The following is a 72,089-nucleotide window of genomic DNA, read 5'->3' on the forward strand; positions in this document are numbered from 1 at the left end:
TCCTCTTTGTGTCTCTGGATAAGGAAATTCAATTAGCTTAATTGGTCTGGATATTATGCTCTGTAATGTGATGTAAGCATCAGTGTCGACAAACTTCACAGGGCACTTTAGAAGCACCTCGCTAATTAGAGCAATAACTTTAATCCAAATGTTTTACTTCGACATTCCAGATGATTCTAAATTGAAATCCAGGTAATTAGTTGAAACAACCCGGGAGGAGATATCTGGCGCTCCTTCTCCAGAGCTGCTGACGGCGTTCTCTTGTTCCATGTTTGACACATGACAGAACCAAAATAGAAAACCCACTTTTTTTCCCTCTGACGAGATGAAAGCCCATTGTGTTTTTAGAGCTGAACAAAGGATGGATTTGAAAAATGAATCTCATTTGAATGAGAAATTTAAAGCCTGCAACCAACAGAAGCGTCTGTCGGAGGTTTTGTGAGCTCCCCGTCGTCGGGACAAAACCGAGGAGGGCATTTAACAAGCAGCAGAGACAACAACTGAGGAAATGATTGCACTTTAGATCAATCATATATCATAGGCTGCAACATGCTCTGTTGGTTAGGGTAATGGACAGGGAACAGGCTCTTTCTGGCGGCTGGTTTGCATCTAACGCCGTGCCCTTGAGCTACATACTTAACCTCAGTTGACTTTTAACAGGATTTATAAAGAATGAAAACTTCCTCCAGATACAAACATCAGACGGACAAATAACAGAGGCCACACTCACTGGTAACACAATAAAACTGTATTACATTTGTGCTTAAAATTATTACAATTACAGTATTTACAAGTGTTGTCCTAAAAATAAACATCTCATGCTGGATGACACATAAAAAGAAATCATTGTACAATAGCAAGCAAAAAATGAATATTTCTTTTATGTACATCCCACAATTTACAAATTAAAGAACTGTTTTTTTTTTTGCCAGCTAAGAAATGGTGCTGAGCGCTGTTGCACGCGCTGTTGCACGCGCTGTTGCACGCGCTGTTGCACGCGCTCAGATGCTGATATTTACTAGCGGACGTGTAACTCGTCAGCAGCAGAGAGCCACCGTGACCGAGGTGAGCGGGTCAGACGGTGAGCGACCTGCTGCGGAGTTAACTGAACCCAAAGCTGTGGTTGAAAATCACACAGCCTCTCAACATCAAACAGCGATTGAGAAATCATCGATTTGGATTCAAGTATCAGCATGTCAAACGATGCCAAATTTGGGACAACAGGTGATGCACTGAATGCTTATCAAATAAATAGTGTACAAAAAGTAACCAACCCCCACCATCCCCGACCGATCCCTACACCCCTACGACCGCTACGACGACACGCCTCCGCGAGCATTCCCACACATCTCCGTTTGACTAGTGTGAAAGCAAAGTTTTCATAAATAGAAAGTCTGTCTCCAGCAAAAGAAAAGACACAGCCTTGTTTCAGAGCAGAGCCCGGAGTCACAGTCTGAACCCGGGCTGCACAAACACACAGCTGAAACAACAGGAGCTCTGACGGAATGCATTTCAGGAATGGAACGGCGACCCGTCAAACCACGACAACCACGCATCTCTCTACAGGCATTAAGTCTGGTCCATAACGTTTAAAGGGGACATATCAGGTTCATACTTGTATGTTGGGTTTCTACTAGAACATGTTGTCATGCTTTAATGTTCATAAAACACTCTGTCCGTTTTAGTGCCTGTCTCTTTAAGAGGAAAAGCTGCTGTGATTGGCTTGAGAGAAAAAATATGGTTCACCTTTGCAAAGGTAGTTCTCCAGCTGTGGGTGGTATATTCTAATGAGCCTGCATGTGACATAAGAAGGGGAACCTCATCTGATTGGCTTGTTGAATCACGTGTTTTCTGATCTAGAAGTGACTGGGTGGTGTTGTTTCACAGTTTGAGGGTTGGTAGACGCTCCAGATACCAACATGGATGAGTAGAAACACTGAGAAAGGGAGTTTCTCTGATATGTCCCCTTTAAAGCTGCTTGAATTGTCCCACTTGAGGGCAGTAGAACAAGATGAAAACAACTGTAAATACTGTCTTCCTTCTAATGTTGTTTGTTGCCTATTTACAGACCCAGCAGACAAAGAACAACGTTAGCATCTCATTGGAGCGCCGTTTGTTTACACCCGATGTTCTCCTCTCCTTTTAGCTCTGTTTTGGTCTCCACCAAATGCTGTGAAAATAATATCTGTCTCTTGTATCTGCTAAATGCTCCACTAGCTTCAGCAGCTGGTTGCTTTAGCGTTGACTGCTGTCCGCTGCTTGGTTTCTGGATTACAGAGAGAGTTGTTTATGTTTAGGATATCTTCAGATCGTCTTTAGTCGGGCAGCTGAACTGAAATATTCAGAACAACGGTGCGTTTGGCGATTAAAGCAACACATTTGGCCCAGATGTAGATTTATATGTAATGCAAAGATATAGATATCGGGGCGCTGCATTCGGCCCCTGAGGGTCGTTAGGTGCTTCATATTCCTGAATGTTGCAGAACACTGATTTTAAACTTGATTAGATGATGATGATTAGATCAGAAGTTTTTAAGGAAACCAAATAAAAGAAGCATGAAGGTCACTTCAGGGTCAAACATGTCATCATGATAGAATGACAACCAGAAAACAAAGGGCTGCCGCGGCCCTCAAGGGCCAAACATGCAGCGCCCCGATATCTATATTTGTTCATAACATATAAACCTACATCTGTACCAAATGTGTTGCTTTTATTATTTTATTTAATTGTTACGCTGCCAGTGGAGCAGCTAAACTGAAATATTCAGAACAATATCGGCTCTTAATATTCCTAAATGTTGCAGAAAACGTAATGATTTCCAAAGTGTGTTCAAGCTGATGAGATCAGATGTCAGAAGATCACACACATGTTTTTATTACCTCCTTATCTTTTAAGGGAAAAACGTGAAAACCAATGAGGTGATCAGATCAGATGTTTTTAAGGGTACTTTTTTAGAGAAAACCAAATAAAAGGAGCATGAAGGTCACTTCAGGGTCAAACCCTCAGGGGCCAAATTTGCAGCGCCCCGATATCTATATCTCTTCATAACATATAAAGTACCAAAGTTGATGCTTTTATCGCAGAATGCTCAGTTGTTCTGCTGAACTGCCCCGCTCCTTAGACTGCAGGAATAACATGTATGAATGTTGAAAATGGGCGTAGTTCCCCTTTAATGTCCTCAAAAGCTGCTGACTGACATTCAAAAGAGACGTCAAATCTCACGTTTACTTTGCGCTAGCAGAAACGTCTGTGACTCCAGTCCTCACAGGTCAGCTGTCCTCTAGAGACACTGTGTCTTTAATATATTAATGTAGTGGTGGTGTAGTACTGTATGTCCTGACTCTAAAGGTTCTGATAGGACTGTATGGACCAGACCGAGCCGAGCCGAGCAAGACCGCATGACAGATGAGTCCTCAACATGCTCACACACACACACACACACACACACACACACACACACACACCCACAGACACACACACACACACACACACTCAGACACGCAGCAACAAATGAGTCATGGGCGTTCTTTTAGCCGCTCTTCCGTTTACATTCTCTGTGTTTTAAATCTGGTATCATACAGTAAAAAGGTCTTTATCTCAAAGGTACATTGATTGACAAAACCTCAGTGTGTTCTAGATTCAAGTAGAAGTTGTCTGTCCTCCGATACGACGAGACAGGACTGCTTTTGGGTGGGTTAATTTAGCTTTCTGGGATCATCTGTTGGTTCGAGGCCGGTGCTGTGGACCTGCTGGGACCTGCTGGAGGAAAGAGGCATCATCCGTCACAAACACAGAAACTGGTTTTTGTCTTCACACGTGTAGTTTGTTGTAGTTTGTTGTCGTTGTCCCGGGGCCGTCCCCGCCACGCCGGCGTCTCTATGGCTATTCTGTACAGCAGAGTGTGTCCCTTGCTTGGTTATGTACATGTGGGGGACGGGAGCTGGACAGGAGGCAATAGTGCTGTTTGTTGTGTGATTGCAAGCTCTCCTTCAGTCTCTCTCTTTCTCCCACTCCTCTCTCCTCCTCCTCCTCCTCCTCCTCCTCCTCCTCCTCCTCCTCCTCCTCCTCGTTGTGGTCGGTGTACGAGGGTCAGCGGACCTGGGGAGCGTAGCCCTCCTTCATCAGCCCCTCCTCGTAGTCTGTCTGGCACAGGATCATGTTGTTCTTCAGGAAGAACTTGTCTCCCACACAAAACCTGCAGCACACAAAGAGACAGAGAGGGGGGGGGTTTACATAAGCATCAAAGACACAATCTCATCATTAGCACTGAGCTGTAGGCTAGCAGGCCTAGCCAGCTGCAGCTAGCTTCCTGACTATAGTGCAAAGTCTGTGCTTTAGCAGCGTAACCTCGGTGCCAACACCCCCCTTCAGCTGCAGCGCCGCCGTGTGCAGGCCGGCTTCTCCTCCAGGAAACAGTCAACTCAATTACAGGGCTGGGGGGGGCGGTGGTGGAATTATCTGTGTTTGGAGCCGGGGTTCCTTTCCACCTGCAGCTCTTACACAAACCCCCACCGACCTCAGCGGCGGCCCGTCCTGCTCCAGCCAGGGGGGGGCCACGGTTACGCTTGACCTTTCAGCACAGTGCCAAGTGGAGATTATGTTGAACGCGGAAGAGCAGTAACTCTCCCTGTATTGTCCTGAGGGCTGCTTATCTCCCTCAGTGTGCAGGTTAGACAAGGTCGGCGAGCAGCGGTGCCAGTGTTTACCAGGGGGGAGGTGGAGCCGGGGTAGGTGGGGGGGGGGTATGGGGACAGTGAGCCTCGCCTCCGTTTGACTTCCTTGGATGTTAAGACTGCTGAGTTCAGTGCTGGGAGCTGCACACAGCGGATGGAGCTCAGGTACCTGACAAGCTCGGGCTGTTCGCAGCATTTATTCAGGGCTGCAGGGCAGATCCAGAGCGTGATTTGTTGCATCCATTTGGGACCAATTAGCAGGATTCAAATACACCGTAGGTGTTGGCACAAAATACCAAAAAAGTGTGAGAATGGTGTGTTTCTGGAAATAAATCCAAATGCTCTGAGGAAGAGCTGACATTTATTTTGAAGACAAAAACAGTATCATGTGAAGCTCCACACTCTGATGTGGGTCTTTGAATTCATGAACATGTCAGTGAGGTATCATGAGCAATACAGTCTGTCAGTCTCTGATACAGGATGCTCAGTGGGCGACTCGCCGCTGGTTTCAGGCCAACCTTCCCAGAACGGCAGGAAATGAATGGAGCGCCCTCGTCGACTCCTTCATGGAAGCTTTGTCCAAGAAAACTCCTCCAAGCATCCTATCAGGAAGGACTGTTAAAGCTACGTCCATAAAATCAGCTTCACTCAGCTACTGTTTTAAAGCTGAATATTATCACTGACAAATAGAAATCTATGTGTTATACTTATAATAAAACCAGAAATCAGCCTCAGATCAAAGAAGAACTGGAGAAACAATGAATCCAAACACTGGAGCTGGACAACAAACACTTTTATAGGAAAGGTCTGGAATGTCTCGTAGAGGGAACGGGAATGTGACGTCATCGACAGACGTCGGACACGTTGGAGGGTAACGGTGCCGTCGGCTGACTGTTTACTGCTGAACTAACAGGAAACACTACACAGTGATGAAGACTCACGTTGTGTAGATATAGCTTACAGTCAGACACAAAGGGAGGCTAACGGACTGGTGATGGTACGGGTGGCAAGCTGTCAAGGATGGATATCATTAACTAACTTCAGTTTCACCCCTTTATGCCTCCGTCAGCTTCTCTTTATATTCATATTTGTCTTTATACATTTGTCTTATAGATTCCTATACGCTACCCTCCAGAGAGTGCTGCAGGGATGACGTCATGTTGAAGGCTAACCTGGAAGTGATCATCGCCCTGGTTCCCTCCACTAACAGCCGATGGGATTGCTCTATTGGCTTTTGGATTATTGCAGGAAAATAATCTCTGTGGCAAACACACGTTTATGATACCGACATGTTTTGTTCCATAATATAATCTCCACAAATGAACACCAGTCTCCAGAAGTAAAGAAGTCAAAAGCTAATGTTAGACTATATATATATCACATGAGCGAGAGAATACACAACGAGGCTGAAAAGGAAGACTTCCGTAGTGTCCAAACGGCGGCACTGCAACCTCTCTGTCTGTCACGTGATGCCATCGGGCCCAAAAACTATTTTTCCCCGTAGACTTCCTTTGGGAAAGAGACGTCTGTGACTCAGAGGATCATTTATTTTGAGGTTTATCAACTTGGGCACATGGAACATGCGGAGTAGCAGACGCTACTCCGCATGTTCCATGTGCCCAAGATCAGGGTACTTTTCCAGACGGAAGTGGAGCCGTTTAGGCTTCATGCTCCACTGAGACACTTTCATAGGAATGAACGAGGCCCCGCCTCCAACGCTGGATCTAGTTCTCTTCATACATCCATGATGTTAGGACTCATTCCTGCAGCTCTCTACTGCCCTGAGATTGATTTGACTGGAGGATCTGGAGGATCTGAGCTTTCTTTCCTGAACTGAAGATGATCTCATTTGTTTGTTTGTTTGTTAGCAGACAGAATAGTAGTTTTCTTACATATCTCCTGAGGTTAAAAACAGGATGCGTGCACAGCGTTATTACCAACCTAAACCCAGACGACTACCATCCATCCATCTGCAGCGGTCTGACAGCGTGATTAAGCCGAGGCAGAGGTGTGTTTCATGTAATGGTGTCATCCACTCTAATAAAAATGTCCTCCTCAGAATCTATTAGTGTCCGTCTCACTGAAGCCGAGCCCACTCCCGCTTTATATCTCTCTCTCTCTCTCTCTCTCTCTCTCTCTCTCTCTCGCTCTCTCTCGCTCTCTCTCGCTCTCTCTCGCTCTCTCTCTCTCTCTCTCTCTCTCTCTCTCTCTCTCTCTCGCTCTCTCTCTCTCGCTCTCTCTCTCTCTCTCTCTCTTCCCCCCCCCCTCAGCCCTCCACTTATTTCACACGGCCAAATTGTTTCTGCTCGGTGAAATGTCAACAGCATATGTGACATCTGTGCACCAATTATGATGAGGATATTACACTGGGCCCGTCACAGGCGTGTCTAATAAAGGACCTTGTGTTGCCCTACTAGTTCCTACTATTCCACTTTCTTATAAAACAACTGCAGGGCACATCTTCTATCTGAACAGCTCTCTATTAGAGGATGCTGATATATTAGTCTGCTGCTACCAGTCAAAATGTGATTATCAGATAGTTACTGGTGCTCACTGCTGATATCATAAATAATGAGTGCTGACTAAAACCAGAAGGAGACCACACATTACCACTATTATAAAGTCTTTACTCTGGTCACCTGGTAGTGGTATTGATTTTAAAATTCTTGTATTAGTTTATAATAAGGCACTACATGGCCGTGCACCAGACGACATTGCGTAATGCCCCTCAGATCCTCCGCTTCTTCTCTTCTAGTTGTTAAAACATCTGGTGACGCTGCTTTCAGCCGCTGGAACGACCTTCCAGAGGAGCTGAGAGGAGATGGAAATATTAATATTTATAAACGTAAACTAAATACCCATCTATTCAGTCTGGCTTTTTATAGTTTTATTGTTTATACTTATTTTATTCATCATCATCATTTTAGTGTTTATTTTACTCTATTTTGTTTAATCAACATTTTATTGCTGATCATTACTATCTCTTTTATTCTATTTTATTGTATTAAAATGTTATTATTTTAATACAATCAGCTTATTTTGTGTAGTTTCATAATTTTTATTTATTTAATTTGTATTTTAATTTTAATTTCCTTGTATTTTATTTATCTGTTATTGTCTTAAATACCCATCTCTTATTGCTTTCTTATTCAATGAACTTTTATATTGGTTGTTTTGGTGCATTCGTCTCTAAATCCATTTTTATCAATCGTCTGTCCAGCACTTTGAATGCATTTGAAAGGTGCTATATAAATAAAGTTTGATTTATTGATTGACTGTATTAACTTTAGTGCTTTACAGTGTTCAACGCCACATCGTTGTAAATATTGAGACTAAAAGGTACAGCGCATCTTTTTAGGAAATCAAATCATCAGAAATCTTTACTTAATATTTGCCCAGTAATTGTTGTGGTTTTATAATCTTGATTTAGGTCTATTATATTATTTAATATTTTTTATAAATGTATATGTAACTGTAGTGTGTTTATCATGGATGATAAAAAATGATGTTCCCATACAACGAAACTGCATTGCCAATTTTAGCACGTTTATGCAGATTTTCTAAATGCTGGAAAACCCACTAAAATAAATGTTAAGACTCCTTTCCTGCGTTGGTACGGCCAAGACGGCGACGGCCGGGAGCCGCCCACTTTGATGTCAGGGAGACTATACGTCCATATTTCATATTACAGTCTCTGGTCACAGAGCTTCGCACCGGAGAGAGGGCGAACATTAGTGTGTCCAGCTGGATGTCATGTGTCCATCACTGCCGATCGCAGCTGGAGCCCATAAATCCCCCCGACTACCACAGAGTCATGTGTCTCAGGAAGACAGACTTCCCACTAAAGACAAAAGCCAGAGTTTAGTGTATTTTTTGTCCAGTTGGAGAGGGGCTTAAAGAGGACTTATTATGCTTATTTTCAGGTGCATACTTGTCTTCTGGGTTTGAACATGTTTACATGCTGTAATGGTCTCGTACCGGCTGCAGCTCCTCCGTCTGAAACGCTCTGTTTCAGCTCCTTTGATACTTCAGAAGCTCTTTGCGGCCCGTGACTTCTGCTGTAAGATGCAACTCAGTAAATGTCAGGAGACTCCTACTGGAACAGCTGAACTTTATTTGGGGTTAATCAGAGTCACTTTAATTGATGGCAGGTCAGGTGTGTTCTGACAACTAGTTAACATGAGTCTGAATGTGATTGGTTCATTCTGAACAGAGCCACATCCCCAATCAGAAGACGGTGTTCACACTTATGCAACCACATTATTTTAGTTTTGTCCTCCTAAAAGATTTCAATTGAATTGTTCAGGTTATAGGAGGTCACTTTAAAGGTGGATTATTTATCTTGGGTTCAGACTTTGTATATCCACAGGTGACACACTAGAGGAAGGTGAAAAAGCACCAAAGCATAACAGGTCCTCTTTAAAGTGTGTGTTGTCATCTGAGACATGTCTAAACAGTTTAGCTTCTTATTTAAACACGTTTGAACGACATGGTATGAACTAGTTCATCTGAAGCACGTCACCACGCTGCTCCAGTGTCTGAGCTTGGTGTTCAGTTAGGTGGAGATCCGGTGACGGTGAAGACCACAGCATATGGTTCAATTCATTTCTCATCAAACCCCCCCTGAACCCCGTATGGAGGCATCTGCTGTCATTATTTAGTACTTATTTACTCCGGTTCAGGTTGTTTCCTGTATGTTGTCGGCCGTATGTACCGTAACACATGTTAGTGTGTGAGCTCCAGCTCAACCTTCATTAAAGGTCTCCCTTAACACCACATCTGTTAGTATCTATAGAGCTGCACAATGATATCATGCTTTCTATCTTTATAGTCTGTCAGCTTCTCTTCCTCTCTCTCTCTCTCTCCCGGCTCTGCCTTCACTTTCCTCCCTCCTTTACTTAGAGGTGACTGTGACTAATGAGTCTTCAGAGACCTCTTGTTGTAGGAGGAAGAGAAAGAATGGCTTCCACAGGCACACACTTAAAAGATGTATTGCGATGCCAGCAATTTGCCTCGGAGGCCCGTGTTAACTAGAGTATTCACTTTCCACTCAAATGAAGAAACAGGGAGATTGTCAAAGAGAGAAAATAGTCTCAACTGCACCAAATCTAATTACTGTTAGGATGCATACAGGTTGAGAAACACTTGGCCCGGCGACACCGACGCTTAATTGTAACAGCATGTTGTAAATCTTCTCTGGCAGATTGCTGCTGGGCAATCAGACGGCGGCACAAGGACACGCTGAAGATGAGTTTTTCTTTGGGGGAGTGTAACGTAGAGAATATCATTTCACATCTGGAACGGAGGACGATGACTGCTTTATTTATTTTGGTCTCCATCTCTGGTGCTAAACGTCCACTGCTGTTGTGTTTTCAACTGCCTCCACCTGTGATGCTCAGCACTCACAGACGTCAGCTTTCTGTACTGTGGACACGCACACCCGACAGCTTTCTACTGGTGCTGGATCAACACCAGGCAGAACAGGCAACATGTGGACACAGACACGTCACCACTCAGCTGCTCCTGATCGGCTTGATTGGAAGTCAATCAGGTCACACAGCTGGACCGATCACGGACGCAGAACACTCCTCTAGAAGACTAGTAGCACTAATCTAATCTATCACATCACAAGTTCAAACATTAGAAGTTACAAATCTACAAAGATATTTATCATCTAAAATCATTCTATAGAAGAATAGATGCATCTGTCGGAGTGATCGGAGCAGAGCTGGACAACACGGTGTGATATTCCCCCGTAGAGGGGACACAAGGTTTCTGTACTGTACCAACAACAAAAATCAATTGTTAATCAAACAATGTGGCCACAAATGGAGGCAGCCGTCACATTAGCTGTGTTGCACCATCCCATTTAATATGAGCCTGCTCTGCTGGAGTAGAGAGGATAATGTCCGTGAAAGAAATGCAACATCGGATGGTACAAATACTACCTGGGATGAAGTATGTTAGACTACTGCTACGGACTTCTTTTTAAGAGAACTACTGAAATATTAATTATGAACGTTTCCATCAACTGGTTTGGAGCAGATAAACTGGGCTCCAGTAGTTTGGTCAGTAGTTTGGTCAGTAGTTGGCGCTGTCGGCTACTCATGGCTGTAATCAGCCAGTAAACACAGTAGAAGAAGAAGTGGAGGTGGCGAACCGGAAACAAAACAAGTCAGCTCGGCCATCTAATGGAGAGACGTCTTCAGGAATTAGTTTCTAGTTTGAATAGTTCTTTCATGTCAGCTGGTGCTGGTCGTGTTTCATGCTGTCTGGAGACAAAGACAAGCATTTAAACACTCTAAGAAAGAAATCTGCAGAAAAACAGATAATGTCCTGGCAGGAAATGACCGGTACATTTCACGTTAAGTTTACGGACATTTTCTTCAACCCTAAAATGGAAAGTCCTCCGTACCATTCACGGACACTTCTGTTAATCCTAAAAGTTTTATAGAACTTTGCCGTTTCCGTACAACGTTTCTAATAAGATACTTCAAAATGTGCATAAAATAATGTGAATGGAAACACGGCTAGTACTCACTACATCGCCTAACTTACAACCACGACTATTTCACCATGAGGATGCATGAATACATTCTGCTGGGACCATTTGAAATGCTGCTTCATACTTCTATATATCACGTCCATGTTTCACGCTAAAATACCTACAATAAGGATTTCCCATTCAAAAGGTTCTTCCTTGTGCGTCCTGTGTAATAGGCACTTTACTAATCAACCCGTTATGACAAGAGCAGTCTGAAAGAGCAGAGCTTGGGAGCTGTGGGCTCTGATGGTACACAGCTGGGATCTTTAGGATGAACTGAACTGAAACTGAAACACAGTTCTATCATCTCCATGAGCGCAGGAAGAACTGACATTTATTTGTATCAGATTTTTGTCATTCTGACTTTAAATGTGCCGGATTACGTAGTGAGATTGTGTTCTCTAGTAGGCTGGCTGCACAAGGCTCTGAGTTCTCAACACCAATCATACACAAAGTGACAACTGTGTCCCTTATTGGCTATTAGGCTCCTGTCTAACAAGCCTAACTCGTGACATACAAGGCACCAGTGGCTGAGCTTAGCTGTGCTGAACCCAATTGGTGTCAGTCTCTCCTTCCAAAGCTCCAGTATGGAGCATCGTCCCTTATCAGCGCTGACCTTCCTCTGCACTGTCACCCATCCTGCTCTCCTCTGCTCCCCTCTACTCTAACCTTCCTCCAGCCTCCCTAGACTGTGGCCTCCAGCTCATCAGGGGGAAATTGGGCCAGCACTGGCGAGATGATGAGGCTGGACGACAGCCCCATCGATTAGCTGTCCCCCAGGGCTGATCTGTGGCTAACTGCTTGCTGGATGGAGTCTCATATCTCTGTCCTTATTCCCAACACCCCCCCCGCCTCCCTCCTCAGAACCAGCCCCCCGTCCCTTTGGCTCCGAGACCACGCCGGTGCTTCCTCTCCCCCAGCTCAGGTAGGAGAAATAACAGGTCTGGCTGGTGGGAAGGTCACGACGGTGGATTTATGTCCAGTTTAACAGAGTAAGGCCACGTTGGGTGCAGACATGAGCAATCAGAGCCAATGTAGGATCCTATATTTCCACTGAGAGACCGGGGACAGGAGCTATTCACTCCCCTCAGCTTGATACCATTTCAAAGTCATGCACAGAGCGAAGAAAGAGGGAGGCGTGGGGGGGGGCTTTTGCTCTCTGGCAGATACACAAGTAAGATAACTGGTGAGGCTTTTCCATTTATCTTCTTCCTGAAGCAGCTTCAGCTCTCAATGCTTCTTTCGTGGCAAACAAGAGATTGCTGCCAATTTGATGGTGATGATGACAAAGAAGAAGGAAGCGGTTGCAGGTCATGATTGCGGTGACATGTCCACTCTCAGTCTTTCTATCTTACTAACGGAGCCTATAACTTAAGCACAGCCCCTTAATGGCTGAGCACGGCGATGACCATTAAGGGTCCCTGATGAAATCAGAATAATCACCGGCTCCAGTCTCTGCTCTGTGGGACGTACCCACAAAGAGACTGATGGCGTGGATGGATGCATGAGCGAGTGTGTTTGTGTGCGGTGGAGGTTGGAGGACGGGGGGGGCTGTATGTTCATACTTGATTGTAGCAATTCAACCTTCAAACGGCAACATGGGCCGCGGCTGACCCGCAGGAGCGACGGGATAATTACAGCGCCTGACCCCGGCTGACCTCGCGGTCGCCCTGCTCTGTTTATCAGATTTCACATTTTCTGATGATGTTCCGCAGAGAAATCTCCGGGCCATTTGTGAGATGGATTAGATTGCTTTATTGAAGGGCCCGTGGGGGGGTCGACGGGGGCTTTCATGTTTGTTTGAGGCTGGGAAACGAGAGGGGACGGAGCTGGTGTAGATGAACGAGGCGGCAGAGATCGGTATGCCAGACAAAGACCAGAAGCCCATTTCCAGGCAACGAGATGCTGAGAAACTATTCAGGAAATCTGAAGTGAGATCTGCTGATAGATCTCTGAGGCCGAGGCGGGGAACATCTGGAAAAGGTCATTCTATTAATCTGGATAGAAATGTCGAGAAGTCACTCAGAATATTAGTAATGTTGTCATTAAAGGTCCCGCATCGGCTCGTCTTCAGGTTCATGTTGTATTTAGTGTTTCTACTAGAACATGTTTACATGCTGTAATGTTAAAAAAAACCAACTTTATTTTCCTCATCCTGTCTGTCTGAATATACCTGTATTCACCTGTCTGTCTGAATATACCTGTATTCACCCTCTGTCTGAATATACCTGTATTCACCTTCTGTCTGAATATACCTGTATTCACCTGTCTGTCTGAATATACCTGTATTCACCTGTCTGTCTGAAACGCTCCGTTTTAGTGCATTTCAACGGAATTGCGTTGCTAGGCAACAGCTTGGGTCCATGTTTACTTCCTGTCAGCTGATGTTATTTACATCCACTGCAACACTGGGACACATTTAGTATGTTTACGTGTAATGGTCTAAATATTGTATATTTGTGACATCACAAATGGACAGAAATCCTGACGGCTTGTTTCAAATGCTCAGTTTCTGAATACGGGTCGTGTGTATTTCTCCATATATTGAGCGTTCTGATAGTTTAACAGTATTTATATAATCACTTAAACCTGCTTTATAATATAAAAGACATGAAAATCTCACTTTTTACGATATGGGACCTTTAAAATACATATTTGTCCTCTTACCTGTCGTGTTATTTATCAATCTAAATCGTTTTGGTTTGAGTTGTTGATATCGGCCGTAGAGATGTCGGCCTTTCCCCCAATATTATGGAACGAGACGGGACTCGGCTTGTCTTTGTTTTAATTTTCTTTCCACCAAACTACACCCGCCAACCGTAAATAAATCAAATGTTGAATTCTGGTTTCAGACGGGACACGAACGCTGGCCTCCTGTGACGACACACCCGCCCTCTCCGACGTCGTCCCTACGTGGCGTTCAGCACCACGAGCCTGAGTTCGAGAGTATTTTTGATCTCGGGGTGAACTCTCCCTTTAAACCTGCTCTGAATCCCAAATCTTCTAAAAGACAGACATCGATTAATTCACAAATATTAGATTCATGACTTTAGAGATTAAATCTCACAGTTCCTCTCAGAGCAGCTCAGTAGCAGGCTGCTGACTGTCGTCTCCCGTCTGCAGACGGAGGGTAACAATACGACTCTGTGCATCACAGTTTACACCCCCGTTGGAATATGTCATCTCTAGGAGGTGAACTGATGAACTCAAAGCAAACAGATTGATTCTTTAAATTCATCTTCCTGCTCAGGTATTTCTCCCCCAACAGCTCGACCGATGTAAAGAAACAAAATGGAAAACAAAAAGTCAGAGTTGAGTAACAGCTTCAATTAAAGCCGGTGCCACACCATAAATCTTGGCCGGGCCGCGGTGAAATTGTGATGGGCATCTGAACGGCGCTGGCGAGGCCACAGCGGACCATGTGAAACACACTGATGTCGATTTTATTCAACAGTTCATCAGCTGGCCTAATGTAAGAAGAAAGATTTGCTCGCGCTTTAATGGGTTTTAATGTGGGGGAGCAGAGTTGGCCTGCCTGGGCCCGGCTGATGAAGATTAGCTGACTTCTTCCATTAGGAGAGGCTGTCTGGTGCAGCCGGCTGAAGTGGCAAGACAATAACCGAGTGCTAATTGTGCGTAACCAGGTCCTTTGCTTTTAGCATGCGCAATGTGTCTGCTCCATGTGTGTGTGTGTGCTGTTGCACGCGGGTGCTCGTGTCTATGTGTCTGCAACAAAGCCAAGTTTGGGGAAAGAGGTGAGAGAAACAGGAACCGGGCCAACGCAGAAACGGGCCAACACAGAACCTTCCTGAGCTCCTCCTGACGTCCTCCTGACGTCCTCCTGACGTCCTCCTGACGTCCTCCTGACGTCCTCCTGACTGACGACGTCCTCCTGACGTCCTCCTGACGTCCTCCTGACGTCCTCCTGACTGACGACGTCCTCCTGACGTCCTCCTGACTGACGACGTCCTCCTGACGTCCTCCTGACGTCCTCCTGACGTCCTCCTGACGTCCTCCTGACGTCCTCTGTTTCATCATGCTTCTTCTGACCTTCAAAACATCTCGGGAAACATTCGGCTCCGAGAATGTACTAGTAGTACAACCTCATACTATACTAGTAGTACAACCTCATACTATACTAGTAGTACAACCTCATACTATACTAGTAGTACAACCTCATACTATACTAGTAGTACAACCTCATACTATACTAGTAGTACAACCTCATACTATACTAGTAGTACAACCTCATACTATACTAGTAGTACAACCTCATACTATACTAGTAGTAAAACCTCATACTATACTAGTAGTACGTACTGATTTGGCCAACATGTAGTATGCAGTATGTGAACAAAAGCAACATCTACAGTATGCCAAAAATACCCGGATGTTGTACTGACTCTGATTAAATCTCCAGTCTGCATCGGACCAGTCTACGTCTCCTACTGTATCCCACAATGCAAAGCGCTGGACCGCTACAGGCTACGGTTACAACACCAGCAGCCCAAAATGTCTTGTTTTTTGTCCATTTCTTTGAAGCTATTTCATCACTAAATTCATTTCTGAGAATGTTTGAGGTGATTTATAATATTGTCAGTGTTCCGATATTAGACGGTGAGTTGAACATTTGCTCCGATGTTTGCGGGTGGGAGCTCCATGAGGGAACGTGTCTTGTTGTTGTATTAGTGACTTTAGAATCAGCTCTCCTCTCTCTCCTGTGACGGAACCGGCCGGTCCAAAATCCACATTTAATAGAACCATATTAAATAAACCAGCTGATGTTATTGTGTCACTGTGAAACCATTGGTTCTAATACTTCCTTCATGTAAATGAGGGTGGACAAAAGCACGATTACAATTCAATCCACCGCCGATGACTATGAACTCCGATGCTGAATATTACGAGCCTCACAGAGACAGGATGTATTACAGGGCTGTTGTATTGGATTGCTATAAATTGTAAGATAATAAAGTCATTGTAGGGGTACCAGAGAGGTTCAGTGAGGGGGACACTGGAGTTTATTAAACAGGGTTTTTCTATCACTGAGTTCAAAGCCTGGGATCAGAACCACTCCCTCTCCTCCACTACTACCGGTCCTGAAGTCTCTGACCACATCCTGTCTGCAGGATGCAGGAGGAGAAGCAGTAATGAAGACTGATGGGAAGCATATGTATGGACATGTAACTGCACCTGTAGCTCTCCGGCTGACACCGTACAGTAGTAGAGCAGGTTTATAATCACTGAGCGAGGTCCAGCAGGTGTCCCCGAGGCCCCGCATGTGTCTTCCCGGTCACCGGTTAGAGTGATAAATCTACCATGTGGGATCTTTCTTCAACTTTCAGCAGCACTTGAGATTCACCGCGCCGCAATCTCGCTTTCCCTGACCGGCCATCTGCCTAGACGCAGGTACGGAGAGGAGCGGGAGTGTGGTCCAATCACTCACCTCTGATTGCAGAGCTGGCATGCGAAGCAGTCCAGGTGGTAGACGTTCTCCTTGGCCCTCATGACCATCTCGAAGGCTGGAATTAGCTTGCTGCAGGCTGCACAGTTCCCCGTTACACCAAACAACCTGAGACAGAGAAGAAGACACATTATGGAAGGCATTCCCCGAGCCGACGGACACAACCGTATAGTCTGGGAGGTCTAGGTTAGCTCAGCACAAGGGAACATGACATACTGGAACATGGAACGTCTTTCTCCAAATATTACTTTCTATTTTTCAGATTTTTATCTTATGTTTTCGGTTCAGTTTGTTGGATTGTCAGCAGGATTAGGGGAAAAACTACAGGCCTGATTTTCATGAAACTTGGTGGAAGAGTGTAGCATGGGCCAAGAAAACAATGATTACATTTTGCGGCATATCCGAAAGGTCTGCTCTCTCCGAGTAACGTTCTAGTTTCACTTGTTTTTTTAGGTATTGTTCTTATGGGTCTTCTCCGAAGTGTGCAGGTTTCCCACTGACTGTTGATTGACATGATATACTATAAAACAATAAAGCTCACTGCTGTCACACGTGCTCTGATGAAAGTTAAAACTAAAAAGGTGTCAGGGAATTTGTCAGTTCATTAGTGTTAAGTAAAACCAATAAAAACGACTGTAGAAGGGCACTAGGACAAACGACCCGTCTCTCAATGGTAACCAAAAATAATTTGTGTTTCCAAAATGCATCCAATATGTACTGGGTTCCTCCTTGGCCCGTGCTACATCCAGTAGTTTGTCTGTAATCCGGCTGACAAACGGACAGAAACCGAAGTGAAAACAGAACCTCCTTTTGGGAGGTAATGATCGAGACATGAGGAGACTTCTTTCCTCAGTGTTTTGGTGACACAGCATTTAAACCACGACACCCTCTGGTGTCCCAATAGATGGGACAGATTTGGAGTCCAGAATTGGAGAACTTGGCTCCTCCCCCCACCGTGTCCCACCCCCCCCACCATCCCATTCTAACCGGAAACAGAATCACAAGACGCGGACCGCTTGTGCTGCCGCTCGCTGCCTCTGAGAACGAGAGTGACAGCTGTCAGAGAGATTGCAGTAAACACACTAACATGAGCTGCTGAGACAGATCGGGTCTCTGAATCAGTCACAGAAATAGGCCGGACGGAGCCGGGCTGCAGCCGGCAACAGCTTGTGCTATAGAAATAGAAATAGAAATAGAAATAGATGGGCCCCAGCCAGCGTCGCTGCCCAGGGAGGACCCTATTATTCCTGGGCCTGCTCCGGGGACATTAATGTGAGTATTCATTAGGGATTCAGGGCTGTTACTACACAGCGACCTAGACCAGACTAGCAAGGGAAAAAAATATCTGATAACGAAATCATATAACAAAATAAGCTATTAGGCAGACTTCTTCAGGCACTTTTAGCCGTCGTTGTTAAAATGATAAAACGGCATGCCACTCTCAGAGTCTGTAAGAGATCGCAATCTGATAAATGATCTCGGAGCTCGGGATATGCAGGGTTGTTTATTAACCTTCAGAAAGTATGTTTCCCAGAGGCAAAGGAAGCAGATAGATTGTGCCCTCATGAATATCTACAGAATTAAGAGCCACTGTCAACACACCTTGAGACAATGAAGGATATCTCTTGTAACATGGGAGGTGGGAGGAAACAAAGAGGGCCAATTCCATGGATTAGTGCCGACTTAATTAAAAGAATTATGCCTTTTCCTTTGAGCAATCTAAATTTAGATCCATCTGTGGTATCTCTTGTCCTTTCTCTTCTCTGCACAAATGCGCATTGCCGGAAGGCCTTCACATGAAATAGATATTTCATCTATTTCTCTCCTTACAAAGCCCAGTAATTGATCTAAAAAAATAAAAAACGTTAAAAAAAGCACAGAAATGATAGATTTAGAGATAATGAGCCCGGTGTTTGAGCACAACAGCAGCACTTCTGTATCTCAGGACTCAAACAGCCACAATGCAGCCGCCTCTCACCGTGCACGGGCCAACGTCCTCGTCTTCCAGTAATCTGACTCATTTTCACATAGCGTGCACTCAAGGCTCTGTATTATAAATGATGGAAGGTATTCGTGTAAAGAAGTGATGTTTTAAGCTTCCTGCCTGCCAGCTTGAATCAGAACGGCGTTCTGTTTCACTGTTCGCCGTGTCTGTCCGCACTCTTCTCTCATCTCTGGCAAATTTAAGGTGGCCGGCGCAGCAGAGAAGGAGAACAGGACTGTCACACTACTCTGCTCTGAGAAACGCTCCGTTATAGTCCTGCTGTCTGTGAACAAGCAGCGCGTGTGTGTGTGTGTGTGTGTGTGTGTGTGTGTGTGTGTGTGTGCGTCTCCCATCCGATCACCAATTGAATCAATAAGAAGCCAAAAGCCAGAATTAGACCACCAACAATATTTGACTTAGTGTAAAAGGATCGCACGCTGCAAGCTCACACATTAAATACAGGAAATATATATATATATATTGATATATATAAATATATCAATATATATATATATACTCAGTATATTTATTCTGTTCTGTCACATGTTTTGCGGCTCCAGACAGATTTTCATTGAATCACGCAGCCGCCACGCGCTCCTGACATTCCCCGTGTGGACAAAGCGTTAGTGTGCATGTAAACACGGTCAGTGATCCTTTATCTGACTGAGGTTAGACTGTATGACCCCGACCGATGCTCTGGAATATCAGCAGCCTCCATCGGGCGCAGCTTGTTATCAGACAACAATCAGTTTTGTATCGGACATGACGTAACATCAACGTCAGCTGCTCTACAGGACGCCTCTTCAGTATCTCAAATAGAAGACTTTAAAACCTGTAACGGTGATACTGTGCTGCGTGGTCTCTGTCTCATTAACTGAACGTTATAGAAGTTAGCACATCCATTCAACATGATTTCTCACAGAGGTCGTTGGATCAGCTGTTACTCAGTTATTAAACTCTGAAAAACAGGAATTCTATTTTTGAGAATATTTTTCAGCCAATACATGCATTGATTTTTGTTACTAAGGAAATGCAAAAGAGCGTCAATAAGATAAGATTGAATACAATTAAATAAATAAATAATTCTTGAGACCCGCGGGGTTCCCAAACAGAACATCCAAACTCCGGCTGCTTCTCCTCCACCTCTAGCTGCATAATTCATCCCGTACCTTCCTGAGCTACTTTAACCGCTGCTTTAAATGATTTAACAGCACCTTATGGGAACAATACGTTCTGTAGATTCACTACAACAACACTCAAATCAAACCATCTCTTTAGTGTCTCCGACAAGCTGAGCTGAAGAAGCGGAGGCGGCTGATAACAGCCTTCAGAGATCTAGCCAGACTGTATCTGCGGCAGCGCCAGCATGTAGCCGGCCGGCTCGCCGGGCTCTTGTGTGGCAAACACTCTTCAAAACCACGGCAGCGCACAGGAAGCCCCGGCTCACCCTGTGGGGAGGGAAGATGGATGGAGCGTACCTGCCACTCGTCTTTTGCCGCTCCGCCAGTTTGATGCCACAGACGCTAATGGCTCTCAAGGGAGGAGGCAAATTAAGCGTGGTTTGGTTGCAATGAATTCAAAAGGCAGCGGCTCCAACACAATCAGAGGATGACGGTTTAGAGGTCCCGGGGCCGGGGACTGCAGGCTTTCAGCACTGGATTATATGATTAATAAATATATACATTTCTAATGCAGCGGTACAGCTGCCTGCCAGATCTGGAAGGCTTCTGACTGAGGGTCTGCTCAAATACAGAAAACAGAATAACATATGTAGAGTAGCGGGCTGACACACACTTCATATCCATGGCTGACAAGACAGCATGTATATTTAAAGAGGTTGAGGATACAACATGAAATTAAAATTCATGCTTTGCTCAAATCTGAATTTGAAAGAGAATCGAGGCAGCCGATGCCCGGTACCTTGTTTCAGTCAGAAGGCATTCACTGTGCATTACAGCCCGGTACGGCTCAGTGCTACCTATTTGATGAGAGAAAAACAGACACCAATTAAATTATTCCACCAGGCTTTAGTCCACTGGACCCCAAAACCCCCCCGCCCCCTTCAGCAGGATGCAGGAGGGGTGTCATGCCAATGCTTCCTCTCAGCTTTGTCGAGCTAAATCCAAAAATACAATGACCGCCCAATTACCGGGGGTGTAGGAAGTACCATGTATTACCCTGGAATATATACATGGAGCCACGGATACGGTACGGAGGCAAGGACATCTGATGCTGGAGGGATATATACTGGATCTCTAACTTCTAACTGTTCCTGGGGACGGTTTCCGTCCAAATGGACCAAAACCTTTTAACCAAATATCAAGAAAATCTGCAAAAGAAAATCAACAAGATGACATAAATAAAAGAGCGAACCTCAAATGGTGAAAAACAATGAAGAGGAATATGATATCTGTTTGTTTCCTGTATTAATGCGAGGAAGGTTACATCAGATCTGATGAGGAGCGATGAGGAGACGTTGAAGTCACACGCTTCGTGTAAGTTTCCGTTGCACGTTGTCACTTTCCGCTTTTATCGATTCATCAACTTTTATATCAGACTTGTTGTGCAATATTTCAAGATTTTTTTCCTAATTTTCTGCATTCGCTCTCAGGTTTTCTGAAGTACAAACTGAGGATGTGCATAAAAACAGGTGGATGGGAACGCAAATGCTGCTGCTAAGTGCTGTGAGCAGCACAACATAGCAGCACTCCAATGCAATGCACTTGTTGGGTCTCTAAACTATTATACTCTATAGAGTACGGTCTAAGACCTGCTCTATATAAACAACGTCTTGAGATAACTTCTGTTAGGATTTGACGCTATATAAAAATAAATTGAAATGCATGGATAGATGGATAGATACCACCAGAGGGAGGAGAGGATTTGGGTGAACCAACCTTTTCCGACTACCTGCCTACTGAACAAACGACGCCTCTACCGGTCACCTGACTCCTCCACCGGTCACCTGACGGCGTATTCCAGCATCATTTTTGGGGGATTAGTCCCTTTTTGAGAGCGGGGGTGGGAGGGCATTGATAGCAGCAGTTCCTCCAGTCACCGTTTGAGATTCCGGTGGCGGCTTCGCTCTCCTCCTCCCTCCCCCCCCCAACCCCCTCCCGTCTCTTCCATCCCTCCCACCACTTCAATTGCTCCAGCCTCGGCATGCATTCATCAGCTGCCGGATTAGAATTTGTTTCCTCACAAACCATTGATCATCGGCCTATTACTAGGCAAATGACAGTTAATTACCCACTACATTAACCACCGGGACCCGGGGACCGACTCCCTGTGCCATCAGTCAACATGATGAATGTGGCAAGTTCAGTAATGCACGGCCGTTCCCTCGTCCGCCTGCCACGCTGAGAACAACCCCTGGATCTCACTTCCAGGCAACCAGGGAAAATCTATGGCAATCTGCATAATCACAGGCTCAGGGTTAATAACAGACAAATGATTCGTTGCATCTCAACATAGGCTTTTTTAATGGGACCGTGCTTTGTCCGTTTGATGATCCGGCCTGGCTGGAGCCGCGCCGCGGTCCCACTTGGAATTAAAATCACAGTTTGGCCGTGCAAACAAGAGTCTGTGCATGAAAGGGACAATAGAGGCAAGAAGTAGTTGACGTGGTTTACCCATCAAAGCTTCATGTGAAGACGGAGAGCAGAGACGGAGAGGTGGGGGGGATGTGAGATGTGAGCCGTGGCAGGCGGGGGGGAGGGGAGGCAGTTAAGGGTGGCAGATGTAATCAGACTTGTGCGTTCCTCATTTTGCCGGCCCTGCGTGGTGTGATTGTCAGTGATTAAACAACTCTGGGGGCAAAATTATTTCAATTACCGCGGGCATGACCTGGGAATTGTCCCTGGGATAAGATTTTCCTCCTTGAGTGCCCCGACTTGCCTGGCTGCCGGCTCTATCAGTTCTCATCTGCACCTGGACTCTGATATCCTAATGATGAATTATGGCCTGCTTTCTGAGAGCCCGCCGACCATACAGAGGAACGTTCCCCTGAACTGTCAGCCTGAAGAGCAGCTGCAGACTGCTGCCTAATTAGCTCCTACAGAAACTACTCCAAAAGGTCGAAAAACACTCCACACACCACGCTCCACGCTTCTCTGAAACGGTGAGAAGAAGAGGTAAACTACTGGTGGCAGTCCTGTCCTAAGTTACTATCATCAAATAGACCTAACCCATTATCTTTAACCCCAAATGTACTCATACCTCACATCACAGAACTCCTGGTCAAAGTTCCTCCGTCATTAAATGAGAAACAACTCTTTCTAAAAAGCTTCAAACAAAGTAAGCAGAGCAGGAATCGGCTTTCAGCTCCGTTTGTTGGCAGCGCTGTGTTTGGGTCCATTTTGAAGTGGGTGTAATGAAAGATTTTGAGCCCCGCCGGGGCCAGATGTGCAGTTGGATAGGCACTTCCCTACGCCAACCCACCTGCAATCCCAAACTGGCTGCCAGACTGTGGCACACCAGCCCTGCAATTATCTGCACCAAACATGCACAGTCCCACGAGTCATTGCTCTTCACAGCTAATTTAGCTAATCTCAACTGGAGGGGATGGTCCAAAACATGATGATGTGTCCAGACGACTGAACTGAAGCACTTTAGTTAAAATGAAAATACCAGCGTTGTGTTGTGTCCTGCATGGAGACCAAAGAGACGACTGTTATTCAGTGTTTCCTTTAGAAATGAACTTTAAGGAAGAACTGGATGAAGGTTCTGGATGATACTGAAAGGGAACAGAACCAGTGCAGTTTAGTAAAAGGAGACCTTGTTCTTTATACCGTAGTCAACAAATCAACAACAACGGGTTCGTTCGCCTCCGAATACCTGTCGTGTGTTGGGGACTATTTCCAGCGGCGGATTAATCCACATTCACCTTTTCCAGTTCAAAGGAATGAAACCTTACACATCTATTAATGGTGGAGCTGTTTTATTTGGATATTGTAAATGACAAGACGACTAAGAGCTCTCTGGTTAACAGCTTTCTTCCCTCATCATACAGGCTGTATTTCAGGCTAAATGATCTTGTCATTGAAGTCGTTTATTCCATCCAATGACATTCCTTCTATGCTTTTGGGAGACAAAACAAAGACGTCCCACTCTTGACCTCTCCTCAAGGAACCGTGACCCCTCTCATCGGGACGATTAAAGCTCTGGATGGAAACAGACCCTCCAGTCTGTGAGTGACCCTCCTTCAGACTCAACCGCCTGTGATTACCGCTGCCCAGTTTGACCCCTTAGCATTTTCAGATTACATGTGAAAAGCCCAATTTAATTACAGGAACTTCAGAACGCACGCATCTGCGAGCTCGGGCATTATTGCCGAGGTAATTGCCAGACGTGTGAAGTGAATTGTGGTGTTGGGAGGTTAATGGCAGCCAAGCTTTCCTAAGCACAACATAACAATTATAGGCTGCTTTCAGAGCTTTTAACATCTATGTGCCAATTCATTAAACTGAGGTACACACACACACACACACACACACACACACACACACACACACACACACATTTCTTTGTATTATATTTGAACCTTTAAGAGACAGACCGTCGGGGTACCTGCTGCCGTGCAACAGTTGGAGAGTATTTTCTGCGTTTGGCGCTAAAGACTCTTATAAAACATGTCCAGTTTGGGGCTGATTGGACAATGCATAGTTAATTTACAACAACTTGCTGTTCCTGTAGGGGGCGCTATGACTTTCAGTCATAATGGCACAGACATGTCTTCAGGCCTGGACCATTATCCAGCTTGGAATATGTAAAGTTAATATCAACAGCTTCCTGTGTTATGTAGAAACATCAAAATTCGCCGCGCCGCCACAACAACACCGTTTCGCAAGAAACACAAAAGCTTTTTGCAATCTCACATGGTGAAGGTGTTGAGATTCTGCTGCCGGACTTTGAGATGAATCTCTTGAATCCTCTTGGAGTATCGGAGAGTGACAAAATGGCGTCTTCTCACACATGACCTGTGACATCACCGTTCGAGCGATCACAAAATTCCTTCGCAATTTTAGCGTCACATTAGTTTGAGGGTTATACCACACAAATCTGACGCGAATCCGATAAACTCTCCAGGAGGAGAATGTAAAAGTGTGCATAAAAAATACGTGAAAAACTGCACAAAACTCAAAGTGTCCGACTTCCGGGTGGGCGGAGCTAATGAAACCCAATGAGGAATAAGTCTGGAATAATGAACAGGATGTTTCTACCAAATGTCATGAATATAGGATCAACTTTGTCCAAACTAACTGGCGACGCCCGAGCACGATCACTTCACAACTTTGCAATTTTCCCCAGTTCTTTCGTGAGTTTTCATGAATCGTAAGCGCCCCAAAAATGCGATCTCAAGAGGTTTCCTTGCACGTTCGTGCTCGGGCCCTAATAATTGAGAATTTAGAAACTAACAAACATCACACATAACCAGCCACTTCCTGTTGCAGCTCGTGATTCGTGATGGTCAAATCAAGAAACAGCTCAGTTATTTAGTCTGTAATATATCTTTGACATGAGCAGCTGAACAACTCTAAACCCAAACTACCGGAGCTGCAGCGCGTTACTACAACTCCACATCAGCATCTGGAGGATGTGGGCGGGAGACGCGGCCCGTCAGGTGACATCTGGCTGATTGACACGTCGTTGAAACACCGACACGGAGAGGAACATTATAAATATATATATATTATACATATTCTCACAGCTGCCTCCGAGCCAACTGTCACAAGCTGTCAGCAGCAATATCTTCTTCATATGTATTTTCTTATTATCCTATCTGAGGAAATATCTGAACAATCTGCCATCACAAGAAGGTCAACATGTTCTCCTGACAGTCCTCCTTCAGGTGATGAATACTGAGGCTTACTCTGTCCTTCAACAGCACAATACATCTGACTCTTAAGAACAGCAGCAGTTCAACATCGTGTTAATTCATTTCATAACTGTGTGTTAAGAGACTCTTCATGCAGGATTTCAACGAGGTGAACGTTTTCACATGGAAGTTAGTTTCCTGGAATCATTCAATGACTTTTTGAATTGATCAGTAACTTGTTTACAGTTTATAAGATCAGGAAACTAAACTAACTAAAATCATTCCTACACCATGATGTGGATCAGAGGAGAGCAGCAGATCCTCGCAGGTTTGATCAACTTATCACATAATTGACTTCTCATTTTAATGAAAAAATGGAAATACATTTAAAATGTGTATAAGTAATGACCACACAACGACACATAACGATGCATTCTCATCTTTTCCTTCACTGAGTTAGCATGTTAGCACTTCCGGTTCTCTAAAGTTCAGTTCATTGTGTTGCTGGACGGTAAGAAGATACCGTTTAATGAGAGTTTAGGGATAAATGAAAAAGGCGGAGGGGTGATGCTATTAGGTGTTATTCATTGAATTATTATGAAAGTAACTCTTAATACTAGTTTCTTCCAAATGTTCCAAACTATTCACCACGTATTGAAAGCATCGCTGCGTTATGACGGAGTACATGTGGGTATCACAGTGAGTTCCTGTGGACAGTAACGCCTACATGTCTCGAGGTCTAATGGCTCTTTATTGTTCGGAAAAACGTGGCGATGAGGCGAAATGTGTGAAAATGAAGCCAAGCTGTGGAACAAAGGAGATCTAGATAATGAATGGACCAAGTGCAGCCAATTAAATTAATGAGAGCCTACAGAAGCCTCCGGTCCGGCCAGACCCAAATATGGAAAAGCATTAAAGTGTGAGAAGTGTTCTACGGCAGCGATGTAGAGCAACCTTTAACCGTCAGTGTTGGAGCTGCTGGAGGAGAGCAGGAACGCTAAACTAAACGTGAGCCGCAGAGCGCTAAACCGTGGCACCGCCAGCCGCCGTCTGACGTCCATTCTCCTACAGTAGTGTTATTATGGTATGGACGGTCTTGGAAAGGGAGGAGTGAGCGGAGGGATACTCAGTCCCTTTAACTCAACATCAACATGAACTCGATTCTTCCTGGGCTTTCAACCAACTTTCAAAGTCTTCTAAAGCGATAAGAAGAAGAGCAAACTCAATGTCATGAATGAACTTCCTCTCCAAAGTGATTCCAGTATTCTCTTAAATATATCTACTATGTAATTATAGCAGCTACTTCTAGGTGAGCAGTAACCATGGTAACACTTTGTTTTTCAGTCATTTAACCAATAGGATGCTATGATGGTGGATGAGGGCCACTAAATAAATTACAGAGTGGTAATAATAAAACAACTGTTAGGTTAAAGTGGTACATTTCTGAAAAGAAAAAACTCACAAAATTACGAGAAAAAAAACTTAAAAATTCTCTGAGATTAAAGTCACAAATAAAAACATTTGGAAAAATTGTGTTTTGTTTTTTACATTTGACATTTTTTGACTTAATAAGTTTTTTTTGTTCAGTTACTATTTTGTCTCCATTTCTATATTCTTTAATCGTTGGTACGACTTGATCTTTTTAAGAGTTTCTTCAAATGTGAAAACCTGAAAAAACAAAATACCCAAGAAATCCAACAATCTGCAGAATCCGATCCAGTGATGAGGAGCGCAGAGAGCAGTGCACGTCTCCGTAGACTAAATGAAGAAGCCGGGTTGGTATTTGGGGCCTGTGTGAGGTTCTGTTGGAGTCAGCTGGCAGGAGGATTTCTGCAACTCGTCACCACCTCTGTTCTGTTCTGCTCTCTTTTCCTCTGTTCTGTTCTGTTCTGCTCTGTTCTGCTCTGTTCTGTTCTGTTCTGTTCTGCTCTGTTCTGTTCTGTTCTGTTCTGCTCTGTTCTGTTCTGTTCTGTTCTGTTCTGTTCTGCTCTGTTCTGTTCTGTTCTGTTCTGTTCTGTTCTGCTCTGTTCTGTTCTGTTCTGTTCTGTTCTGTTCTGTTCTGTTCTGTTCTGTTCTGCTCTCTTTTCCTCTGTTCTGTTCTCTTCTGTTCTGCTCTGCTCTCTTTTCCTCTGTTCTGGTCTGCTCTGCTCTGTTCTGTTCTGTTCTGTTCTGTTCTGTTCTGTTCTGTTCTGTTCTGTTCTGTTCTGTTCTGTTCTGTTCTGTTCTGCTCTGCTCTGTTCTGTTCTGTTCTGCTCTGCTCTGCTCTGCTCTGTTCTGTTCTGCTCTCTTTTCCTCTGTTCTGTTCTGTTCTGTTCTGCTCTCTTTTCCTCTGTTCTGGTCTGCTCTGCTCTGTTCTGTTCTGTTCTGTTCTGTTCTGTTCTGTTCTGTTCTGCTCTGCTCTGCTCTGCTCTGCTCTGCTCTGCTCTGCTCTGCTCTGCTCTGCTCTGCTCTGCTCTGCTCTGCTCTGCTCTGCTCTGCTCTGCTCTGCTCTGCTCTGGTCTGTTCTGTTCTGCTCTGCTCTGCTCTGCTCTGCTCTGCTCTGCTCTGTTCTGCTCTGCTCTGTTCTGCTCTGCTCTGCTCTGCTCTGGTCTGTTCTGGTCTGTTCTGTTCTGTTCTGTTCTGTTCTGTCTGTGAGCAGCAGAAGGCCCGGCTCTCCCACCCATTGATCAGCCCTTCTTAATGCAGCGGAGGTGGCTGAGAAATCACCAGACTGACACCCGGACGCTGCTCTGACAGCACGGCTGCAGATCGCTTTGATTGCCTCTTTAGCATTTCACAGATTAAAATGGTATGGAAAACCGGTGGAAGGTGCAATCAATGTAGCAGCAGCAGCCCGTCTGCAGTCGCTGCTGTGTCCTCCAGCCTCTCAGCACCACCAGATACACATCACATATACAAGAGGCAGGCGTGACCTCAGCAACACATTGATTCTTTTATACCCCCAAAACCAATTATAGATTGGATGTCTTCTCAATAATGAGTCTTTGTATGGATTTGGTGTGACAGATTTCTTCCAGTTTCAGAGTTCTGGGGTTTTGACCAACGTCCCGAGATGATGCATTCAAAACAGTTTAAGCTATCGCCGTTCTCAGGTTTAGTCTGCAAATGTACGTCTGGCACCTCCTGTAGCCGCAGATAGCTCTGGCATCAGCCAAAGTGATGCAGGGCTGGAAGTGCCAACGCTGTCAGGTAACTTAATGAAGTTGTTAATTCCTTTGCTGAGTGACTTGTTTGTTGATGTGCCCCGGCCAAGGGCAAAGAAGAAGTGTGTAGCATTAGCATTCCTCTCTTTCTGTTGGCTTCCTCATGAATAACTCAGGCTGTTAAAATTGCCGCATTTACATCTCATTTTACACCAGCGTAGCGGCACAGCGTAGCGGCACAGCGGCTACGAGCGGCTCAGCTTGGTTACGCAAGCTACTCCTCCCCCCCCCCCCCCCTCATTGTGGCGGCGCGTTATCACAGAGATTCAGGTTGGACGCATCACAAAGCATCACACTCCTCCATTCTGAGCGCCGTGGTTATCATGGAGGAGAGCACAACATCACACACATTTAATGTTGGCTCTATAAAAACAACACAGGTTCCTTTCAGCGCTGCGACTCCGACTCCCACATGATGCTTTACTACATGATGCTCCACCCAGAGGACGCTTTACTAAAGGATCCTATCGGAGCGTGTTCTCACCCAGTCACCACGCAGTAACTTGATCACTGGAGAGATCTGGGTGCCGTGGCGGCCTGGGAGGCGGCGGCCGGATCAGGGCTGGCTGCTGGTGGAGGTGGTGGAGGTGGTGGTGGTGGTGGTGGGGGGGGGGGTTCGGGGGGGGGCGCACAATAGTGTGTCTGGCAGTTCCGCTAGGCCGCCCACTAATTGAGAAGTCGCTCAGGGGTTCAGCGCAGGCCTCACAGCTCTGCCTATACCATCCAAATAACGCCTGTAAGTGGGGCTGACACCAACCAATCAGCATTTTGAAATCCTGTTTTCCACAGTGCCCCCCCCACCCCCCTCACACACACACACACACACACACACACCCCACCCTCCACCACTCACGGGTCTAACAGCTGCAGCCAGCTCCAGTCTCTCTGGCTAGCACTCATCTCCACGTCGTCCTCTCCTGCACCCCCACTTCATCTCCATAAAGGCCTCATTAACCGAGGGGTGGCACAGAAGGCCTGGCTGAAGCCCACCACGTGCACACACACACACACAGACACACACACTAATTGCTGGCAAGCTGAGCGGCTCAGGTTCACGCACGCAGACGTGCTGCTTCCACGCCTCCATGACGGAGCTCCACTCCGTCTCGCGTACTTACATTAAAATTTGAGTAAAGCCAAAACAAATATACGTCTTCAGTTCGTCACACTTCAGAAACAGAAACATGACTTATCAACCACCCAGACAACAACATCAGGTTTCAATCTGTGCTCTGTGCTCTGAAACGCTGGGGGGGCGTGTCCTCTGAAGGCGCTGAAACTACGGCCAATCACAGGTGAGGGTTGATTAAATATGTACCATTATATTAGATATGACTCTTCCTGTTGGTCATCTCACCGCTGTGCGCTATTTTTGCAGGATGTTAATGCGCATGTGCACCATTTGTGTTCTGATGCAGGTAGAGCACAGTTTAGTCTAGCGTGAAGCAGAGTATGAACAGAGTCCTCTCTGAATGAACAGAGTCCTCTCTGAACCATCATCATGATCATTGATCTGCATGTCTTTTATGTCTCTGGACTTGTTCTAATCCACAACTAATGAACGTCTCATCCACGTCGTCCTGTCCAGGCTTCAGCCCACAGCGATCACTGGGACGCCCGGACGGAGAGCGGTGGAGCTCTGTAGGCCACAATCACACTGATCCCGGACCAGACCGGACCAGACCAGACCGGACTGGACCGGACCAGACCGGACCAGACCAGACCGGACCGGACCGGACCGGACCGGACCAGACCAGACCAGACCAGAGCCCCGTGTCTCTGATCTGCTCTCAGCCCTACATCTACATCTACATCTGGCTGGATCTTCCCTGACTCTCTCTAACTACACAGACACCTGTACACACACACACACACACACACACACACACACACACACAGAGGTTAAAGGTCATACTAGAGGGGGAGTGTTTAGTCTGTTGCACACAGCCTGTTGAAGGCGGACCGTTATTCCGCCTCACTGCTGTTCTGTATAAAAGGGATGGAGAGCCGAGTCGACGTCACGCCGCGACTACACGCACACACACACACACACACACACACACACACACACACACACACACTAGACACAGACGCTGTTAAGCGTTGTAAAGCTGGCGTGCTACAGGATCTAGAATACCACACCGGGCCGGTGTTCTGCCACCATTGTTTGGTTTTGGTGTAAAGTGGGCAGAACGGTGGATCTTCTTTACGGCTGTATAACAGAGTCTCTGTGTAGAGAGGGCTTCTGACTAACAGGTGCTCTCTCTCTCTCTCTCTCTCTCTCTCTCTCTCTCTCTCTCTCTCTGTCCTCCACCTCTCCGTATATACCTCCTCCTCTGCTCCACCTTCTCCCTCCATCCTCTGGTCGGCGGGCACAAAGCCAGACCCTGGTCTGCTCCGGCGGGCCACATTAATCATGCATGGCGGCGTTTGATCCTGGCCCGCCACAACACATCTGCTTTTGTCACTTGGAGCTATTTAGCATCAATAGTTGAAAACAGAGAGAAGTGCAGGTTCACCGGCGGGGGGGGGGGGGAGACGCTCGTCTTCCCTCTCAGGCATCAGACGGGCTCCACCGCGCTCTGCGCCGCTACACTCACCTATCCAGAGGTGAGCTTTGGACCAACCAGGTGAGTGTGATTGTATACAGGCTGAAAACTGTGGATGATTCCCAAACACACACGCACGCACGCACGCACGCACGCACGCACGCACGCACGCACGCACGCACGCACACACACACACACACACGTAGCCCTGAAACAAAACAAACCAATGCCAGGGGGGGGGGGGGCTCTGCATATCAGTGTGTGTCAAACAGCAGGGCTGTTATCATACTCTCACACGCCTGCAGAAGAGAGGTGGCGGCCAAATATGTGGCGGCGCTGCAGCCAGCAGTGTGTTCCAGACAGGCGTGAGGCCGGGCTGCAGAGGCGGTGACCGCAGACACACACACACACACACACACACACACACACACACACACACACACACACACACACTCAGTGGTGGAGTTCAGCAGTGATGCAACTAAAAAAGAGGAGAATGCCTTCATGCTGTGATGAAGAAGCAGCCCTCTGACTAACTGACTAACGCCACATCTCTCCTTCTGTTGTCATTCTTTAATCGTTGCTACACCGACATCGGGGTGTCGAGATCAAGTCCAGATCCCGGAGTTTCACGGCAGGGCTGCAGGGACACGCTGAGGACACCAAGGTCGTGTCCTCAGCGTTGGGCTGCACAACTAATTCAGCATTAATCACGATCACAATTTCCAAAAAAGAAATGAACGTGATGGATTTAAAATGCAGAAGTATTCTGTATATTACTCGTGAACACATTCAGCTGAAGAGGAACACTATTTAAAGTCTTATTTTGATGCAAAGATTTGTCCATCAGCAGGAATGTAGCTCAGTGTGAAGGTGAAAGCAGCGCTCCATCTATTTTAATGTGAAAGTGCAATGAAAATATTTTGTCCCTAAACTCAGTAAATAATCCTGATCTCAATATTGATTATGATAATCATGATTATCATAATGGTGCAGTACTGCCTGGGAATGTGGGTTTTTACTGTTTTCAAAAGGGTTTTAAAATTAGTTTTTATTTCAATTTGATTGTTTTTAAGACAAAAATATAAACTTAAAGTCAAATATAATGAAGAGAATAAAGTTAAAATTGACCTCAATCTCCTGTACTTTGCACATACAGTATGTACATAATGTCCACGTACTTTAACACACTATGCATATCTGCTCTCTGTACATTTCATCCAAACCTACGACGGCGTATTAGGATTAAAAATAATAATGACGGAGCCGGGGGAGGGGGGTAATATTCTGAGAAAAAACTCTGAATTTCCGAGATTAAAGTCATAAATTGAGGAGAAAAGGAGTTTAAACCGGCGGTAACACGGCGTGTTCAGAGCACGTCAGCTGTGCAGAAATAAAAGACGTTGTTTGTCTCTTAGTGAATCTATCTTTATGTCTTTATTTTGCTGTCCTGTCCTGACACATGAACGCACCAAACCCATTCCTTCTACACGTGTAATAAATGAATTAAACTCTGATTCTCACTCTGTAGAATAATATAGCCATGCAACGTGACTAAAGAGGAAAGTGAAGGGTTCGGGAGGTTAACAACGGTTACAGACAAAACACAATCCTTTAAAACACGCTCTCTCTTAACCGCTCCGACTAAAGTCTCAAACATTCTGCTTCTTCTCTATCAAAGAACTTCACTGCACAGCAGATTAAAAACGGGCAATACTCGAGACCCGAACCTCTCCTTAATCTGTAAAGCCTCGTGGATCATTGCCTAAGAGGAAAAGGGAGGAGGGCGAGCCATTAATATATGCATGGAAATGACCTGCGGCACTCCCCATAAAGAGGGGCCAGCAAAGGTCAAATAGCCTCCAAACTGCTCTTGAGTTTAATTAAAAAGACAAAGAAGAGCATAATTTCGGAGAGGACAGGCACAATTACTGCTCGGCGAGAAGGGGAGCCGTGCTCGGGCTCTTTCAGGAGGCCCGTGTTCCCCTTCCCATAAGGCATAGCGCCATCTTCCCATCCCTTTGATGTCAATACAGAGCGTTTATTAGGGCCAGAAAGGTTAATCTGGACGGAGAGAGGATATCAAATGGTTGGGATGAGGAGAGAAATCCACACGAGCTTCCACAGCCCGAGTCCAGTCAGCAGGTAATGGAGTTACCAACATCAACTTCTACAACGTTTGGAAATTAAATGAAAACCTTGAAAAAAAAGAAAACGCTGACACGTTGGCGCCCGTGACCAGAGCGGGGCGCCCGTGACCAGAGCGGGGCGCGGCGGGGCGCGGCGGGCTTCACCCGTTTCAAAAGGCTTGATTTGCTTGAATGAATTTAACGCAATACGAGTCAATATTCATTACAAAGAGGTCTGCCTGGTCAGAGGGGGGGGGGCGGTCACATGATTTACAATATTACAAAGCATCAGGAGATGATGGATGTGTTCAATTGCACAAAGTAACTGACTCAATGAATTTTTCATTACCCTGGTTGATGTGTTTGGGACACTGAATTAGATAAGCCCGCTGATGAAACACTGAGCCGAGGCGGAGCACCGGCCGGCCCTCGGGGGCCTACGGGACCATCTCAGCGGACACACAAACATGATCGGGTCGGGCTGGATCGTACACCGGGCTGTCCGTGGTACGGTTGAGCATGACCTGCACTATAATGACTGAGAGAAGGCTGTGGTCTGTTCGCCTCCAGACAACACGGAGGAAATAAGAGCTCTTCTTCTCATTTCTCCTGGACGACAGTCTGCTTTAAAGGGGAGCTATCTAACTAACTAACAGGATTTATCAACCATTCTTCCCATGTTTTTGTGTCTAACTGACTAATAGGGACAACTATTTGTGAAACTGCTCCAGTATTAAGAGGGATCGCTGTAGACGGCTACAATACGGTGCTATCGGGGCAAGCCGGCACCGTCATGTTCGTCCACTAAAGCCTCGGCCACACCAGGAACGTCAGCAGCGTGGCGGCCGTTACCTGTTTTATATAATCTTGGAGGTTGTCTCATAGTAAACTAGAGAACCTGATGAATCCATCGGTACCAACCATGTCAGACTAGCTGGTCATGAAGGAGGTTAAATAACACTCCAAACTTACACTAAATGTTGGAGAGGATAAACTGTGATGTCCATGTTCAAAGGGGTCCCTTGACCTCTGACCTCCAGATCAGTGAATGTAAATGGGTTCTATGGGTACCCACGAGTCTCCCCTTTACAGACATGCCCACTTTATGATCATCACATGCAGTTTGGGGCAAGTCATAGTCAAGTCAGCACACTGACACACTGACAGCTGTTGTTGCCTGTTGGGCTGCAGTTTGCCATGTTCTGATGTGAGCATATTGTTTTATGCTGAATGCAGTACCGATCTCTGAGCTCATCTGAACCATCAGTTTCTCGAATCCCTGCAGCAGCTTCAGGACAACATCTCACTTCCCTTCAAATCCCCCAAAAAACAAACAGGAGGAAAAGTAATGCAACAGTTTTGGGCCTTTATACGCCGAGGCATGAGGAATAGGGAGGAATTATCCCCGTTCTATTCCTCGGCACAGATCAGATCAAATCATAACACGGACCGCTCCGTGACCTTTGACCCCGCCGAAAGCAATTTCATTTGGAGAGAGACGGAGGGGTTGAATTGTGCCGAGGATGTTGAAGCGGGATTTGTGATGCATGCAAACTGTGAGCGAGGCCTAAAGGAACCTCATGAAAAGGTTAGAGGGAGGAAATTGCAGTCACACATTTGCCTGTGTTAAAGAGGAATCTAAAAGAAACGGGAACATGTGGGAGTCAGATATATATACTGCAGGAATCGTGCTGTAAAGCAATTTCAGGGTGCGAAATACTGTCCTGCTTTGAACTGTGTTTACTCATAACCAACATTTAGACCTTAATCACACCACTGTACTCTCACTGTTATGTTAGACCTTAATCACACCACTGTACTCTCACTGTTATGTTAGACCTTAATCACACCGCTGTACTCTCACTGTTATGTTAGACCTTAATCACACCACTGTACTCTCACTGTCCTCTCACTGTTATGTTAGACCTTAATCACACCGCTGTACTCTCACTGTTATGTTAGACCTTAATCACACCACTGTCCTCTCACTGTCCTCTCACTGTTATGTTAGACCTTAATCACACCACTGTACTCTCACTGTTATGTTAGACCTTAATCACACCACTGTCCTCTCACTGTTATGTTAGACCTTAATCACACCGCTGTACTCTCACTGTTATGTTAGACCTTAATCACACCACTGTCCTCTCACTGTTATGTTAGACCTTAATCACACCACTGTACTCTCACTGTTATGTTAGACCTTAATCACACCACTGTACTCTCACTGTACTCTCACTGTCCTCTCACTGTTATGTTAGACCTTAATCACACCACTGTCCTCTCACTGTACTCTCACTGTTATGTTAGACCTTAATCACACCGCTGTACTCTCACTGTTATGTTAGACCTTAATCACACCACTGTCCTCTCACTGTTATGTTAGACCTTAATCACACCACTGTACTCTCACTGTTATGTTAAACCTTAATCACACCACTGTACTCTCACTGTTATGTTAGACCTTAATCACACCACTGTCCTCTCACTGTTATGTTAGACCTTAATCACACCACTGTACTCTCACTGTTATGTTAAACCTTAATCACACCACTGTACTCTCACTGTTATGTTAGACCTTAATCACACCACTGTCCTCTCACTGTTATGTTAGACCTTAATCACACCACTGTACTCTCACTGTTATGTTAGACCTTAATCACACCACTGTCCTCTCACTGTTATGTTAGACCTTAATCACACCACTGTACTCTCACTGTTATGTTAGACCTTAATCACACCACTGTACTCTCACTGTCCTCTCACTGTTATGTTAGACCTTAATCACACCACTGTCCTCTCACTGTTATGTTAGACCTTAATCACACCACTGTACTCTCACTGTTATGTTAGACCTTAATCACACCGCTGTCCTCTCACTGTTATGTTAGACCTTAATCACACCGCTGTACTCTCACTGTTATGTTAGACCTTAATCACACCACTGTCCTCTCACTGTTATGTTAGACCTTAATCACACCGCTGTACTCTCACTGTTATGTTAGACCTTAATCACACCGCTGTACTCTCACTGTTATGTTAGACCTTAATCACACCACTGTCCTCTCACTGTTATGTTAGACCTTAATCACACCGCTGTACTCTCACTGTTATGTTAGACCTTAATCACACCACTGTCCTCTCACTGTTATGTTAGACCTTAATCACACCACTGTCCTCTCACTGTTATGTTAGACCTTAATCACACCGCTGTACTCTCACTGTTATGTTAGACCTTAATCACACCACTGTACTCTCACTGTTATGTTAGACCTTAATCACACCGCTGTACTCTCACTGTTATGTTAGACCTTAATCACACCACTGTCCTCTCACTGTCCTCTCACTGTTATGTTAGACCTTAATCACACCACTGTCCTCTCACTGTCCTCTCACTGTTATGTTAGACCTTAATCACACCACTGTCCTCTCACTGTACTCTCACTGTTATGTTAGACCTTAATCACACCGCTGTACTCTCACTGTTATGTTAGACCTTAATCACACCACTGTACTCTCACTGTACTCTCACTGTTATGTTAGACCTTAATCACACCACTGTCCTCTCACTGTTATGTTAGACCTTAATCACACCACTGTCCTCTCACTGTTGTGGCTAGAACCCTCCCCGATGAGTTCCACTAACTAGAGATGTCCCATCATTTGACTGCTGATTAGCATTTCTCCTCATCTCTGCCCCCCCCCCCCCCCCCCGCGCTCACAAGCCATTTGAATTTAACGCCGCCGTCAGAAGTTTAACGACGAAGCGTTGTGAGCAGAGAAAGAGAGACGTTGGGGGGGGGGGGTGAAAGTTATAGCCCCGACCTATTCATATTGTAATACCTGCAGCTCTCTGGTAAAGGTATGCTTAAAAGCGCCAGGTGGTGACATCTTAATTTTTCACGGCCCGAGAAATGTGTCTGCGCGGCTCCCCCCCCCCACCATGCATTATTCCTGCTTTAAGCAGCGCGTCTCCTCAGGGGGAAGGGGGGGGTATTGTTTTACAACACACCCAGCTGCGGCCTACTTGCCTCGCCCGCGGTTCTTTTCAAGGAGTTGTCTTGGGTGACCCCTCTCTCTGGCAGTTATTAATAATAACACGTGCCGGGGAATAGTTCACCTTGTAGCGCTGAGGCCGCCTCGCTGCTGCTGCCTCGCTGCTGCTGCGTGAATGTCTCGCCTCATACAGAGGAGTCTCCAGGGGAGGGTGTGTGTGTGTGTGTGTGTGTGTGTGTGTGTGTGTGAAAGCTATAGGAAGCCAGCGCGAGAAACACACAAAAGACATCAAACAAAAGTTTCCCCCATTGTATGTAATTAGAATCAGGTAATCATCTATGGCCCCTCTAAAGTGATGGAGAGCCTGATTAGCAGCATCAAAGGAGGCCAAGAGGGCCGAGACTGAAGAGGGAGATGGAGACGTGCACTGTGTGTGTGTTTGAGGAAGATGAAGGAATAAGAAGGTAAAGTGGCGAGGCTGACAGACCCGAGTGCTGCATTCTCCACCTTTAAGTCCCATTAAGAGCTGGAGCAGGAGAGGCCCTTTCTGCATGCTGAGTGCTCTATTGTAATAACAAGCAGCGGAGACAGGATTCAATCTGGGGTCTGAATGAACCCACGCATTCCAGGCAAATTCTCCCCTCAAGTGCTCAAGTGGTTCACAAAAAAAAAAATTGAAGGCTGCTTCTTTTTCTGAGGCCTCAAAAAAATGATTCTGTCCTGAGAGGGAATGTTTGGAGGAACGTCTGAACGCCAGCTTTCAAACTTCACCTTCTGTTTGTTCCCATTCAACCGACTTCAATAACAATCATTTGAGAAATCAAATAAGTGGATGAGCTGAAGCCCGTTCGGTCCGTCACTACCTGACTGACTTGACTTTTAGATTTAAACTGCAGTTAACGGAGCGCCGTCTCACCAAAGGAAAACTAAAATGTGGCACGAGGCACAAGGACAGAGTTAGTAATGATGGTGGCATTCACTGACACAGCAGGCTCTGTAACCTTTTACAGAACCACATCCTTCACTAAAACAAACCCTCCCTGTTCTCCTCTAAAGGAACAAAACAAAAATCAATTACAGCCGAGCTGCAGACAAAATGTTATCTGTGATGTCCCACACTGGATGAAGTTGACTATTACATTACACATCCAGATAAACACATTAGACTGTTGCTTTCTCATAATCTTATATCAGTAACTGGTTAGCTAGTTCTTAAATCAAGGTGCAACATCAAGTCCAGTCCAGTTTAGTCATTTGCAATGTTCCACACTGTCCCAACTCGCACAGCAGCTTCAAACTGAAGCTCTACGTACCGCTCTACGTACCGCTCTACGTCGCTGTTGGACGTGTCATTGACATGCATCCACCGTCTTCTCAAAGTCAACTTCTGTGTTCACAGGAAACCACTTGGTTTGCTTTAGGAGAAGATGGTGGGTTGGGTTAAAAGAAGTGTGTTTGTCATGCAGTTAAGTACGTTACGTTACACACTAAGGATGAGTCATGATTTACCATTTTTCAAACAGTCGTTAAGTTATAAAAAAAAAAAAATACTTTATGCAACTATACGTCCCATCTTAATATATATATGTCCCTTGTATTAACCGTTGCAGGCATGTTTCTGTTTTGACAGAATAAAGTTATCATTGTGTGTCACTTCTTGCTACTGTCAGTAAGTTTAGCCAGCATGGCGTTCACCAGTGACCCTGCTGCCAGACAGAACGCTGATACGTTGTTTGTAATATGTAGACATGGCAGCTGCACGGTGGTTAGGGAACTATGGTGTGTTTAAGGTTAGGCAATAAAAGAACTGGTTACAGGTGACGGTCTCCTGCATAACATTAAAGTGGGACACGCTGCTCATCCCTCGCTGCATAATCATCCAATATGAACATTACTCCTATAGGGGCAAGCTATACATGGGAAGTATTAAACTGTAACAGAAGAAATGGTCAGCAGTGATGTGAAACGTTGACTAAAAGGTATACAACACTATGTATGTCTCTACCCTCACAGCTCTGGTGTCATTGACCAGCGGCCCGGCTGAGGATGTCCTCGTGCCCTTCACTGTTAGTTGGGAGAACAGCTGAACATCTGCGCTAGTCATTAGAGGAAGAGGAGCTGGCCTGAATCTTTCAGCCTGCAGAGAATCAGGGAGGAGAGCGCTGATGACAAACTACACCCGGCTTCCTGCAAATCTCCCAGGAGCACGGCCGTCGTCAGGCGAGCGGGATGTTGTGCAGTGGCTACACTCTGATATCACGGCTCTTTGTGGATCGCTGTGCCATCCATCCTCGCCGTAACAATGAGTGATCTAGCCGGGAGTCCGGTCGGCTCGGTGGGATGTTTGTGTGTAATCTGGGTAGAAATAAAGCTGCATCTTTAGCCTGATATTCACGCTGAACGGACATTTAATTACCACTCCATTACTCAGGCTGACACCGACTACTCTTCTGCTGCTTTCTCTCTCTTTAGTGGGGGGGGGGATTTTATTTTTCATAACCATAATAAGTGATGTGTCCCGCTGCGCTTACATCATTATCAGTGAAGCTACATTAGCCAGTTAGAAACACTCATTCCTGGAGGCCTAACAGGAGCCTGAATAAAAGCTTTTAGTCATTCTTAGTTGTCAGTTTGGATTCATGTCAGTTACACAAGGCTCTAATAATGATACGGCCCGTCCACAGGCTCACTATGTTCTGATACAGGCCCGTCCACATGCTCACTATGTTCTGATACAGGCCCGTCCACATGCTCAGTATGTTCTGATACGGCCCGTCCACATGCTCACTATGTTCTGATACAGGCCCGTCCACATGCTCACTATGTTCTGATACAGGCCCGTCCACATGCTCAGTATGTTCTGATACAGGCCCGTCCACAGGCTCACTATGTTCTGATACGGCCCGTCCACAGGCTCACTATGTTCTGATACAGGCCCGTCCACATGCTCACTATGTTCTGATACGGCCCGTCCACATGCTCAGTATGTTCTGATACAGGCCCGTCCACATGCTCACTATGTTCTGATACAGGCCTGTCCACATGCTCAGTATGTTCTGATACAGGCCCGTCCACATGCTCACTATGTTCTGATACGGCCCGTCCACATGCTCACTATGTTCTGATACAGGCCCGTCCACATGCTCAGTATGTTCTGATACAGGCCCGTCCACATGCTCAGTATGTTCTGATACGGCCCGTCCACATGCTCAGTATGTTCTGATACAGGCCCGTCCACATGCTCAGTATGTTCTGATACAGGCCCGTCCACATGCTCACTATGTTCTGAAAGGTTACAGGTAACTCTATGACCAACACACTCTCACTGCCAACTCCTCAAAGACCCACGCCTGGTCAGCGGGCCTACGCTTCAAACTGTGACGCTCTAGAGCCAACTTCCTGTATCCTGCAACTCCGGCTCTGCCTCTTAAGGTGGGCTGTTAAGGTGGACCAGCGAGCCACTTTTTGATTAATTATTCATATTTCTTTTAACCGTTTCAACCGATAGCATTAATCGGTTAAAATCCTTAATGTAGGTTAACGGTTAAACGGTTAATTATTAACATTCCTAACAAGCTCACAGAAATAAGACTTAGCAGTCAACTTCACACTAAACTATTTGTGCCTCAGCTTCAATCTGAACGCACACACGAAGAAATAAAGGTAAATATTAAAATATGAAGTGACACGTGCACGTTAAAGACCCTGTCTGACACGTGCACGTTAAAGACCCTGTATGATTAAGAGCTGTGGCGGAGGACACGGAGGAGGAACTGTATGGATTCAGAATCTGGTCTTGAACTCTTCATTTGAGCGTCTGAGCTAAGGAAACTCTATTTTGTAGTAATCACACACCGAACAGTGTTTTTTATATTAAAGGTGTGACACGTGTTCATAAGGAAGAAAGTATCTAAATGAGATTTGTGAAAAGAATAGATGAGTTAGAGACAGGCTGAGTTAGAGACAGGCTGAGTCGTTCCTCCTCCGTCCCTGCCGGCTCCCCGGAGATAAAGCTTGACTTGATGTCACAGTCACGCCTGACGCCGACATACAAACTGACAAACGCGTCATAAGCAGCCCGATGTGAGATGAAATAAAAAGATACATGTACATTTACATACGTGTTTTTATACACACGGTGTCTGCCGAGTTGATTCTGAAGGAGGAAGAAGCCCTGTGAGTTATTACAGTGCACCATGCTCTACATGTTGGTTATCTCTCGCTGATAGCCAGCTTTCCAAAACGTTAATAAATCCAGCCGTGTTGACGGCTCTGTGAGTTTGCTTGCATTTACAATCTTAGTAAAACCACTGTAGAGGAAAATTGAAGTTGGATTAAAAAAATGAATGAATAGATAGATAAATAAATAAGTGTTCTCCTGGTGCTGTCTTTAAAATGGATGCCTGGAATTTACAGTTTTCCATTAACTGATGCCCAACAGCTTTTTCACGCCTGCACCCGGCCTTGGAGCCGGCGCCGGTGCTCGTGTGTGTGTGTGTGTGTGTGTGCGGTGGCACTCAGCAGGCCGCTGCCGTGCCGCAGTCTTCATTTCCTCAGCGTTTTTTAAACTTAAATGTGTCAGTCTGTCTGCTCTCCTCCCTCCTCTGGGCTTTTCAAACATTATCGCTCTGTACTGGGGAAATCACACATCAGCATAAACAGTGGTGTCGCGCTATTACCGCTATCATCAATGAGGCTCTGCTTTCAAAGGGATCATTTGTTGATAAAATGTTCTCGCCGCGTTCCTCCGTATTCAGAGAGAGCAAAGCACAAATCAAGCTCTAGGAGATAATACCTGTAATTATGTTTGCAGTCGCAGGTTTATGAAGGGATGGCTTGGTTACACACACACACACACACACACACACTCTCTCTACATCATATTTGATCACACAGGGACTCCGCTGCTGAAACTAAGTTTTTTCTCCCGTGTTTGTTTTTTTCCTCCCCTCAGTTGTTTGTGCATGTGTTGCGATAAAGGATTATTATTTCTCTGCTGGTGGGATCACATCGCTCATGGTTGTAGACCCCTGAAGAATTCTATTAACCCTGGTTATGTCAGGCCTAATAACATGCCACCCTGCTAAGCAGAAAGGGATTGACTTGGAGAAGGCGGGTGTGTGTGTGTGTGTGTGTGTGTGTGTGTGTGTGTGGGGGGGGGTATAATGAAGGCCAAAATAATTTACCGTTGAAGCCAATGGAATATAAAAATGGACTAAATGTGTAGTCATCCTTATTTTTTCCTCTCCTGTCGCTAACCTGGGCTGACAGACTGAGATAAACATAAGTAGAAATCATATATTTGAGGTTGCTTTTTGAGGTAAGGGGAGCGTGTGTGTGTGTGTGTGTGTGTGTGTGTGTGTGTGTGTGAAATCGTATTGCTTTGTGATGCTGCAGCCATTGATTGCCTCGGTGATGGAGCCTGGCTTTCTTTGTTGCGCTGCAGATCAGATGTGGAGTACTGCGGTTTTGCTATATTTGCCATTCATTAGCCAGCAGTGAGGAGATGTCAGGGCGCATTCGCGGGCAGGCCACTCGCGTGATAGCGAGCGTCAAATCAATTCAGTCACCTTGAACTTTGAAGATGAAAGAATAACATGTTGGAATTGGTCTTCCTCTTAGCCTGCACGCCTGTTCGGAGAACGCCCGGCCCGGCCCGGCCCGGCCCCGCCGCCGCTGCTGCTGAATGCATCGGTGTTGGGAAAACAATGTCCACATCAACTGATTCACTGATGACATTTACAGCTTTTTTGTTGTGACGCTCTGCTGCTGCTGCTCAGTGGATTCTGTCCAGAGGGCCTGGTGCTCAGCTGGAGGTGTGGATATATTTACATGAGGCGTCACACTAAAAGCCTCGGACACACCGGGAACGTCAGGAACGTCAGCAGCGCGTTGTGGCTGCGTTGTGTGTTGTTTGCTATTTGTCTCTATCTGTAGAATATGTTACGGAGATGAAAAAAAGTAAACATATATTTTTTAAATCAACACTTCCTGCTTTTATTTCAAAATAAAAGCCCTAATGCATTTTTTTTCAGTGGACAGAATTCCTTCATTTGTTAACACAAGGCTTTTATTCTGAAATATGTGCCGGACAGTGTTGTAGAATATGCAGTGACTTGCAGAGCTCCATGAATGAATATAGTACGGGGTTTTAATTGTGAATTATTAATATTATTTACAAATTACCACACGTATCTGAACCTTTCTCTGTTTAAAATAAATATAAATTACATTTATTGTGAAATGAAAACTCTATGTAGAAAGAAAGGGCTGACAGCAGCAGAAAGGCAGCTGGCGTGAACACCCGACGTGTGAATCACGCAACCGCCACGCGACGTTGATGCTGGCGGTCTGGCCTGGGCGAAAGGGCTTTACACACCGGGGGGCATGACAAATATACCACACGAATTATCGCATATCATATGTCTAGGACTTTTATTGTGAAAGGTAAGAAGGGAAGGAGTGGATCTAGTCTGCGCTGCCTTTGTCAAGGTTTAAAGGAGTAATAAAGTTTGCCGTCTTGGTTCGGACTACGGAGCCTGTGTTGTTGTTTCATAAATATACTGGAGGTGCAACTCAAACCGCTCAACTCGCTGTGTAAAGACCCAAACCAACACCGCATTAGTCCGTCTCTCAACAAGCCCATTCGTTCCTAATAAAGACAGAAATCTTTAAAAACTGTTTTTAAAAAAAGATCAGTCATTTCATTAAACAGCTGGTCACTGTAGTTTTTAGCAAATGTTACTCAAACCGGAAGACGTGCATTGTTGGGGACTATCTTCAGTGGCGGATTAATACACATTTGAGACAGCAGGACGGTGGATGTGTGATTGAGTCACAATAAACTACAGTGTGTGTGTTCGTGGTGATGAAGGAACATGTCACCCAGTGAACGGGTCACTGGGTGGAGGTAAATATCTGGTCTGTGTACGTCTGTGACGTAGAACAAAAAGAGAGCTGCTTCCCTCCTTCACTGTTTACTGAGACGTTTCACCTTAAACTGAACACATTAAACACCGGCTGCTTCTTCTGTACTGTAGAAGCCAACAAGCCATGTAAAGACATTTTAAAGTTGCCACCTTGATGTTTGGCTTTGTGGAAACCACAGACTGTATATAACAAGTCAACGTAGTTACCATGACGACACCCGTTGGTTTGTGGACCACGGGTTTTGAAGCCGTCACCATGTTGTTTTTTTAAAGTGACACTAGAGGGCGGAGCGAAGTACAACCCAACCAGGCGACCAGAAAAGCTTATAATTAACTTTGATGAAATGAAAACACGCTGTGAAAGGGTTAAAGATATAAGACGAAAACACAGACAACGACCTGTCAATCAGCAGGTAGCCCCGCCCTAAAGCATCCCCTGCTTTATGGTCTGTCCGACTCTAAATAGGATCATAATTTACTAAATGAACATCATGCTGTATTGAAGAAGACTTGAAACATAAACTCACGTTTACAATGTTTACTGAGGTCATAAATCCAGTTTTCTCAGAGACTTCTATAGAACCAGAGGAGTCGCCCCCTGCTGGCTGCTAGACAGGATGCAGGTTTAAAGCTCTTTATAGCATCGGCTTCACCTCTCAGACCTGGAGGTTTCCTCCTGGTGGAAACTGAGCAACTATAAAGACAATCTGCAACACGTATATATATATCTGCAACACGACTGCAGCACAACAACAGAAGAAAAAGAGAGAGAGGTTGTCTTCTACTGACTCTCCTCCACATAATTACTATACCAACGCTATCCAAAACCTTTACACCAACTATTCAACAACGCTTCAAACAGACGGATTGTCTCAGTGACCTCTGACCTCTCACCTAATATGTTTTTTGACACTTTATCAAGCAGCAGTTTGCAGCTCAGTGTTTAGCTCAACATGTGGAGGGCGAGCAGGTATCAAACCATCAACCTGAGCTCCAGCTGGCTGCTGCATCACCTCACTGGTTCCACTCATGTTCTTCTATGTGGAAAATGTAAGAGGTGCATTGATGGAAACATATAACTTTACTTAATAATATTAATAATAATAATAATAAACAGTGTGTTGCATGGTGTTTTCCACCGGCGCCTGGCTGCACATGGAGCCGGTGTGAGTGTTCAGGCCGAGTCAGTGAGTCTGACTGAGGCTTGATAATCCAGCAGTGAGGCTCAAAACCTTTTGGTTCAATTCTCCGGCACAGAAAGCTTCTCCTCTCTGAGCAGGTTAGTCTACACACACACACACACACACACACACTCTCAAACACACACACACACTCTCAAACACACACACACACACACACACACACACACACACACACACACACACACACACACACACACTGATAAAATGCTGTTTTTTTCTTTTTACATTATGTATAAATGTCCTGTAATTTATATTTTTTGTAATTTATATTTTTGTCATAAATCTCACACATTGGGTACAAAGAATGCCAAAATATTTACTTTTTTTTTTTAAAATCTGAAATGCTGATCAGTGTCTGTAGAAATCTCTCCATGTGACCTCCATAAACTACACATTCCTTATGTAAAGAACTTTAAAGACAGCGGCTGGTCTCAGTACGACCACAATAACACTGACGGCTCTTATATATATATATATATATATATATATATATATATACACATATATACATATATATATATATATCTTTACCAGTCATGCTAAAAAAAAATAATAAACAATAAATAACAATAAATAATCTGTGGATGAGGATTCCTTTGATGACTTTTGAGAAATGATTCATATTGGAAATAATTTCACCTCATATTCAAATTGTTTTTAAAAGGCTCAGTTAATACATTGTGACCATATATATATATAAATATATATATATATATATATACTATATATTTCTGTGAATTAAAAACATTCTATTCCAGAGAATAAACAGGAAGTGAAGTTTAGTTTTAGTTGGTTTTCAGAGTATGTTTGCTAGTTTTAGTTTAGTTTTTATACATTTAGTTTTAGTTTAGTTTTGTAGTTACATTACATACTGTACATACTGCATGATGTTTCATGTTCAATCTCTGCGTTATTTTAGTGAAGCGTTACGGCACAGCGTCATCTCTCGGAGCTGACAGGAATAATACAAAAAATAAATAAATACTAATTAATTTGCGTCTATTTTTATTTAATTTTTTACCCGGGCAATATTGAGTTTTTCTTAGTTTACTAACAATATTTTTCACTGCTTATTTTCATATGAGTTTCCTATAATAACCCTGACTATATGAATTGATCCTATCAGTGTTCCGCCCCCACCGTACGTCAGGCTGGAACCGATTGGTGCATCTCTCTGTCAATCAAGATATCCACAGTGCTGTTCCTCATCCTGATTGGCTGTAAAGAGTTTATTGTTATTGCTGGCGTAAATTGAAATAGTTATTTATTGGTTGTGATGCTTTTGAGAATAATTAACATTCTCCAGCCTCATAATATCAGAAAGGTTGGTGGCGTGGTGACTGAAGGAAAAGCTACTCAGAATAAATCTATTATTTTTCATCCGTGTTATTTGTGACTTCTGATGATATTTTAAGATCATAGTTTCTGTCAGTTTCACTAAACTCAACATGTATAATCCACTAAAAATCTGGATTGCAACTATTCACAGCAAATGTTTCTTCATGTGGCTACCTTGAATACACACAAGGCCGTGACGACGGCGTCTGGAGCTCAACTGAGATGTCGGATAAATAGAAACAATACCAACATGTAAATGATGGAAACGGGGTCACGTGAGACTCCTGAGACGGTTACATTGATGTTTGCTGAATAAAAACACATTACTGAAAATAAAACAACAAATGTAACTAATTAAAAAGTGGAAATGCCATCCCATAATATCCCATAATATACCATCATTTACACATTTGCAGCGGTCTGATTGCTGGGTGGTCGAGACACATTTTGAGGCCTTAAAACAAGATCACAGGCCGGAATAAAACGTCTCTGTGCTCCATTCCACCGAATACACCTAACTGTGTGTAAATGACTCTGACGGCCTCGTGCACACTGGGACCAGGCGTGTGTGTGTGTGTGTGTTTTGTCGTCTTTCTTACCGTAGGTAGTCTCTCCGGCACAGGATGAGGTTGGCTTTGGTGTAGAGCGTGGAGCCCACCTCGCCCAGCCTGCAGTCACAGCAGGCACACTTGAGGCAGTCCTCGTGCCAGTACTTATCGAGGGCCTTCAGCAGGTAGCGGTCCTTGATCTTCCGGTTGCAGCCGGCACAGCCTTTTGGCTTGGTGTCCGGCTGGACGGAGAGCATTTGTATACCTGGGAGAAGCAGAGAGAGAGGGAGAGAGAGAGGCTTCAAACAACTCATCCAACAGCAGCCGACTGAGGAGGAAGGCAGACGCTTCCTCACGGTGACACAGAGAGAAAAGAAAAGACAAGATGAAGCTAAAATGATCGAGTACGGAGAACACGTATGACATTTATAAAAAAGGTTTAGTTGATGAGGAAAGTGGAATACAGTTCCTGACGTGCTCTCATTGTGCTCGTCCATCTTTAAGCAGCAGACGAGGTCTGAGTACTATATTTATGTATTTAACACTAATTTTAAATAACACTAAAATTAAATAAGACACAAGTGAAAATGAGTATTTGTCGACTATATCATTGCTATATTTTGCATTTATCAAAAACACAGATTTTAACCAGTAATTAGGAGTTATCTAGTGGATGTAGGCGACTGACATTTAACACGTTAACAGTGAAAATTAATTTAGTGTTTTTTTGTCGCGTGTATAAAAACACTGATTCAAATCTTAAAGTGTGTGTCAAAACCATGAAGGTCTGCAGACTACACAGAGATTAACTCAACCAAATGACTCAAAACATCAGTACACAGACTTTGCAGACGTTCCTTTACTGCAAAAAATATAACAAATGTTGTGAGTGAGGAGAGCGTCAGGAAGAGAGCTCAAAAAACATGAAAAAATAATACTTTTTTTCTCAGGTTTGACCGAGTCAGAAGTCCCAGTTTGTCTGCGTCTTAATTCAAAAGTCCAGCAAACTGACGGGAAAATAAAAGTTACAAATAAAATCCTATAAATTAAGTGCAGCACCAAAAAAATAAAGCGCATGCAGAATGCATACGTGAAATCATTTAATTTTTTTGGTGTGCTGTTGGAAGTATTTTCCCACAATGCACTGCACAAAGGCGCCAGAGTTACAGTGTGTAGTCTGCAGTAGATGAGGATCTGGGACGCAGCCCTCAGCAGGCCGGCGGTAAATACAACCAATATATCTGACTCTGAGAACACACACTCCTGTTCAATCAGCTTCAATACAAGGCCATTAACATTAGAGAAATGACAGTAAGGAACACGTCTTTGTTATTAGTGTTATACAGTAGAATGTATAACACTTATTTAACTATAATTTAAAGTATCATTTAAACTATATTTAACAATAATAATAATAATCAGAGAGATTAAAAGGGTTACGTTATAGTAAAATAACAACATCGGACTGGAAGACGGAGACGAAGACGAAGAGGAGTGAAAACTAATGGTTCAGTGTTGTGACACCGACACGCAGCCCACACACACACACACACACACACACACACACACACACACACAAAGACACACACACACACACACACACACACACACAAAGACACAGTTTCACATTTCTTCCAGGACACTTTTTTTTGGGGGTTTAGTTTTTTTCTACATTGACCTCCTCTCTGTGTTTAAAGGGGCGTGGCTCCAGGCGGGGGGGCTTTGCAGCGGCCTGTATTGTTTGTCCTGAGCGGACTGTGGAGAGGCTTTGTTGGCCCATTGGGGAGGCCAGGATGGGGGGGTGGTCGGGGGGGCAATGTGGCTTCGCACCGGGCTGGAATTAGTATTCTCCTTCCATTCCCTGAGGAGAGGCAGGCAGGCACACCCCCCATCCCCTTTGTCCCCCATTCAACACACACACACACACACACACACACATGCTCACACACACACACGCTCACACACACACACACGCGCGCGCTCAGTGTTTCTTAAAGTATACTTTAGTTTTAGTCATTTTAAACAGTCAAACTTCCTTTTTTTATCATTTGAGTTCTACGTGGTTCTACGTGGTTCTACGTGGTTCTACGTGGTTCTCAGTCTGGACTGTTTCCAAGTATAAAAACACACTTTACATGAGTTAGTACATGATTCCTGCTGAGTGTTAGAGGTGCAGGACGCTGCAGCGGTTAATATTAATTTAATTAATGTAAACAGGAAAGTTGAAAGTTGTTCCATCACAGAAACCAACATGTGAGCTGTCATCAGTCTGCATCCACACTAACACACTACACAACACCACATGTTACTGGACCGGATGGACCATCTACCTCCAGCACGCTCAGGCAACATGTCATCTAATGTTGTAAATAAATACATAAATAAATAAAAACACCTTTAAAGTTCAGCAGGAGAAAATGTTGTCAGACTGAGTTTCAGTGAGTTGGAGGAAGACTAGAGCTGAACTGGGTTTAAAGCAACACTATTATAAAACATGTCAGGACACACACAGACGGCTCGTCCTCAGCTGCCACACATTATACACCAAACCAAAGGAAGAAGAGTTTAGACTCCCTCTTTATCACTGTGCAATCAACTCAGGAGGAGAAGAAGAAGGAGAAGAAGAAGAAGAAGGAGAAGAAGAAGAAGAAGAAGAAGAAGAGGAATTCGACCACTTGGCTCTTCCGCCCGCTGAAGAGCTGAAGGGCTGAACAAAAGCTCCGTGTTTCCATGAAGCAGAGAGAAGAACAGCTGCTCAGAGCTGCTAATCAGATCTGTGTTGTTTCCTCCCTGTTCTACTGTTCTACTCTCAGTGTGGAAGTTGAAGGCTGCTGCTGCTGAGTGTCCTCGGACACATGGATCATCCTCCAGAGGAGAGGAGAGGAGGAGAGGATGGAGGAGAGGAGAGGATAGATGAGAGGATAGAGGATGGAGAGGAGGAGAGGAGACAAGGAGGTGATGGAAGAGAGGATAGAGGATGGAGGATGGAGGAGAGGAGACAAGGAGGGGATGGAGGAGAGGAGAGGAGAGGAGAGGATGGAGGAGAGGAGACAAGGAGGGGATGGAGGAGAGGATAGAGGATGGAGGAGAGGATGGAGGAGAGGAGAGGAGACAAGGAGGGGATGGAGGAGAGGATAGAGGATGGAGGAGAGGATGGAGGAGAGGAGAGGAGACAAGGAGGGGATGGAGGAGAGGATAGAGGATGGAGGAGAGGATGGAGGAGAGGAGAGGAGACAAGGAGGGGATGGAGGAGAGGATAGAGGATAGAGGAGAGGATGGAGGAGAGGAGAGGAGGAGGTGATGGAGGAGGAGAGGATGGATGGAGGATGGAGAGAACAGTGTTATATTTCAGTCGCAGCTGTTCTCCACCGAGCTGCTGACATTTCACCCTATCAGTTTAATTACTGTTGCCATGGCAGCGGAGTGCCGGTAAAGGCCAATAACGGATTTAACACACAGAGACTCGATCTGCCGTGATGCTCCTCCGGTGACGAGCAGCAGCTCCGGAGCTCCGGGATCAGCTCCGGGATGTCTCCGGTAGAGGTTATCACCGGAGGATGTCTCCGGTTGGAGCAACAGCCGGTCCGAGCTGCGGGTCCGACGCACGGCAGAGCACGAAACACCAAACACACACACACATGATGAGAAACGAGGAAACGTCTTACCGAAACTTTTCTCCCTTTTCTGCATTTGTTGAACCGCAGAAGCACCGACCGACCGACCGACCGACGACCGACCGACCGAGCAGCAACCGGAGCCGCCTGGTCCGGAGAGCAGAGCAGCTGTCTGCAGGCAGCAGCAGGCAGCGGGGCTTTGTTACCGAGAGAGAGGGACTATCCAGAGAGGAGGCCAGCAGAACAAACAGAACACCGTGCAGCACCGGAGAGACGAGAGGAGGAGCTGCTCGGTTCCGTCCGGTCCGGTCCGGTCCGTCGTCACGCGGCGCGTTGAGAACCGAGAGACGGAGAGATGCGCGACCGGAGAGAAGCAGAGAGCGACTGACTGAGAGACGCTTCCTCTCACTCACACACACACACACACACACACACACACACACACACACACACACACACACACACACACACACACACACACACACACACACACACACACACACACACACACACACACACACACACACACACACACACACACACACACACACACTCTAATCCTGCTGCCTCAGAACAGAACAGAACAGAACAGAACAGCGGCTCCTGCTGCTGCTCATCAGCGCTTTAACGGAGAACTATACAGCACCGGGAGGACCGGGAGTACCAGGAGGAGCACCGGGAGGACCGGGAGGAGCACCGGGAGCCCGGTCCAGTCCGGTACCCAACCGGGTCTGCAGAACTCTCTCACTCAGAGCCCATATCTAGATCCCAGAAGCTTCATGATGAAACTAATTGATTAATTGATTTAATAATGTATTGATATGATGGAGAACATCTAGAGATGGTTCAGTCTCCAGCTTCACTCACCTTCTATCAACTAGTCCAGCAGAACATCAAGTCCAGCAGAGGACCCAGACCAGATCAGACCCAGACCAGACCAGACCAGACCAGACCAGTACCAGACCAGTACCAGATCAGAACCAGATCAGAACCAGATCAGACCACGTCCCTCATGCACAAACAAAGTTCACCAGACTGTCATCTCGCGCCTCCTCTCCTCTCCTCTCCTCTCCTCTCCTCTCCAGGTGGATCCAGAGTCGCGTGCAGCTACAGGTGTGCACGGAGCTGCAGACAGTCAGCAGGTCTTCAGGACTTCAGGACCCCCCCAGTGCATGAGCGAGAGTGTGCACGAGACGGCAGGAAGTCCAGCTTTATTATCTCCAACCCCCCCCCACCCCGCCCCCAGTCCCTCACCGGTGAGACATCACTCCGTGCACCGTGCACGATCCACCATCAGGATCAGGTCTCCACTGAGTTCCCGCCGCTCCTCTAGAGGACGGAGAGCATGCTGCGCGTGCACGCCCCCGGAACGCCCATTTCCCCCCCACACAACGTGGAGCCGCGGGCACGCGCACACGCACGGCGTTCATTATATTCTAGAGTCAGGAACAGGTTAGTCTGCAGGTGCACGCGCATCAGTCGGTTTAAGGTGGACTGGTGCGTTCAGGGACACTCTACTGTTAACAACAAGCTGACTGACGTCTGTCACATCTGGAGAGTTCAGCCACGTGCACGCAGATGAAACAGGACTGCTGTTGATGAGCAGCTCTGATTGATGCACCTTAAAGGTCCCACATTATAACAAAGTGACATTTCCATGTTTTTTCATTATAAAGCAGGTTTAAAGGGACTGTTAGTAAGAATCATAATGTGTTGTTAACAGCTTCACCTGTGTCCGTTAAGTCAACTAAAGTCAGCGTCCTGTTGCTGGCGCTTGTGCTCGCTCTACATAGACATGAAGGAGCATCGCTCAACACAGTGAGGAGACACACGTCAGCTAAAAGCACAGTATCACTCTATATTTCAGCTGCTTGGCAGTAATGTTAGCTGACCAGACCAAGGTCTCTCCATGAATCAATGCTGATCCTAGTGTTGGCTTTTCCCGCCTCGGCCTCCCGACCGCGGCCGGAGGGAACGGGGGAGACGATAACGTTTCTCTCTGCGGAGCCCCGTCACTTCACAAGACACGGGAAACCTCTGTTGGTCTGGAGGAGCTGCAGCAGTTATTTCTGCACAAACGTCCACTGAACATTCACTAGATATTCTCAGAGCTAAACTAACTCTTCTGCAGTGTGGAGTGAGCAGCATGCACGTGAGAGGTGGAGAGAGAGAGAGAAGGAGCGCGGTGTGTGAGTGAAGGCAGGCAGAGGAGCAGAGACTCCAGCCACACGCAAGCGTGCATGGGATCCCGACCCGGTACATTTATACGTGTAAGAAGTTACAAACAGTCCCTTTAAGTTCTATATAAATACTGTGAAAGTATCGAAACGCTTAATCCACAGAGAAACACACACAGCCCGTATTCACAAACTGTGCGTTTGAAACAAGCCGTCAGGATTTCTGTCCATTTGTGATGTCACAAATATACAATATTTAGATCATTACACAGTTTTAAACGTAAACATTCTAAATATGTCCCAGTTTATTTCCTGTTGTATGTGAATGACATCAGCTGACAGGAAGTAAACATGGACCCAGGCTGTTGCCTAGCAACGCAATTCTGTTGCAATTCCATCAAAATGCTCTAAAACGGAGCGTTTCAGACAGAGGGTGAATACAGGTATATTCAGACAGAGGGTGAATACAGGTATATTCAGACCCAGAGGGTGAATACAGGTATATTCAGACAGAGGGTGAATACAGGTATATTCAGACAGAGGGTGAATACAGGTATATTCAGACAGAGGGTGAATACAGGTATATTCAGACAGAGGGTGAATACAGGTATATTCAGACAGAGGGTGAATACAGGTATATTCAGACCCAGAGGGTGAATACAGGTATATTCAGATAGAGGGTGAATACAGGTATATTCAGACAGAGGGTGAATACAGGTATATTCAGATAGAGGGTGAATACAGGTATATTCAGACAGAGGGTGAATACAGGTATATTCAGACCCAGAGGGTGAATACAGGTATATTCAGACAGAGGGTGAATACAGGTATATTCAGACAGAGGGTGAATACAGGTATATTCAGACCCAGAGGGTGAATACAGGTATATTCAGATAGAGGGTGAATACAGGTATATTCAGACAGAGGGTGAATACAGGTATATTCAGACCCAGAGGGTGAATACAGGTATATTCAGACCCAGAGGGTGAATACAGGTATATTCAGACAGAGGGTGAATACAGGTATATTCAGACAGAGGGTGAATACAGGTATATTCAGACCCAGAGGGTGAATACAGGTATATTCAGACAGAGGGTGAATACAGGTATATTCAGACAGAGGGTGAATACAGGTATATTCAGACAGAGGGTGAATACAGGTATATTCAGACAGAGGGTGAATACAGGTATATTCAGACAGAGGGTGAATACAGGTATATTCAGACCCAGAGGGTGAATACAGGTATATTCAGATAGAGGGTGAATACAGGTATATTCAGACAGAGGGTGAATACAGGTATATTCAGATAGAGGGTGAATACAGGTATATTCAGACAGAGGGTGAATACAGGTATATTCAGACCCAGAGGGTGAATACAGGTATATTCAGACAGAGGGTGAATACAGGTATATTCAGACAGAGGGTGAATACAGGTATATTCAGACCCAGAGGGTGAATACAGGTATATTCAGATAGAGGGTGAATACAGGTATATTCAGACAGAGGGTGAATACAGGTATATTCAGACAGAGGGTGAATACAGGTATATTCAGACAGAGGGTGAATACAGGTATATTCAGACCCAGAGGGTGAATACAGGTATATTCAGATAGAGGGTGAATACAGGTATATTCAGACAGAGGGTGAATACAGGTATATTCAGATAGAGGGTGAATACAGGTATATTCAGATAGAGGGTGAATACAGGTATATTCAGACCCAGAGGGTGAATACAGGTATATTCAGACAGAGGGTGAATACAGGTATATTCAGACAGAGGGTGAATACAGGTATATTCAGACCCAGAGGGTGAATACAGGTATATTCAGATAGAGGGTGAATACAGGTATATTCAGACAGAGGGTGAATACAGGTATATTCAGACAGAGGGTGAATACAGGTATATTCAGACAGAGGGTGAATACAGGTATATTCAGATAGAGGGTGAATACAGGTATATTCAGACCCAGAGGGTGAATACAGGTATATTCAGACCCAGAGGGTGAATACAGGTATATTCAGACCCAGAGGGTGAATACAGGTATATTCAGACCCAGAGGGTGAATACAGGTATATTCAGACAGAGGGTGAATACAGGTATATTCAGATAGAGGGTGAATACAGGTATATTCAGACAGAGGGTGAATACAGGTATATTCAGATAGAGGGTGAATACAGGTATATTCAGACAGAGGGTGAATACAGGTATATTCAGATAGAGGGTGAATACAGGTATATTCAGACCCAGAGGGTGAATACAGGTATATTCAGACAGAGGGTGAATACAGGTATATTCAGATAGAGGGTGAATACAGGTATATTCAGACAGAGGGTGAATACAGGTATATTCAGATAGAGGGTGAATACAGGTATATTCAGACAGAGGGTGAATACAGGTATATTCAGATAGAGGGTGAATACAGGTATATTCAGACCCAGAGGGTGAATACAGGTATATTCAGACAGAGGGTGAATACAGGTATATTCAGATAGAGGGTGAATACAGGTATATTCAGACCCAGAGGGTGAATACAGGTATATTCAGACAGAGGGTGAATACAGGTATATTCAGACAGAGGGTGAATACAGGTATATTCAGACCCAGAGGGTGAATACAGGTATATTCAGACGGAGGGTGAATACAGGTATATTCAGACAGAGGGTGAATACAGGTATATTCAGACAGAGGGTGAATACAGGTATATTCAGACAGAGGGTGAATACAGGTATATTCAGACCCAGAGGGTGAATACAGGTATATTCAGACAGAGGGTGAATACAGGTATATTCAGATAGAGGGTGAATACAGGTATATTCAGACGGAGGGTGAATACAGGTATATTCAGACAGAGGGTGAATACAGGTATATTCAGACAGAGGGTGAATACAGGTATATTCAGACCCAGAGGGTGAATACAGGTATATTCAGACCCAGAGGGTGAATACAGGTATATTCAGACCCAGAGGGTGAATACAGGTATATTCAGACCCAGAGGGTGAATACAGGTATATTCAGACCCAGAGGGTGAATACAGGTATATTCAGACCCAGAGGGTGAATACAGGTATATTCAGACCCAGAGGGTGAATACAGGTATATTCAGATAGACAGGATGAGGAAAATAAAGTTGTTTTTTTAACATTACAGAATGTAAACATGTTCTAGTAGAAACACAAGATACAAGAATGAACCTGAAGATGAGCTGATATGGGACCTTTAAAACAATCAGCGTGCACGTGGCCAGTCGAGCAACAGAGAGAGAGAGAGAGAGTCAGTGAACCGGTCTGAGACCAGAATAGAGTTTAAATAAAGAGGAAGCAGATCTAATACAGACAATTAAATCAGTCTGAACCGAGATCATTGATTCCTCTTTCCTAACGCGCGCACACGCAGGCGTCATGTGAGGTCCTGGAGCTCCGCGTGGCAGCCTGGACTCATTATCTCCTCTCCTCTCCTCTCCTCTCCTCTCCTCTCCTCTCCTCTCTCCTCCTCTCCTCTCCTCTCCTCTCCTCCCATCTCCTCCATCACCTCTCCTCTTTATTTAAATCCTTCCTGTAATTAGAGGACGGGGTTTATTTGTTGCACCATTCAGTCCTGATCAGTATGAGTGTGGACTAGATGAGAGCATCAGGATGAGGTCCACATGTTGGTGCCTCCACATCTCCACCTCACACCTCCCTTTTGCATACACACCATTCAGTGTTCCAACACAGCCTGACAAGTTCTCCCCTTAAATATTCTGGTAGAGAGGAGGAGGAGGAGATACAAGTCAATAGTTGGCATGCGGCTCCAGCCCAAAATGCAGCGATAATGAGATGGGTCATAAAATGCTCTCTGCGCCATTATGAGTGATGAGATGCATTAAAGCTGACAGGGTATTACCTGCCAGTAATTAGGTTTTGTCATGGATTGAATTATTTCAAGGCGGCCTATCTTGGTAATCATGCAATTTTCTGCAGAGTGTGTGTGTGTGTGTGTGTGTGAGGCTGCTGCCACCTCTCTCTCTCTCTCTCTCTCTCTCTCTCTCTCTCTCTCTCTCTCTCTCTCTCTCTCTCTCTCTTCTCTCTCTCTCTCTCTCCGGTGCCCTTCCACCGGTTAGTCATCCTCCGTGTGAAGGGAAGATGGAGACAGAAGGCAGCGGTGGTGGATGGAGGATGGAGGAGACGGTCGCACGGCGCGGATCGAGTCTCTTCATCCAACGGAAACATCATCTATAAACGCTCACATCATCTACATACACGCGCACAAACGGACAGAAGAGCAGCTCATTGTGGTCGTGCCTGCTGACCCCGCAGCCTCCCGCCTCCGTCTCTAATGAAGAGATAAAAGGACAGCGTGGACCAGCAGCCTGAGAGACTGACGGAGGACGGAGGATGGAGGATGGAGGATGGAGTCTGCCCTCAGCAGCTGTGTTCATGTCTTGCCGACACTTTTACACGCAGCCGTGGCTCCGCGGAGAGGAGAGGAGAGGAGAGGACAGGAGAGGACAGGAGAGGAGAGGACAGGAGAGGAGAGGAGAGGAGAGGAGAGGACAGGAGAGGACAGGAGAGGAGATGACAGGAGAGGAGAGGAGAGGACAGGAGAGGAGAGGAGAGGACAGGAGAGGAGAGGACAGGAGAGGAGAGGAGAGGAGGAGAGCGCGCTCCAACCCAGAAACACACAGAGGACTGAACACACAGAGGACTGAACACACAGAGGACTGAACACACAGAGGACTGAACACACAGAGGACTGAACACACAGAGGACTGAACACACAGAGGACTGAACACACAGAGGACTGAACACACAGAAGAATTGAACACGTACCTTAAAGAGCAGCCAGAGATGCCCAGAAACACAGAGTCAGGGTCGCTGCAGCGGTCCGTCTCTCCTCTTCACTTTCACTTAAAGTGTCCACAAGGCAACTTTCCTCAGACTCCAGGTTGTCTGAAGAGAACTTGGCGCCAGTCGGAGTTACAGAACTCCAGTTGTCAGATCAGATCCCCCCCTCTCCGGACCCGGCTCACAGGTCGTCTCTGTCCCCCCTTTGCTGCTGCTCGCTCACCTTCTCCCTCCCTTCTCTCTCTGTGTGTCTCTGTCTGTGTGTGTCTCTCTGGTTGTCTGGCAGCAGAGTGGAGCCTCCTCTCCTATTTAAGCCCCTCCACCAGGTCCCCAGTCAGCAGCACACTCCAGCTCATCCAAGAAGCTGACAAGCACCGTTAGGGAAGGCAGCGCATGTTGCTCTAATGGACCTCATTAAGCTCTACTTACAGATGTTCTCTTAACATAATTGATCTGCAGCGAGTTGAGAGGACGGCAACCTATTCCCCAGCCCCCAATTATGGCCCGGTAATTAGATCCCCAACCTCCACTTCTCCACATTCACCCTTCTAACATTCCCAAATATCAAAGTATCTCTTTCTCTCAAAGCGACCGCCCCCCCACCACCTCACCACCTCACCACCTCACCCCCCCCCTCACCCTCCCTCACCCTCCCTCACCCTCCCACCCACAAGACACTATTGACAGTCAGATCTGCTAACCTTTGTAGTGTAGCCAGACTTAGCAGTGCACTCACTCCAATTGACAGAGCTCACTCATTCTTCTATTCCTCCTTCCTCTCTCCTTGCCTTTCTTTACCCGTTGGGAGACAGAGAGAGAGAGAGAGAGAGAGAGAGAGAGAGGGGCACAGATGGAGAAAGAAAGAGAGGAGGAAGGGAAAAAAGTAAGTTAGCACTTTCCATAAAGGGTTGTAATGATAATATCTGTCAGGGGAGGATCTTTTTTCCATACTGCTTTTTATCTTAAATAATTCCTCTGATGGTAACTTTCAACACGGAGAGAGAGAGAGAGAGAGAGAGAGAGAGAGGGTTACTGGTGAGGAGTGATAGTGCAGCTTTTATAATGTCAATCAGTGCCACTCCTATCACCCATCTAATTAGCCAGAGTGCTAAAACAGAGAGCTCTTGGGGAGATGGTGATGGAGGCTTTTGCATGTTAAAACGAAGAACGATTTCCTCTCCGTGACGTTTAAAGGAACTGTTTGTGACGGGGGTGTAATCAAGTACTTTCTGTTGTCACATCTTTACGTTGTCACGCATGGTTTTTCTGGTGACCCAGATTGAAACGTTCCTTGGTGTGTTTCCACAACAGCAGCAGCAACACATCAGCATGTGGAACACTTGAATGAGGCCTGCAGCTTCCTGACTGACTGACTGGAGGAGCCTGACTGGATCTTTAAGTGTGATGGTGACAGTACAGGAGTGGATGCATCACTTATTGTTTTCTTCTGTTCTCCAGGTCCAGAAGTTAAAGTCTGGTCAACAAAACAGTGAATGCATCCACTAACACGTACTGAGTGTATCAAAGATATATCTGCTTCCTCTGTGCCGTAGAGCAAAAACTACTACAGTGTACACACTCTTCATACTTATACCTACCAAATGTAATGCAGTACAACTCGTATAGAACCCATGAGCCAGGTCCGGTGGCGTAGTATAAAGAGCGACAACATCTGCGTAGGGAAGAGGTCGGGGTGGATGGATGGGTCCAAAACACACCGGACTATCACCCAGGAGACCGCTGGTTGTGTCCTGTGTGAAACCAGAAGTCAGGAATGACTTGTCACGTAACTTCTGTAATTTAAAAGGGACTGTATGTAAGTTTTTAAACGTAGAAACGTTTTTAATCGTTTTTTATTGCCAGTTTGTGAACAGATTATAACCTAACCTAAAAAATGAGACCTTTCGCGACTTCCTGGGTTTCCTCTCTCAGCCTGTAGACCGCTTTGAATGTGAAGAACCCGTCCGAAAAATCCAACGGATGGGACGTCATGCGTTATGTTATCAACGTTCGGCCGGGAAACTAAGATCAATATTGTCCGGGCCTTTGATTCATGGAGAGACCTTGGTCTGGTCAGCTAACATTACTACCAAGCAGCTGAAATATAGAGTGGTATTGTGCTTTTAGCTGCCAATCACGTTCAGTCTTGTGTGTCGCCTCACTGTTTTGAGCGATGCTAGCAACAGGACGCGGACTGTGGTTGACTTAACGGCCACAGGTGTCACTGTTAACAAGCAATTACTGATTCTTACAGAGAGTCCCTTTAAGTGACGCCACTTCCGTAGTTATTTGAACCCAAACCAACATCTTTTCTTAAACCTAACTAAGTAGTTTTGTTGCCTAAACACTGCCGGTGCACCGATGGCTCGTGTTGCTGCACATTTATAGGAAAATATGATGAACCTCACTGGGTGACATCTTCCTTCATCACCATGAACATACACTGTAGTTTATTTTGACTCATCACACATCGCCTGTCCTGCTGCCACTAATACTCACTAGAGCACCAAATGTGGATTAATCCGCCGCTGAAAGTAGTCCCCAACAAACGCACCATGTCCTCCTGTTTGAGTCTATTTATTATATATAGTATTATTATTATTATTATATATTCTCAGTTAGTTTCCAAGCATAACACGAGACATTATTACCGGTCAAGCAGTTCTACAATGGAGGCGGATGCTGATGGTCAGAATCAGCTGTGCTTCCTCGTAGAAAGACGACACAATCAGTTGACTTTTGTTTGTGCTGTTCCTCCAAATTAAGCTTGTTGCAGGCTTATCTTCAATTTAGAAGATTCTCATATTTTCAGATAAATTGAAGGATTAAATGGGCTTAATGCTCCATGAGATGAGAAATAATAATTTCTGGCCTTTAAGCTGCTTCACTGTGTTCACCAGCTAGAGTCCCTCTACCTGCGTCTGTCTGCTGTTTGGTGGTTGCTGAGCAGGTTCTGTAGTGCACGGTGGATTTTAAGAGCTTTCTTAACGCCTGTTGCCCAAAATGAGGTTGATACGAGTTAAAAATGCTGAAGGAATTTCTCTGTGGGTGTGTTGACACCTTTCACATAACACACAGTCAGTTGACTCACTATAAAAATATCAATTTATGTCAAAATAGCAAAAAAAAAATTCCTGCATTCTTAATTCTGCAGAAACATCACAACAGACACACAGCTGATTATCAACAGCCGAGGATGATCACAGGTGATGAGCAAGGAGAGAGAGAAACCTTAAATAACCAAACTATTAATTCAAGAGTGACCAACAAAATATACCTGCACAAAGAACAGGTTTAGAAAGAAGAAGAAGAAAAGCACTTTATTAATCCCGAGGGGAAATTAGTTTATAGTAATCCCGGACGAGCCCCCAATTGTTACGTTCCCCAAAAAAACCTGAATGACAGGGGGCGCTACTGGGAAACTAACAAACATAAACTGCACACAGAAATACTAATAAAAGGGTCTCTTGGGTTCTAAAAGGAGCCTGAGGGAATATAACTCCCCACATCCGCCCACTAAATCTACCAACAATGACACACCAAAAACCCAGAGAGCCAACTGAAGGTGTTGACCCTCTGCAGACACACAACAGCCAACCTGCTGATATTATAGCCTCCCAGCCAGGCTGATTATCAGCAGCTGAGGGGGACTCACTATAAAAATATCAATTTATGTCAAAATAGTTCCTGCATTCATAATTCTGCAGAAACATAATCAGTAAAATCCACTGAAGGTATCAACGTTTTGCAGGTGAGTGATTGACAGCCGCTCAGAGACGGCAGACTCCAGATCAGCTCTTACTGCTTGTTTTCCTCCGGTCTGGGAAATCTTGCAGATGCCGTTAGGAGCACCGGAGGACACCGGAGAACACTGGAGGACACAGGAGAACACCGGAGGACACAGGAGGACACCGGAGAACACTGGAGGACACAGGAGAACACTGGAGGACACAGGAGAACACCAGAGGACACAGAGGAACATGATTTTTTTTCAGATTACCTGTCTCATACACTACTGTCAGGATATAGTGAACGTTTTATAATGTTTTTAATCATATTTGCTCCGTATGTCTGAGGAAGATGTTGATATTCCCAACGGCCTCATCCTTCTCCTCTGTCATTATGTCTTTGCATTTACTGCATTATGTTACCCACTAGCTAGCTTGCTAAATCATTATCCTCTGTGACTTCTAGACGCCGTTAATCTTGCCGTTGCTCAGCAGCGGTGTTCTTCACGACTTCACCACTTCAACGCCACGTTTATCGTGCACACGACTTCCCGTGTTGTAAACACAAGCTCACGAGTTTCATTTGAAGGCACCGTATTATATCATGTCTTTAATGTTGATGAACTTGACATTTCTGTTTTCTTTGTTGGCTGTTCACCTCTTTTTTTCACCCTGGAATTGTAAACCATATGACGACATGATGACTCCCACCTCACAGACCTGAAGGTTTGCATGAGTTGGCTGCAGGTTGGGGAAGTTCAGACTGTTGATATCAAGCTGTCATGATTAGCAGATGTGAGTGTGAGTTAGTCCCATCAGTAACATCAGTAACATCAGTAACATCAGTAACATCAGTAACATCAGTAACATCTCACATGTCTGTCCTTCTCAGAGCTTCTTCTCAGTGAGAGGTTTTGACATTTGCTAGAGGACACTCCAGCCCCTCTCTGCCATCATTCTCCTCCTATAGTGGAGTCCTCACAGGCCGACCAGCAGCTTAAGGATTGGATACTGCACTCTTGTCCTCCAGCCCCCCCCCCCCCGTTGTCCCCCAGGGGGATCAGCCAGGGGACTGTCTACACTAACGACCAGCAGAGCCTCTCCTTAAAGTCACACTCAGTAATTGCTGCCAGTATACGACCTTCAAGTGGGGTCAAGGGATACGTAATTTTAATGACAACTTTTCCTCTCCCCCGCAGGCCAATTTTGTCTTTTGGCAGAAAGAGAAGTGGCAGAGCTAAGTTCCAGAGTCATCTTTCCACACACAAAAAAAGAATCTGGAGAATCACCTTCGGTAATAGGTCAGAAGGGAGCCGTCCGAATCTAAAGAATAGCCGGGCCAAAGAGTATTGACCCTTCTTATTACTCCGCCGAGAGTTAATGGAGATTACTTAATTCAAGCGCCTATTCATTTAGTCAGAATATAAAACGAGGACAGCAGCAGTCAAAGAGCCGGGACTCCGGTAATAGGCAGTCTCATTCTCTCCGACTCCGAACGGGAAAGAAGAAGACGCTGGCCGCCGGTGGCGAGAGGAAGACGGAGACAGCAATCAAAGACAAGCTACAGCTTTACCTTCTGGAAACATGATTTGTGTCATTTCATTGAAGCAGATCAGTAAAAAATGTAATGCAACATGTGAATCAAAGACAATATATAATATAAAATCATCCACACACTGAGACACTTTACATCCACGTTAATGAAAAGACTTAAATCACACCTGTGTCCTATATTCACTATTCAAAAAAGGTAAGTGAGAACACACGTTATCTTCACCCTCTCACACCTTCACGTTTCCACTCAGGAGAATTAAAGTTTTTCTCTCACCTCTCATGTAGAAATGAGGCTAAATGATTTGTGAATTTATGTCTTTATTATTCATGTTTTCATTTTGACAGTGTAAAACGTCTTAAACCTCATTACTCTGCATGAACACGAGATGAAGTGATGATGCCGGACCCACTTTTATGGGGGCCAAGTAGTGTCCAATGAATGCAATGAAGCCAGAAGTGAGGAACAACGGATGCTGACAATGAAACGAGCCAACTATTATTGAGTAGTGGACTTTTATTAGGCTGATTTGAGATGAGCCAGGCCTACGCAGAATCAAAGAGAGATTTATCAAGTATTTAATCCTCTTATCAACATGGAGTGGACAAATATGCTGCTTTATGCAAATGTGTGTATATATTTATTACTGGAAATTAACAACATAAAACAATGACATCATTTTTTGCAAAACAGTTTTACATACAAACATAACTGCTGGGAAAAAAACCGTTTCCTCTTTAATCTTCATATTGCGACATCAACGTGACCCTGGTGATGATCCACGGTTAAATCAGGAGAACGCCGTTAGAACCTGAACAATCTCCATCACAACATGTTGGTGCTCACAGCCTCACGTCTACCTGCAGGAATTCAAATCAGTGGTTGTGCCCAGTTTGAAGTTTGAATGGTGAGCTGTGTTTCCTGCGTCGGTTCCCAACATGTGGATTTACACTGAGTGGAATAGTTAATCATGACCAACAGGTTTGATGTGCATGTAAGCACAGAAGTTTCTGTGGTTATTTTACCACATTCTGGTGCTTGTTGTAAAGAAAGGAAACCAACAAGCAGCAAGCAGTGGATGTGTTGTGTGTAATTGGGGCTTGACAGCGTGTAACATCACTCCAATTAGAGCCTGCAGATGGAACAGATACCTGGAGCCTGCAGATGGCTGCAAAGAGAGTCACCAGAGTACAGCAGAGGCCAGCAGTACAGGACGCTCATTCATCTTTATTCGGTGGCATTAATGGGAATAAAAGTGTTTTCTTTTAATGAGTGATCAACATGTCAGACGGACGCAACTGAAGTTAAGAGTTTGTGTGATTTTAGAGAGGTTTGTCTTTAATAAAGAGATATTACAAACTACAGGTGAGCGGAGCTGTCGACTACCGCCCGACACACCAAGACACTACCTTTATTCTCTCAGGAATTATTTCTGTGGTAATCACATGATGATTTGTGATCCTCCTGCTCACCCTCGTACAAATGAACAATGTCATCGATGATGAAATATCTTTAAATTAAAGAGCTCAGGTTTGATGTCAGGTAGGCTACGAGAGGACTTTAATGTTGAAAAGAGATTGGTGTTGGATTATATTGAGTAAATCTCTTGTGAACATGCTTCTCAATAGAAAAAAGCAATATATTCTAATCCCTACATTCTGACAAATCTCAAATTCAGGGACTTATTGATCGGAAACAACACAATAACAACTTCTTTCCTTTGGCCCTCTGAGTAACAAATGCAAATTAAAGTTATTTACATACTATTGAATTAGGGTGGACATCAAAACAGCACCTGTGAAATGAATCTTGTGAATATGTTATAGAGAAACAGACCTAACAAGGTCAAGACATCGGACTTTATACTGCAGCTGGGGGAAAATAAAGAATCACAATCAGCTCAGGAAAACTACTTTAGAAGAATAAATATGAGCAATGTTTGATCTGGTAGGAAATGAAAGTCGGCGTCGGACGCTTCTATTGGATAAGGGTCTGTCTGAAGGTTTAATACAGTCAGACTAATAACTAATTACATTATATTCTATCAGTATCTCACAACCAGACACATTCCCATGAAGCCCATAGAGAAATCAATAAACTGTGCACACAAATTACTAATTCATGCGTATAAATTAGAAGCACATAGCAGTAACCCTCTGAGACCCACAACAGACCAGGTTTTGTCTTCTTTAGGGGGGTCCAGGAGGACTTTAGGGGGTCCAGGGGGTCTTTAGGGGGTCCAGGAGGTCTTTAGGGGGTTCAGGAGGTCTTTAGGGGGTCCAGGGGGTGTTTAGGGGGAGATAGCAGGTCAACAGTAGATGTCACATAGAAGTGGTGAACATCATCTGAAAGCTGGAACCTGAAGAGTAATTTGAGATGCAGCTATCAGGGTTTAGAACATGATGATAGAAGTATATGATGGTCATCCTCATGCTCTGTTATATCTCATAAGTTGTTGCAGCAATTCTTGTGTTGCTAACATTTGTTCCACAGATTTGGTGCTACATTTAACCACTGGAGAATAATCAATAATCCTCCAAAATACCACATTAAGACACCAAGACCTTGAGGAACACTGTAGAAAAAGACATCCTGGGATTTGGGATCAAACACTTTTGACATTTGAAGATTTCTGCAAGAAAATAGGACTAAATGTATGGATTTGTTTTGCCTCTCAGGTCTTCCGTACAAACTCTAAAAATAGATGACAAAAGAACACTATCTATCTTGCAGACTGATTACTGGTTTATTTACTGCTCCCGCAATTATTTTGGCATGAATAAACTTCCATAGCTTGGGGAGTTGTAAGCATGATCATTTACAACCTGAGTACGGAGATCCTTCAGTCAGCGGCAGTAACAGTTCATATTCTGCTGTGCTGGATCTATCGTTTAATCATTTTGATACTAATACAAATAAAATAGCAGAGCTTTGATGCGATCAGTGAAAAAGTGAAGACAACAATATCATTATTAGCAAAAGGCAGTTTAAACAAATGAAGCCCAACTAATTATCTACCATTTGGAGGAGAAATGGGCGGAGGAAAACACTCGTCTCAATCACACTGCCAGTCGTTGCTCAGGGTTGATTGGTTCGTGTCAGTTGGTGTGTCTTCATCCCCAACAGAGCCTCAAACTGTTCCACGGTCATCTGAAAATATACTGCGTTAAAGCTGAAGGAGGAGAGATTACAGCACATATGATTTAAAAAAGATAGTTTTATAAAACGGTCGCTATATTGTGACAGTAGTACAGAAAACAGATAACCTGACAAAAAACATGTGTCTCTGTGTCCTCCGGTGTCCTCGGTGTCCTCCGGTGTCCTCCGGTGTCCTCCGGTGCTCCTAACGGCATCTACAAGATTTCACAGACCGGAGGAAAACAAGCAGTAAGAGCTGATCTGAGGTCTGCTGTCCAGCTGCCGTCTATGAGAGCCGGCTGTCAATCACTCTGAACTCCGACCAAGCGGTCAAACTAGGCAGCGCTGATCAAATATGAATCAATATTCTTATATCAATAGTTACTGTAATGTCTATTTCCCTCCTCAGATGTTCTCAGAATCATCTTGTAGTGCACGGTTTAGCTGGAACATGAGAAGGTTTGAGACCCCAACGCCATTGTGAAATCTGTTGAAGGAACAGCAAGTTCTGGTCACGTGACCGGAGCTCAGCCAATAGGTAAGAAGGAGAAGTTGCTGCTACTGCTCGACTCCATTTTTTCTTCTCAAATTAAGCGTTTAATTAATTTTTTTTTACGAAAATGGAACACGGCAGTGTGGATAATTCTCACCAACCCGGTGTGCATCGTTGTTCTCATGCGTTAAAACATTTGCATGCAGATTTTTCAAATTCCCACACCGCAGTTAATTTTGCATCGCACTGTTGAGAAACATCTTTAAGTATTCTCTTACAAGGTCTCGACAGTATTTGGTGCTAAAGCACATCAACCAAGAGGTTGAAATCAGCCAGGGAGCACACTCCCCCAGTTCAGGTTTAACATGGAGACAGTAGAAGAACAAAGCTGAAGTCCTGCCTCATTTCAAGTCCCCTTTATTCCTGTTGCCAAGGCACATTGATCCATAAACACTGATATCCATATGGACATAGCATATACACACACACTGACGATATGTTACTAACACAAGCTCTCTCTGCGTCTGAATCTCACACTAACATGCAAACTCATTCAGTATCATATAATATTTTTTCATAATGATAACCTTGAACAATGCGATGCTGGTAACTGCTACATAATATCTATCGATTCCATCCGGTGTGATTTCCTTGAGTAGCTCGGGCTGAAATTACTTGTGTGTTCAGAACTGAGCATTTCAAACAGACTGCCGTATACCTCAGCAGCAATCAATCAGCCTTAATCCAAAACCAATTTACTCCGCCTGAAGAGGAAAATATCTTTTAATCTCTCGCCGACAATCCCTGATTGCGGTGCGGAGCATCAGTTGACAGTCAAACTGTGCCGCTTAGAATGGGATGTTTATATTGGATTTGTGGTTGCCATTTTTACACACACATGAATGAATAGTCAATTTAATACCTGTGAGTACAGTTTTCCCTTCCCTGATGATGGGATATTGCTTTTCCACGACATCTTTTCCAACAGCATATCCTGTTCTATCCTCCAAGACACTGTAGCATTGAGACAAACACAGAGCTGGATTCTGTGTGTTCAAACTGGAGAGAAACAGATCTCACTCTGGATTAAAGATTTCAATATAAACATAAATGTGTGGAATATTCATTTTACCTCTGACATTAAGCCATCTGTTGTACATGTGTTGTACTGCATCCTTCAAAGCAGGAGGTGGATACCTCTGTCAGGAGCAGGACAGTAGTCATACTGAACCCGTGACAACCTCGCTGTGGAGTTGGAAGGGAGAGATGTTTGCATCTCATCTCATCTCGTCTGTCCGTCTGTCAGCAGTGTGTCAGAAAACTAAGAATGGATTACTGTAAGTGGTTAAATGTGGTTATTTGTTGGAGCCCCACCACCTCCACTGCAAAATAAAGAAAAAGAAAGAAAGAAAAATAAACAAACAATATTGTTTATTTTAATAACATCAAATATTTAAAGTGAAGGGAACTTTGCAGTGCAGTTGTTGAGCATCATCTCCAGCAGACTGAGCTGTGCAGCCCACTAGATCATCATCATCATCATCATCATGTGCTGATCTTCTCTATATTCACAGCACTAATGAGAGGACAATAACAACAGTCACAGTCTCCTCTGGCTATGAACAATAACGCGTCAGTCATTTTGCCGTCGTACATTCTCAGCAGCGCGGTCTCTCCGAGCCCCTCGGTAACCAAACTAATTGAGGGCCATATGTAAGCAAGTAGTTCTTGCTTTAGAGTAGCGCAGGGAGGGAGTCTTACAAATGAGCCCCCCTGGAGGGAAGCACAGCTGAGCCACGGTCAAGCAGAACATCACCACGGAGAACAAGACAGAGCGAGCCGGGGACAGCTCACCCAGTGGCTCCAGCAGACAAAACTCATGGACGGCACTCAAATTAGTGGTGGGAATGCAAAGTGCTGGATGCAGTTAGCAGTGTAGAAAGCTAGCTGGTTACTACATGGGAACAAAATGGTATCAAAGTAATAAGAAAATGACTCCGCTGTCATTTGAAGCAGGCATTAAATGACGCTGTTGGTGTTATTTGTTCTTTTTCAGTACATTTATTTGGAATGAAGGAACTGTACTGGACCTGGATACCTGGATGTTTGGAGAAACTGAAAGACCACAGTGGTTATCCCTCTGTTATCCAATTCAACATCGCAGTACGGTTTGCTTTAATATTGATTCATAGAAGCGGTCAAAGGTGTTGAGTTCAACAACAGTTGATGTAAAAAGCAAGAAGTGTACCACCTATTGACTGGATGAATAATGAGCTTAACAGATGCCAATAGTGAGGGCAAACCGTGTCCTCTACCCTAAACAGCCTGCCCACCCCGGCTTTCTCTCCGTGTTTCAGCTTCCCAGCCGAGGAGCGCTTGATTAAGAGGAGGCTCGTGGGTGGCTGTTGTTTTACTCCCTATTGATCCTCGGAGCACAACTTTCCATCATGCAGAGAAGGCCAGGGCCAAAGACGACAGCTAATTAAGATGGCTAATCACTTCATTTCACAACGGCTGCAGGCTTTGTCACTCTTCTTCCCAGCACCTGTTGTTTGGTATCAGTGACATGATTAAAAAAAAAAAAAGCTGGGAATTTCAAACATTACTGATCTGCAGGAACGGTGCACATCAGAGATGGGAAGGGTGGTAAGACAGGCAATCCTGGGATAAAATGTCCGTACTGATGGAGCTTGTCTGATTAGACGCTGACATAGAGGGCCTACTAAGCTATGGAAGGCCACAACACAACACGCTGGTGCCTTTTGAACAAAGCTTTGCAACGTTTGGATGTTCTAGCTATGAGCATGTTCGGGTCAGACAAATTTTAATCCTGTGGCATAAATATGAGTGTTGGCTGGTGAAATGTGCTATTTTGAAAAAGTAGTATAAATGAAGTAAAGCTTGGAAAGAGACCTGCTGTTATAGCCTCCCAACCAGGCTGATTATCAACAGCTGAGGATGATCACAGGTGATGAGCAAGGAGAGAGAGAAACCTTAAATAACCAAACTATTAATTCAAGAGTGACCAACAAAATATACCTGCACAAAGAACAGGTTTAGAAAGAAGAAGAAGAAAAGCACTTTATTAATTCCGAAGGGAAATTCAATTTTATTTACTTATTAGTTTATAGTAATCCCGGACGAGCCCCCAATTGTTACGTTCCCCAAAAAAGCCTGAATGACAGGGGGCGCTACTGAGAAACTAACAAACATAAACTGCACACAGAAATACTAATAAAAGGGTCTATTGGGTTCTAAAAGGAGACTGAGGGAACATAACTCCCCATATCCGCCCACTAAATCTACCAACAATGACACACCAACAAAGAAGGGGACCCTCTGCAGACACACAACCAACTGAGCAGCCAACCTGCTGATATAGCCTCCCAGCCAGGCTGATTATCAGCAGCTGAGGGGGATCACAGGTGATGAGCAAGGAGAGAGAGAAACCTGCAGAACAAGATCTGACATCATCCTTTGACCAGAACAAAAAGCATTAAAAGGTTCAGAGTATCTTCTGGTCATTAGATTTTCCTTTCACAAACGGATATTAAAAAAACAAAGAGTGCATATGAGGACGGTGCTGCTGTGTAACTGAAGGTGATGGACATGGATCAGTACGTTGTTTTTAGAAACAATAAAAGATTGTGTCTCAGGGAAGAAGACATGAAAAAGTAACTAACTTCGGTAAAGTGTGAAAGATATTGATAGATTCAAACTTCCCAAATCAATAACTCATAACAGAAACGTTATTAAAACACCAACGAGGGCTCTTTCCAACCGTAGTGAGGTAGACAACGAGCTACAAGCTCATTTTAATCACTACTAGTCTTTAGTCCTCCGAGCCGGACACATTACACCGGTCTCTGACGGGACAGGCCCACCTGATTTTCTCTGTGCCCCCCACACTGTGATTTCTGCCTCCGCCACTGCGTACAACCACGAGGCCAATTCTAGTTCAAGCTGGACGACTCGTTGGTGCTCCGCTCAGGACATATTTTTAATATCCAAATCAATTTCTATACAGAACTAAACCGTATAATTCCCATCAATCACTAAAACAGAGGGACAAATAGTATCCTAGTCATCACTTAGTGGCCTGTAATCATTTAGTGGCCTGTACCGTTCAGACCTGTGATGGGAAACGTGTCGTCAAACTGCAAATTAGGCGTGTAGTTCACGCTGCTTTGGGGTTCAAAGCCGCTCAGGATGAGAGGGCTTTAACTCCGACGCGGCGCACAGCGGAGGATAACGTGGTTGATGTACAAGAAAACTCCAAAGTCTTTACATCTCACTCCGTTGTCTTCTTTTTTATTTTCTTATTTTCGCAGAGAGAGCGCCCGTTCTCCTCCTTCATGTTTTAATTGACTGCTCTCTCCGAGTGTCGGGGGACCCCCGCACAACAATTTGCCAATCCCCCTGTGATCATCACACCCTAACCCAGCCTCAGAGGGACCGGCAGACTCCGACGCCGCTCCATTATATCTGTATGTTGTCGGCAACCGGCGCCTAGGAATACATTGGGAGACGAGCTTGTTATACAGTAAGAATCCGGGAGGAAGCGAGTCACCTCGGTCCTTTTCAGAATCACTCTCCGTGAGGTATTGGATGCTGCTCTTTATGTCAAGTGGACTTATTCTGATTCTCAGAGAGGAGGGAGGCAAACATTACTCAACCGGTGAAGGTGGTGGAGTGTATTTATGCATGGCAGGCACAAGATCACCAAGCGATATTGATAACAGGGAACTCCATCTGGAAAGCCGACCTCAGCCTCGGTGTCACTCCCATCATTTATTTGCTCTTTTGACCATTCTGAGAAGTGATTTGTGCGCCGGGATAAACACAGCGGCGCTGAGCCCCGACCGGCGCTTATGAAAGGAAACTGTACGGGGATGATTTCCCACCTGGATTCAGCCCGGATAAGCAGTTTGAAACGGCAGTATACCGTTGACTGCATTACTGAGTCTGCGAGGCCGCAATATTGCATCGCTCCTTCATTGTCTGATGCCACTGCACCACAGCTCAACTAGAGGGGGGGGAGTCTAAGAAAAGAGTGTGAGAAGTTGAGTTAAATCATGCCAAGTTGTAGAACATACAAACTTAGTGAGAGATTATAGCTGGAGTCACTTCACATCAGGCAGATCCACCAGGGAGCTAATAGAGACAGGAGGAACAGGAGGAGCTGTC

The 72,089-nt window shown here is 45.1% G+C and overlaps 1 protein-coding gene across 3 annotated transcripts; it reads right to left on the reverse strand.

The window, feature by feature from the left end:
• Positions 1-2,696: 2,696 nt before the first annotated feature.
• On the reverse strand, positions 2,697-58,492 carry lmo3 (LIM domain only 3). 3 transcript variants are annotated; one of them, XM_074625679.1, is made up of 4 exons: positions 57,977-58,492; positions 47,429-47,642; positions 16,665-16,790; positions 2,697-4,196 (listed from the first exon to the last, which is right to left on the reverse strand). In XM_074625679.1, the coding sequence occupies exons 2-4, from the start codon at positions 47,632-47,634 to the stop codon at positions 4,091-4,093; spliced, it is 438 nt and encodes a 145-aa protein (XP_074481780.1). In that variant the 5' UTR covers positions 47,635-47,642; positions 57,977-58,492; the 3' UTR covers positions 2,697-4,090. The 3 variants fall into 3 exon arrangements, with proteins under 3 accessions (XP_074481780.1, XP_074481781.1, XP_074481778.1); XM_074625680.1 differs by lacking the exon at positions 57,977-58,492 and adding an exon at positions 51,859-52,198; XM_074625677.1 differs by lacking the exon at positions 57,977-58,492 and adding an exon at positions 51,043-51,827.
• Positions 58,493-72,089: the final 13,597 nt, after the last annotated feature.

Source organism: Sebastes fasciatus, chromosome 23, assembly GCF_043250625.1.
Source record: "Sebastes fasciatus isolate fSebFas1 chromosome 23, fSebFas1.pri, whole genome shotgun sequence".
In the NCBI taxonomy this organism is placed as follows: Eukaryota; Metazoa; Chordata; class Actinopteri; order Perciformes; family Sebastidae; genus Sebastes; species Sebastes fasciatus.

What these genes read in the sequence shown, in the direction of transcription:
- lmo3 (XM_074625677.1), bottom strand. Translation starts at nt 51,067, where the DNA reads ATGCAGAAAAGGGAGAAAAGTTTCG. An exon ending in TGCCGGAGAGACTACCTACG is followed by an intron (nt 16,791 to 47,428) that starts GTAAGAAAGACG and finishes TCTCTGTCTCAG; the next exon opens with GTTGTTTGGTGTAACGGGGA. An exon ending in TGCCAGCTCTGCAATCAGAG is followed by an intron (nt 4,197 to 16,664) that starts GTGAGTGATTGG and finishes TGTGTGCTGCAG; the next exon opens with GTTTTGTGTGGGAGACAAGT.